This window comes from Cervus elaphus, chromosome 15, assembly GCF_910594005.1.
Source record: "Cervus elaphus chromosome 15, mCerEla1.1, whole genome shotgun sequence".
Taxonomy (NCBI): Eukaryota; Metazoa; Chordata; class Mammalia; order Artiodactyla; family Cervidae; genus Cervus; species Cervus elaphus.
This window is the reverse complement of record NC_057829.1, coordinates 42,871,603-42,942,874: the sequence shown is the minus strand read 5'-3', so window position 1 is coordinate 42,942,874 and position 71,272 is coordinate 42,871,603. Positions and strand designations below refer to the sequence as shown.

At 44.5% G+C, this 71,272-nt stretch overlaps 2 protein-coding genes across 9 annotated transcripts; both read left to right on the top strand.

Annotated features, from left to right (window-relative positions):
* Nucleotides 1-17,358: 17,358 nt before the first annotated feature.
* On the top strand, nucleotides 17,359-46,954 carry TMEM273 (transmembrane protein 273). Of its 8 annotated transcripts, XR_006345496.1 has the most exons (7): nucleotides 17,359-17,485; nucleotides 37,063-37,116; nucleotides 38,216-38,356; nucleotides 39,569-39,599; nucleotides 41,228-41,328; nucleotides 42,042-42,065; nucleotides 45,796-46,954. XR_006345496.1 is itself a non-coding variant. In XM_043926697.1 (6 exons), the coding sequence occupies exons 1-6, from the start codon at nucleotides 17,440-17,442 to the stop codon at nucleotides 45,818-45,820; spliced, it is 321 nt and encodes a 106-aa protein (XP_043782632.1). In that variant the 5' UTR covers nucleotides 17,359-17,439; the 3' UTR covers nucleotides 45,821-46,954. The 8 variants fall into 8 exon arrangements, 6 of the variants coding, with proteins under 6 accessions (XP_043782632.1, XP_043782631.1, XP_043782634.1 ...); XR_006345497.1 differs by lacking the exons at nucleotides 42,042-42,065; nucleotides 45,796-46,954 and adding an exon at nucleotides 41,470-41,808; XM_043926697.1 differs by lacking the exon at nucleotides 41,228-41,328.
* FAM170B (family with sequence similarity 170 member B) lies at nucleotides 39,568-65,773 on the top strand. Its single transcript, XM_043926692.1, has 3 exons — nucleotides 39,568-39,599; nucleotides 42,042-42,065; nucleotides 64,641-65,773. Exon 3 carries the CDS (start codon nucleotides 64,646-64,648, stop codon nucleotides 65,396-65,398), a length of 753 nt encoding a protein of 250 aa, XP_043782627.1. The 5' UTR covers nucleotides 39,568-39,599; nucleotides 42,042-42,065; nucleotides 64,641-64,645; the 3' UTR covers nucleotides 65,399-65,773.
* Nucleotides 65,774-71,272: the final 5,499 nt, after the last annotated feature.

Sequence of the window (71,272 nt, the reverse complement as noted above, 5' to 3'; positions counted from 1 at the left end):
CATTCCAGCTCTCCTCCCTGGGAGATGGTCATACCCCATAGGCAACAGCTTTTAGGTCTGCTGATGAAGCTCTTTGAGTAAAAGAATAGAAGTATTATGTTTTCAAATGAATACTTCATTGGTCACCTAATCTTAAGACCGGAAGTGCCTCCTTTTATTAATAAAAATCACCTAACAGTAACAAGGCTCAGAGAGGGACATTGACCTGTCTGGAGCTACTCAGCAGGCAGTGGGGTTTGGGATTCTGATTGGCGGCCGCTCCACCACGGAGGCAGGCATAAGTAAGAACAGATGGATGGGTACCTCGGGGGAGGGCTGCGAACCAATGACTTCATGTTTTGCCCCAGTCCACAGGATACTGCAGAAGACTCTGGAAGCCAGAGCTATGGGAAAGTAAATCTTGAACCACTGAGATTCTGGTCCCAGCTTCCCACCTGGGCCTTCCTCCTCTGATGGGGGGTGAGTAGGTGTGAGGGAGCTGCAATCCATCCTCAGGCTGGCTGAACTCAACCCTCACTGTAGTGGCCAGAGTCTGTCCCGTGTACCAGTCCCTCTGTCTTCCTGACACCCTTTCTTACTCCTAGGCAGCCAGATTTGTTGCTTTTCAGGTTCCAGAGCTGTGTATATGGGGGCAGGATGATGGCATGACTGTTAGCATAGGTTATAGCGTCACATGCTACATGCACGCTAAGTCGCTCAGTCATGTCCAGCTCTTTGCGACCCCATGGACTGTAGCCTGCCAGGCTCCTCTGTCCATGGGATTCTCCAGGCAAGAACACTGGAGTCAGTTGCCATTTCCTCCTCCAGGGGATCTTCCCAAGCCAGGGATTGAACCCACCTCTCTTACATCTCCTGCACTGGCAGGCAGGTTCTTTGCTACTAGCACCACCTGGGAAGCCCACGTAGTATCACATAGACATGGTTCAAATCCAGGCCCCACTCTGTAGCTCTGTTTGAGTTGGCCCCCCTTGTGCAATCGGTGATCATTAGAGTTCATTACACATGTCGTGGGGGCTGAATGGGGAGATGAATGTGCAGTGCAGAGCAAGGTGCCTGCCGCACAGTAGGGAACCCAGTGACTGTGGTGGTTTTCAACACTGGCTTCAGACTCTCGCGGTCTCCTGGAGAAGGGCAAAGAGGCTTTAGAGTCCAGGGGACCTGACAGTATGTCCCAGCTCTCTCCACATGTCAGCTGTGTCCTTGGGCAAGTTTCTTTGTCTCTCAGCCTCAACTTTCCAAAGCATCCTGACGTGTCATAGCTGCCACACAGATACCTGCCTTGTAGGAGAAAATTTGACGGCCAGTGTGAACACATACTTGAAAACACCTCTTTTATCTTTAATTTTATGACACTTGATGCCAGTGTTAATTTTTGTTGAGGTTTGGCTGGCTGAAACTGAAATGATAAAGTAACTGCATTTGCTACCTGTATTTGGAGATACTCATTCAAACTCATCAATGAAACTTTCTAAATTCAGATTGATTATGATCTGTTGAAATGTATTTGTTTGTATGTTTGTTTATTTTGGGCTCCTGAGACACACAAGAAAGTAAGAGTTGAAAGTGTTCTGGAAGGAGATCAGAGGCATCAAAGGAAGAGCATGAGGTCGGGGTGTTTATTGCCTCAGATCCCTCCTGGCAGTTGCCTTGTTGTGTTTATTATGTGCAAGAGCTTGTCCCTCCTTTTCGGGTTCATTGTCATCGGGGCTGGTGACCAGGCATAATGACAGGCAATGACACCATACAGGGAAGTGAGTGGCAAAGTTTCAAGGCGAAGCATCCTTAGGGTCTCTGTGACCTGAGTCCAGCGTGTGGTGTGTCCTGCCAGCATACAGATGCAGCCTGTGTGGAATGCCAGGCCACTAAGCCAGCTTGTCAAGCATGTTGGTGACACACATCCAAGGAAGGAGAATTCTGTTTTGTCCAAAGGCGATCACAGGACCAGAGGTGTGAGCTGCTCACTGTCTCTACGCAAACAGAGTCTCAACAGCCATTTGGCTTCATTTCTACACTTACCAGACACTACAGCTCTCATTTTCCCTTCCAGCAATTAATAGAGGAGGCAGCTAGAGCTATTTCAGGGAACACGAGGAGCCACTCAAAGTGGCCAAATTGTTAGCAGTCGTGCTTGGAAATACGACATAGCAATAAGGCTTCATTCCAGGGCAGCCGCACTTCTAACGCAAAAGGCAGTAGGTGTTGTGTGTGTGTATGTTTTTTCTCTCTTGAGAAAGTAAATTAGTTAATACCAAAGAAGTCATTAGAACAGTGTCTGGAATAAAGCTCTGCATAGTTGTTACATATTGTGTTTATTATGTGCTAGAGTTTGTCCCTGCCTTCAGGGTCACTGGGGCCAGTGAACACCCAGGAAACAGATGCTATCCTCAGGTTAACCCTTGCACTGACTTTACCAATGATGATTTTCCTTTGTCTCATCAGGTGTTGTAAAAGGCACAGGTTTCAGAGGCAGACAAGCCCAGGTTTGGATTCTGGTTCCCCTTTATAGTAACTTTGATAAAGCCTCCAGCTCTCTCCAACCAACCCTGATATCTTCCATTTGGTCCTCTCACACTGTTGGAATGACTTCAGCTGGGTTGTGTGGGGAAGGGGAGTTCATCGTCCCTCAAGCTCTGGGCCAGATGCCTCGTCCCCCAACCCTACATTCCAAGAAAGTCTTGCATGGTACCTGATTCCACCTTCCCAAGGCCTTGTATCTTCTTGACCACTGTGCCCAGAGACCCTGGTCTCCTGGGGGTGGGACTCTTTTCAACTGTAACACTGATGCAGGGGTGAGACCCATCCTTGAACTGAGCTTCAGACAACCCATTCACACACACACTGTTGAGACAGGTCAGGGGAGACTCACATGCAACATCACCCTGCAAAAAACTGAAATCACTTATTGATTTTTCTTTTTTTGGAAGTTTCTCTCTGATGCCTTCCACTCAGTCCACCTGTTGACCCGTCCCTCAAGGGCCCCCACTGGCTTCTCCTCTTCTGCTGCTGCACCTCCCTCCTCCTGTCTGCACTAGATAACACACGAACTCCAAGTCCTTCTCCCCAGAGCTGTATCCAAGTCATTTGGACGCTCAGCAAGCAAAATGGCCTTTTATTAAATGGCATTCACCTTTGTGAGAAGACAGCTAAGGATATAAATTGCAAAGTTCTTTACTCTGTTGTTCAAGTGGCTTTTGTTTGTGTTTCCCTCCCAAGATGAATCTCAGACAAATCCTTGGGTGCAAGGAACTCTTTTGGGAGGTGAGGCCTGGGAGCAGGAAAGAAGGAGGAAGGAAGGTGAGACTGGGACAAAACTCATAAAATGTGTATAGCACAGTGATTTCTATGTGTTCAGCAGAGGCTGACCTCTGCAGAAATCTCTGTGAAGCACTGCCAGTCAGAATTGTCTGTTTAAAACTCAAGAGGCTGGAGGATGTGTGTTCCTGTCCCCCATCATTTGAGTTGCCCAGAAAGTAGTTACTCCCCCACACTTCCAGACTGATAATGAGCTAAGTGGGATGCCACATCTACAAAGAAAGCTCAGAAGCACAGGCAAAGAGACCCAAGGCTCAGGCTGGAGTTGGGAACGGGTGCTTGGAACTGTCCACCTGTTGTGGTTGAAAGTGCAGGTGGTCAGGTCCATGTGGAGCAAGACTCTGGTGGCATCTTCTGCATTGTGGAGCATGTGCAATAGCTCAGCAGCCCTTCCTCCCCTCACCCCTGCCCATCCCCTGACCCTTCATACAGTTGGCTCGTCATGAGATGCTGACCATGCCTGGACTCCTGCCAGGTCTATCTCTTATCCTGGGATTCCACTTCCCTACCCAGCTGGGTGCCTGCATGTACAAACCACAGTGGAGTGCATGTGTGTGCCCCGTGCTGACACCAGGAGCAATGATGGATGAGATGGAGGCTGTCTTCAGCTCTCAGGAGGGAGGAGAGGAAGGGCCAAGGAGGAACTCTGTGCCTGTGTGGCCTGGGGGTGATCAGTGGCCAGGAGGAGCCAGCTGCCAGCCTCTTGTGCTGCTGTGACTGCACGACCCCTGGGATGAGGGGTGAGGTAGGCAGGGAGGATGTGGAGGAGCTATCCTTTGGGGGTTCTTTGTCACCAGCAATTGGCTGAGCCAGCTCTGGTGCAGAGTGTCCATAAACCCCCTTTTCTGGCCATTGAAGGGTGGAGGTGGAGGTGAGATGAGGACCAGGCCAGTGAGCTGCCCAGCTTGGGGAAGTGGGAGTACAAGAGTGGGCCTAACCCAGGCACAGGTGGATTTGGGGCCAGACCCTTCTGAGCGGCCCAAGGAGCACAGAAGCACAGACATGTTCTGCTTCTGAGGAAGCCAGGAAGTTGGTGAGGACTGTGGTTGGGGCAAGGGGGATCAGTGTGAGGCCTTCCTACTGTGTGCAGACCCTGTACTGGGTCAGTGAGGGAACCTCAGTGTGGGCAGGTGTTCCTTGCCACCTTAGGGCATCAGCTCACACAATTCCAGGCAGGCCTTGCTGTGAGCGTCATCCTGATCTGACAGATGAAGAATCTGCAGCCCAGAGAGGTCATGTGACTTGCTTAGATGACACAGTGCATAACTGGGGACTTGGATCCTGGAACTCAGACAGTCTGGGCCCAGGGTGGGTTCCTAACCATGCACGACCCTGCTTCCTTCTTGGGTTTGCACTGCTGTATGACAGCCTTGTGGGACCACAGCTCACCCTGCTTCCATGCGAGCCCTGCTTCTAGACACCGTCAGTAATGGGCAGAGTCAGCACTTCCTGCTCCAAAGCTCAGAATCTCTATTTAGGGCTCAAGAATGGCCTGGACCCCCAGGGTCTCAGCCCCAGATGCTTAGGACATGGCTCAGTTTTCTCTCTCTCCTTTTTTTTTTTTTAAATCAGAGGACTATTTCTCCAGCCCGATACTGCTCACATCTTCCTGCCTGTCTGTCTTGATCATGGGCTCTGCATGTTTTCCGCAGATCCCCCCAACTCCCAACTTTAATTAGAGAGCACGATTGACTCACAGCCTCACTCCTGGCACTGACTCCCCTGGTTCTCCATGTACTTGTGGCTCGGCTCTTTCCAGAGAGAATGACCCGAGGATATGAGGGATGGCTTAGAGCTCGGGTAATCAGCGGGATGGACCTCTGAGGAGAGGAGAGGAGGATGCCACCCCCAGAACCACAAAAGCTGCACAAGAGATGACGTCTGACCCTGGAGAAAGCTCTTCCCAACTGCTCCGAAGCAGGCAAAGCTCAGAACAGGATGTGATGAGAACACTAAATTCCAGCGGAAATGACAGAAGGATGCCGATAAACGGTAGATATTCGTCCCAATTGAGACCTAAGGCAGAAGTTTGACACAAATGGAGCCTCAGTGACTTGCATAAAATAAAATGGAATGGAATCTTGAAAGCAAAGGAAAAATACATTAAACATAGCTCAGTTCTAGGACTTAGGCTGCCGTGCATTTTCAACAAGGTTGGATTTAGGTTTTGTGAGCAGAAGTCACCAGGGGGTTGGTTGAACACAGGAAGTGATTCTCCCATGAAAATCTTACTAGAAAAATCTCCGGGGGAAGTCTCACCACAGAGCCCACTTGCCAGTCTGGCCACAATTGGCAGGCATTTGCTGGTGACTGAGGTAGATAAAGAATCTGCCTGCCAATGTAGGAGATGTGGGTTCAATCCTTGGGTTCAATCCACTCCAGTATTCTTGCCTGGGAAATCCCACAGACAGAGGAGCTTGGTGGGCTACAGTCCCTGGGGTCGCAAAAGAGTCAGACACGACTTAGCAACTAAACAACAACAAAAACATAGATTGAATTGAGGGCTCTTTTAGAAGTGAGACCACTATTGTGACATCAATAGAAGTCTGGAAAACAGAAAAATTGAGTGGAGGAGACACTGACTCTCCCACAGGTTAATAACCCAAACAAAGCTATTCTTTGTCATATTGTTGCTTCATTACCATCATTTTTCCTATGAATTTTTGTGACCATCCTGTGTAAACAGATTTTGTATATTGTTTTCTCCTCAAATGGCCATGTTAGCCTTTTGTCAAACTTGCTGTTTTTAATTGTACTCTCTCCTATCAAATGTTTATGTTTCCTGATTTGGTGTGTTCCTCTTTGAACATTTGGGTTGTTTCTAATTTTTCACTATTAAAGGTATATTTTGTGCATTGGGCTGTTTTCCATCTTTGAGATTATTTCCTTGGAAAACATCCCCAGCATGGTTCACATGGCAAAGAACACTGTCATTTTGAAAGCTTTTGTTGAAAATGACCAACTGACCTTCTCAAGGAGGCCCTTTTTAGTTAGTTACCATCCCTGGGCAAACATGAACTTACCATCAGGTACCCTCTTAGGGCAGAGGCTTTGTCTTCTCTTTGTTACTTTCTGACCCCATTCGTTTATTCAGTATTCATTGAACCCCTGCTATAGAACAGGAATTTCTGTGTGTGTAGCGCAAACAAAAATGAATCTGACACATCCCTGTTGCTCAGACAACACACAGTCTGGAAGAGAAGGCAGATGGTCCAGCAGCAGTCGGGCACCAGGTTTCCTGTCTGTTGCTGCCAGAGTCTAGCACAGAGCTAGGCCGCCCTTGTGGAGATGTCCACGGTCTTGCTCCCACTGCACCCAATGAGCTCCTCCCAGGCTCCTGCTTTCCCCTCATTCCCTCTCCTCCCACCTCCTTCCCAGTGCCTCTTGAAAGACCCTTGTATTCATATCACATAACTCTCAATTCTCGAGTTCATAACGTGCTTTCAGCTTCTTACCCAAACCATTCTACCTTCTTCAGATTGACCAGGAAGTCGGATTGCCTAATTTGTTTTATTTCCTGGGGCTTCTGATTTTTTTCTCTGCATCCCAGGGAACTTCTCATGGGCTCCCAGAGCCTTTGAGCTGTTTTCTCCGTATGTCTTAGGCCATCTTGAGTTTCTTAATCCCCAGCCTGGAGTGCAGAGAGGATATTTGCATAGAGGCTGCAGCAGAGTGGCTGGGATATACAGAGCCCCTTGGAGCAATTCCACCATCACCATGCTTCTCAGATGGCCTTTGGGAAAAGATGTGGGCAATGGCCTTTCAGAGAATTAAACAAATTAGGATATTTTGGGGAAAAGAAGATTGTTTCCTTGCAGCTTCGTTAGGTACAAGCTGTTGGCCTGGAGTTTTAATGTTCTCTTCAATTTTTCTGTGTCATAACCTGCTTTGAGGTAAGAACTGTTCATTTAGTTTGATTCCCCTCTTTTTTTTTTCCCGACTCTTGCACAGAGGTAAAGTTGATAAGAAGGAAGTAGTTTCTCCTCAGTCCCGGAGGACTGTAACAGCAACACTTTAGCTTGCCTCTAATTACAGCCACCATGACAGTTCATATGTTGTAGCAATAAAAATAACCATAAACCTTACATAATCATTAAAGTTAAGCAAACAGCCCCTCACTGCATCATAATGTACAGGTAGTTGCTAATAATCCAGGAACAGCATTGGGGCATTCAAGGAACATCTTTCCTATCTCCACAGTTTCTTAAACAACTTTAGAGACATATTTTTATTAAGTATATGCAAGGCAGATGATCTTAAACCTCAAGAAGAGTGTGCATAATAATTGTGTACTCTTCTAATGCTCTCCAAAGACCTATTCAGAGTCCATTCTGAAAGACAATAATATATCAAGAAGTTCTGCAAACTTCCTCCTAATGAAGACATGCCAATTTGAGACCAAGAATGTGGCCTCTAAGGACAAAATAACCACCGCTCTCAGTCTCTCGGCGTTTTGCTACTTTATTTCAGAGTGATTCAAAATCTAATTAAATTTCTAAACTCTAATGAAATTACAGAAGAAAAATCATTTAGGATTATATTATGTACAATTACTCACAGCTGAAAATTACAGTTACCCTCTTTCACCAGGATGGAGCCTCCTGGGAAAACCCATGTTATTTACCCACCATATATCTGACACTTCTCTCACTATTTACAAGTTGGAGGTAAAGCTGAATTAATTAAATGTATATATCCTGAGCTGCAACAGATAGGTGGGGAGGGAGCCCAGAAGAGGAATGGACTGAGATTTTCTTACGCAAGAAAGGCTGGGATTGGGTGAGTAATGACTGACACTAGATTCTGTCTAAAAGAGAAGATGCTCAGAGTCTGGGATCTCTTGGGAACAGAAGCATCGCAAAGCTTTAGAAGATGAGCCTAGGGTGTAGGATGTTTTTTCAAGTTATGTTTGGCTTTGAGAATCTTTAGCTTACTTTTCTGCAGGTAAGTGAAGACCTTGCTACCAGAAGTTTGCTTAGGGATGATGGCCTGAATTTCCATTTTAAAAGGGCTCAGTAATGTGATCCATTCAGGCTAATATCATTAACCAGATGCTTTTGAGTCTTTAGCAGCTGATTAGCAATTTCAAGGAATGCATCTGCTCAGTCTTTTTTTTTTTTTTTTAATTTCTGTGAATAAGGAGTTTTGAAGGTGCCTCCATAGATACAAGTATTATCTTGTATTGCAACAAGTTGGGCTATGGTGGACTTGGAATTCTGAGAATACAGACTAAGTAATTCAGATCTTTCCTCTTATTAAAGATGACTGGAAATGCTAGACAAAAAATAAATTTTAAAACATATGTTTAAAGTTGTCAGAGAGCTAACAGGCAACAAAGAATTATGAGAACAAGATCTGGGAGAAGAAACTCCAAATGTGCGTGGAACTTGACAATTTTTTCTCCTGGAGGCACCTTTCAATTCCAGAAGAGGTGACTGGGAGGCTGAGAAGGAAGGAGAGCTGTCAATAACTTTGAGGGGATAAAACCAGAACCTACTACGAAAGAGGACCCTTGGAAACCCTCCTAGCTTTGGGTCTGGGTGCTAAAGGGCTAATTCCTAGTAGAAATAGTGGACCAGAAATAAACTGTCCCTCAGAAGAAGTAAAGTCCAACTTTTATTCATTTTAGTCTCTGGTATGGTATTCGGTGTGGTAAATTTTGCTAGTGAAGCATAGGATACTGTCAAAAGAAATACAAATCTACTTGAAGGAGTATAATATCATCCTAAACTTAAAATTATTTTGTTTCTCTAATGTTCATATGTAATATCAGGGATTCAATAATACAACCAGGTATATGAAAAAATAAAACACCCTGGAAAGAAAATAAAAACAAGAAAAATAAATATAATGAATTAAATTGATAGATTTTTCTGGTTTTAAGTCATTCTTGAATTCTTTGAATAAACTCTATTTCATCACAATTTATTAGTTTTTTAAAAATAAGTAGTTGGTTTGTTAATACTTTACAAAAATCTTTTATCTATATTCATATGTGAATATTTGTTTTAACACTGTCCTTATCTGATTTTAGCATCATTAATATGAACTTTTATTAAAATGAGTAGGACAGATTTTAGTCAATTTTCCTCTGTAAAAGTTTGTATAAGAATTATTTGTTCCTGTAGAATTTGGTAGAACTCATAAGCACATGTAAACATGGGTTTTATAAAGGTGGGATGTCTTTGATCAACGTCTCCATTTTTTGGATGGCTATGGTACCTTTAATTTGTCTATGTTTTTCTTATGCTAATTTTAGCATTTTATATTTTTACCAATTTTTGTCCATTCTTTGAGGTTTTTAACTTGCTTTTGGAGATCTTTATAAAATTTTTAAAACCTCTCAATTATGTAATCAGTTCAGTTCAGTTGCTCAGTCATGTGTGACTCTTGTTATAGTATCTTATTTATTTTTATGTTATTTCTCTTGCCCCTTTGATAAGTCTTGCTAGAGGTCTATTGAATTAGCATTTGTAAAGAATCAGTGTTTCCTTAATTTCTCTTTCTGTTTTCTCATTTCTCTAGCAATGCAAGGGATTTCTGTGTGTTAATTTTATATCCTGCAACTTTACTATATTCGTTGATTAGCTCTAGTAATTTTCTGGTAGAGTCTTTAGGGTTTTCTATGTAGAGGATCATGTCATCTGCAAACAGCGAGAGTTTCACTTCTTCTTTTCCTATCTGGATTCCTTTTACTTCTTTTTCTGCTCTGATTGCTGTGGCCAAAACTTCCAAAACTATGTTGAATAGTAGTGGTGAGACTGGGCACCCTTGTCTTGGTCCTGATTTTAGGGGAAATGCTTTCAATTTTTCACCATTGAGGGTGATGCTTGCTGTGGGTTTGTCATATATAGCTTTTATTATGTTGAGGTATGTTCCTTCTATTCCTGCTTTCTGGAGAGTTTTAATCATAAATGGGTGTTGAATTTTGTCAAAGGCTTTCTCTGCATCTATTGAGATAATCATATGGTTTTTATCTTTCAATTTGTTAATGTGGTGTATTACATTAATTGATTTGCAGATATTGAAGAATCCTTGCATTCCTGGGATAAAGCCCACTTGGTCATGGTGTATGATTTTTTAAATATGTTTTTGGATTCTGTTTGCTAGAATTTTGTTAAGGATTTTTGCATCTATGTTCATCAGTGATATTGGCCTGTAGAGGAAACCAGATCTGAAAGAGACACATGCACCCCAATGTTCATTGCAGCACTGTTTATAATAGCCAGGACATGGAAGCAACCTAGATGCCCATCAGCAGACAAATGGATAAGGAAGCTGTGGTACATATAAACCATGGAATATTACTCAGCCATTAAAAATAATTTATTTGAATCAGTTCTAATGAGATGGATGAAACTGGAGCCCATTATACAGAGTGAAGTAAGCCAGAAAGATAAAGAACATTACAGCATACTAACACATATATATGGAATTTAGAAAGATGGTAACGATAACCCTCTATGCAAAACAGAAAAAGAGACACAGATGTACAGAACAGACTTTTGAACTCTGTGGGAGAAGGTGAGGGTGGGATGTTTCGAGAGAACAGCATCGAAACATGTATATTATCTAGGGTGAAACAGATCCCCAGCCCAGGTGGGATGCATGAGACAAGTGCTCGGGCCTGGTGCACTGGGAAGACCCAGAGGGATCGAGTAGAGAGGAAGGTGGGAGGGGGGGATCGGGATGGGGAATACATGTAAATCCATGGCTGATTCATGTCAATGTATGACAAAACCCACTACAATATTGTAAAGTAATTAGCCTCCAACTAATAAAAATAAATGAAAAAAAAAAAAAAAAGAAGAATCAGTGTTTCATTACTTCTTTGTTTTGTGTAGGTTTCCCCCCCCCCCGCCTTCCTACCTTAGTAATAAATCCCCAAATTTTATGCAGGGCACCTAGATGAAAGACTTTATTTCCTAGTCTCTTTGCATTTAAGTCTGATCATGATTAATTTCTTGCCAAAACGATGTAAGATGAAATGTGCTACAAAATTTGTTTTCTTTCTTTTTTGAGTGTAAATGTATTAGTATGAACTTACTTTATTCAAACTGTTTACTTCTTGCTTATTTTTGTCTATTTGATGTCTCAGTTTCTAAAATAGATACATGACATTCTCTAAGTATAATTGCTTATTTCTCTCTGCAATACTTTCAATTGTTCCTTTAGATATTTTGAGATTACATTTTTAGGTGCCTGCATATGCATGATTATTATACTTTCTTTCATCATTTTTACCATATGTGTAATATCCATCTTTTCACTTAAGTGATTTTGCACATAAATTCTGCTTTATTCAATACTAAAATCACTACCCTATTTTTGGTATTTGTCTGCTAAATTTTTTGTTTCTAATTTTCAACTTTTCATGAATTTCTTTCTAAAATAGATCTTTATTTAGCAACAAATAGACAACATATTGCAGAATTTTAAAAAATTTAATGTTAGTGTTTATCTTATAGTTATCCCTACTTACATATTTAAATTTTTATTGAAGTTCAATATGTATACAGAAAATGTGTATATAAAAATATATAGAGCTAAAAGAATTTCTAAAAAGCATGGTTCATCCCCAGCACTGTTTCTCCCTCCAACATCTTTGCCTTTTTCCCCATCTCAAGTCATACTGTTTAGTAAGCAGTATCCTAGCAGGAATATTACCCATGGAGTTAGATCTTTGAGTTTGTGTAAGGAAGGTGATATTCCATTTTCAAAATATTTATTTATATGATGACATCTTTTAACACCAAAGAAACTGGTATTTATCCTAATTTCTTGTGTTTCCAGGGCAGAATCTTAGCTGCAAATTGAGAATTTGTAGATAACTCAAGGCTTACTTCCTAGGCAAATTCTTTACTGCTGAGCCACCAGGGAAGCTACATATTCATCCTTGTACATTTGTTCAATTCTTGCCGTAAACTATGTTTCTTGCAGGGGGATTAATGGACCAAAACTTGTGTAAACTTTTAAAGCTGTAGAAGCTTATAACTAGAATGGTTGGAATAATTTAAAACTTATCAAACAACTGTGCCAGTATCTACATTTATTTTAATTATTCAATCTTTAATAAATAAAAAATTCTCTTTAACATCTTTGGATTATGAATAAATAGACTATATAATTATGATTCAAATCTTTTGGTCCTTGTCAAACTTTGGGGAGTGAAAAGGATGCTACTATAACTATACAAAGATAGTGGACATATACCAGGACTTATCTGGGCAAAACTCAGCATATGGTCTTCCTACTAGTGAAGCATAATAGCCCATGCACCTGACTAGAAATTAAAGACCTGGAATGTTGCCTCTACTGCCCACCTTCATACTCCTTCCCTTATATCTCATCTCCTGAACTTTTTGTTTATAATTTTAATGATTTTTAAAAATATTATTCAATAAAAATATGTATGTGTTCTCTGGATTCTTTATTGTTTAGTTTTGCTTGCTTCTGTACTTCATGAAAATGGTATCATTCTGCCTGTCATCTTTTGCAATTTGATTTTTTCACACATTACGTTTTTGAATTTTATCTAAGTTGTCTCTGTCACAGTAGTTTGTTTATTATTTGTTGTTGTTCAATTGCTAAGTTGTGTGCAACTCTTCGTGACCCCATGAACTGCAGCATGCCAGGCTTTTCTGTCCATCACTATCTCCCTGAGTTTGCTCAAAGTCAAGTCCATTCAGTCAATGATGCCATCCAACGATCTCATCTTCTGTCACCCCCCTTCTCCTCTTACCCTCAATTTTTTCCAGCATCAGGGTCTTTTCCAATTTATTAATAGTTATATAATATTCCATTGTAAAATTCATCCTGAATTATTTACCCACCCTCCTGTTGATAGATTCTGTAGTTCTTTCAAGATATTTTTTGCTATCACAAATTAGGCTCTGTGAATATTCTTTTCTATGTCTCTGAATGTACAGGTGTAAGAGTATATCTGGCTATATCTTCAGGAGTAGAATTGTTGAATAACATGATAAATCTTCAACTTCACTAGAGAATAAAAATTGTTTTCAAAAATGTTATATTGTATTTTTTCACATTCTCAGCTGAACTTAAGCATTACCCAAAATTTTCACCCATCTTCATTAAAGTATTAATCAACAAATAAAAGTTTGACACATTTAAAGTGTACAACTTGGTGTTCTGATGTATGTATACATTATGAAATAACAGTCAAGCTAATTAATATATCTGTCCCCTCAGTGTGTGTGGGCATGTGTATCGAAAACAATTAAGATTTACCCTCTAAACAAATTTTAGGTACAGAATACAGTATTGTTAACTATATTTGCATTTCTATGCATTGGATAACCAGACTTATTCATGTAACTCATGCTTTTTTAAGTCCTTCTTTTCTAAGAATTTACATCTACTCATTTCCTTTTAATTATTATTTTACTTGCAGTCCACAAATCTGATAAAAGACATTTTCATTATCATTCAGTTCTAGCTGTTTTTAATTTTCATTGTAACTTATTCTTTGACTTATCAGTTACTTAGAAATGCATTTTTAAATTTCTAAACACGGAAACTTAATGTATTTTTGGCCACTGTTACCTAATCCAGTTGCACCATGGTAAGAAAAATGGGTTGTTTGGCACCTATTCTTTGAAGTTTTTGAGAATGGCTTCCTGGTTCAGATTTTTTTTTGTAACTATTGTATGTATGGTTGAAAAGACAATTTTCTATTTTTTTGGACTGGCCTTCTATTTAAGTGTGGTACATCAATATGTGATTAAAAATCTTCCCTATACTTAGTTTTTCACAAAGTCTCCCACAGTCTTGGTGGATTTGACCGTTTCTCCCGACTAGTACTGGGCTTTGCAGGTGGAGCTACTGGTAAAGAATCTGCCTGCCAATGCAGGAGGGCAAGAGACGCAGGTTTGATCTCTGAGTTGGGAAGATACTCTGGAGTAGGAAATGGCAACTCACTCCAGTATTCTTGTCTGAAGAATCCCATGGACAGAGGAGCCTGGCAGGCTATGGGGCTGCAGAGAATCAGAAATAACCAAGCAGCAGAAATAACCGACTAATACTATAGACACATATGTGTCAATCGCATGTAGTGTGGCTGGTGCTAAGCCCCTGGGAGAGGACAGAAGCTTCCTGGGCCTGAGGGGCCCATGCTGGGGAAGGGACAGAGCCTGCAGAATATCAGAACTGCAGAGCTCTTTCTCTTTTGGTTGGCAGAGCAGATTACCTCCCTACCGCAGGTGAGGTCCACGGCTGTGCTCTAGGCTGGAGGCTGGGCTGGCTCAATCTGTGTGTGAGCAAAGTAAAGTGATTCCTTTATTCAATAAAAGCTCTTGAGACCCTATGCTGTGTCAGTTGTGGGGCTCAGTGCTCTGGCCCCTGACCTCACAGGCTCCCAGTCTAGTGGGAGGCATCCCAACACCTATGAAAGAGCAGCCTCAGGTTAAGAGCTGGGCATTTACTGTAGGTGCATGGGGTGGGGTAGCCCATTCTGGCCGGGAGAGCACCAGACCACACTGAGACTCCAGTCACTCCCAGGTCCACTGGCTAGATGATGTCAGGCTGTTTTTTCAGATTCCAGCTTATGAGACCACTTTGAGTCTCTGCATTTTCCACTCTTCTCCTCAGGTGGGTAGCAGATGCTGCATTTTCTGGCCTTAGGAGGTTGTGGCTGGGTGAAAAAGAAGTTGCTGCAGAAACTTCCTTTCATGGGTTTAAATATGAATGCTTGAGCCCTGGAACAGATCACGAGAGGTATTCTAGAGCAGAAGTTACACACTGCTATTCGGTTTGACTTGCCACACGCGAGGGCTTCCCCATTGGCTCAGCAATAAAGAATTCACCTGCAGTGCAGGAGATGCAGGAGACACGGGTTCGATCCCTGGGTCAGGAAAATCCCCTGGAGAAGAGAATGACTACCCACGCCAGCATTCTTGACAGGAAAATTCCATAGACAGAGGTGCCTGGAGGGCCACAGTCGATGGGGTCACAAAGAGTCACAGACGACTGAAGCGACTGAGCATGCACACTGCCTGTGGAGATATTTTAAAATTAGTTGCCAAAAATTGCAAAGTCTGATGTCACATCAGCTTGGGACCTCTTTGTGTACCCGAAGCTCCACTGGTGTGTTTTCTGCAGCCCACAGCCACTGCCCGTAGATTCTTATGTCTGCACTGGCATTTTCCTTTAGTTCGCTTAGGGGAAACTGAAATATCTCTCCTACAAATGTCTTCATTAAGTAGGATAAAGATTTTAAAAATCCACATGTTTCAGGAGAAGCAAGAGAGAGTACATTTCCTGGTGCAAGTAAAGACTGAGCCAAAGTGTTTAAAATGAAACAAAGTGTATCTGGGTAAAAGGATGAAACTTAAAGGCACCAAAATGAAGAAACCTGCGTTTCCCCAGAAACGGTCTACTCCACTCCTGTGGAGACTCAGAGGAGCAAACACGGCAGTTCTGAAGGGGTCCCGTCAGTGGGTGTCAGCGGCAGCCAGTGCAACCTGATGGCCTCTGGCGGGACAGATGGACCTTGGCAGTGGGTGGTGCCCACCCATGGAAGGCACAGTCCAGTGTGAGAGGCACAGACTGCCAGCCAAAGCCTTGGGCTCAACACCCAGCTGAGTGGACCTGGGGGTACCACACACCTCAGTGATGTCGTTCCCTCCTCCATCAGAGGAAGGCCAGTGCTAACACCTGACTCAGAGGGTTGGGATGAGGGTCAAACAAACTCACATTCTAAGATTGCAAGCGCTCACTGAGTTAGCTGTGTTAGGGATTTGGCTGAGGGATCCCAAGAAAAAAGTGTTCAGTTTCTGCCCACTCATTTAAATGGAGCTCTACAACTGTCATTAATTTGATTTATGTTTTTGCAAGTGACATTTCTTGCACAGTGGAGTTGGTGCCTTGATAGTTAAGTATGTGTCAAGGAGAAGTATGGAAACACATGACCCCAGATTTGTGGGCTGAGTCTGTGTTAACAACCAAGGGTCCTCCGAGGTTGGACACTTAACCTGGGATCTGTGAACTTGGATGGGAAAAAAATTCCATCTCTGTCCTCTAACCTCTAATGGAAACTTAGCTTTTCCTGCTAATTCAAGTGCAGCCACTAAGCCACAGTGGCATTACCAGACAGGTGATTTTATTACTAGTAGGATCAGTGAATATGTCCATCCATATTTCAGTTGTTAGAGACATCTCTCAATATCATTTTATCATGGCATCAAGATCCTGGTAATTATTTCACTTGATGCTACGACTTGTTATTTACTGGGTGGGTAACGAAGCACATATATTTCTGTATCACAAGTCTGTTTTCTAGATATTTGGATAATTGTGTTTCAAAATAACTGGTTTCTTTTATAATCCTTGTGTGTGTGTGTGCATGTGCTAAATCAGGTGCTAAATCACTCAGTCGTATCTGGCTCTTTGTGATCCCATGGATTATAGCCCACCAGGTTCCTCTGTCCATGGGATTCTCCAGGCAAGAATACTGGAGTGGGTTGCCGTTTTCTTCTCCAGGGGATCTTTCTGACCCAAGGATTGAACCTGTGTCTCTTTTGTCTCCTGCATTGGCAGGCAGGTTCTTTACCACTAGCACCACCTGGGAAAGGATCCCTAAGTACCTTGTTTGGGGCACTTAAACATGTTATTCTGGGAAGAAATCCATAGGCCTCTGGAACCTAAAGGAGTCTGTGGTCCTAAAACAGTGACTGGCCACGCTGTGGGCTTGGGGGTACTTCCTGTCCTTGCCTCAAGGCTGGCAGGCTGGGAGCTACTGCATGAGCTGCACCTCCAGGCAGGCCGGCTTTGCCCACATCCCTCTCTGAGACTCACCAGCTGGGGTCTCTGGGGAAGAATCTGCACCCAGTCACACTTGTGAGGGGAAGATCGTAGGAGATAATACTGGGTAATGATCAGTCCTGTTCCCCCCGTGCCCCCTTCTCACCCCAGATGCCCTCATTGTGGACCAGCTCCCCTTGGCTGCCTGCACTTGCTGGGATGACAGGGCTGAGAGGAACTAGCAGTGTTGGGCTGTGGCGGCAGCTTCCTTCCCCATCTGTCACGTGGGACTTGGCCTCCCCAGAGCTTTGGGTCACATAGTCACCCCTTTCTGCCCTTTTAAGAAGCCCTGAGCGGAACGCCAACATGCACTCTGCGGCCAGAATGCTGAGAGTCCTCCTCCTTCTCCTTGGTAAGTGGTGTGTAGAAAGGGGGCTCACGTTCCCCTTTCTTGGCTGGGGCGGGGGCTCCACGGTGAGTCAGAAACTGGGGCTTGCTAGCCCGCTGGGTCTCAGTCCCTCAAGAACGCATGTGTCCCTTTGGACAGATGGCTTTTCTCACTTTGATGGGACAGTGAGGAAAGTTTTTGGTCTGTTTCACTCCAGCTGCAGCTGACAAATGCTTCTGGGGCTGCAGAGGACAAGACGTTTCCTGTGGCAGAAAAAGCTCTGGGGTTGAGACCTAGACAAATCTAGCTTTAAACTGTGGCTCCACCGCTGGCAAAACAGAGCTTCTTAGAGTCTCAGTTTCTGAACCAATAAAAGGGAGAATAATAATGTTTACCTTCTAGGATTGTGTGAAAATTAAGTTAAATTTAATTAAGTCAAATGAAAATAATTATGTAAAATGAGAAAATGTAGATATGTAGATGCTTTTCTATTGTTAATGGTGAATCAGTCTTATTATGCAATAAAGCGTGCTCTTATTTACTCAGAGGTATTTGTTTTTTAAAGTCATTTTTAATCCTGTGATCAAAAGAGGAAAGAAGGGAGAGAGGCAGAGACTAATAGAAAAACAGGGAGATATAGAGGGAGAAAAATCAGGCCAGAGAAACAGAGAGGAAAAACCCAAAAGAGATAGAAATCAAGACAGAGTGATGGCTAGAAAAATGCATAGATAACAGAAAAGGAAAGAGTCTTGAGACTCTTTGCAAAATTGTCTTTAACGTCAACTGTTATTTCTTAAAAAGGCAATGGATGTCTGTCATCTACACAAAGAAGCTCTTTGCCAAAGCTTGCACAGAGTCAAGACTCAGAGGCAAGCAGTCTGTCTCGATTTAATGTTCTGTCTCTCGAGTAACAGCCTGTATCCTGGACATGAGCAAAATTATTCTCATGGGCAGAACTTTGTCTAAAGCCTGCACTAAGCCCAGGAGAGAATAAAGCTCTTGACCTCCGGGTGTTAGCATGTCAGACAGATAGCAGCCTCGGCATCTGTCAGTTTACATGTGGAAATGGCATGTAAAACAAGTGTTGGTGGCAATGAAAGGATGATGAAACCCAGGCAGCCAGAACTAAGGATGTACAGGACAGACCACGGGAGGTGTACCTGGTAAAAGTGCCAGAAGGTAGTGCAAGTTTTAACCCTTGTTTCTGCTTTTGACCTATGTAGATACACAAGCATGGGGGGAAGAAGTTAAATTTAAGGAGCCTCGTGAAAAAAAGGTGCAAATTATATGAACAGGCAATTCACTGAAGAATGACAAATAGAAATAAACCTTTAAAATGCTCACGCTCACAAATAACAAAAGAAATAATAACGTCAAACATTTTGGAGTGCATCTGATAAGCTGCATAGTCATATATATTCTGCTCAATACCTTACATTAGCTCATTCTGTCTCCGGGACAACTCTGAAATTAGTCCCCCTATTATCTGAGTTTTGTGGATGAGGTTTGCATTGTGATACTTGGCCAAAGCATCACAACAGTTTAGGGCTTTCAAACACTACTAGTAGAGATAGCAGTGATTGGTCTTGTGCGTCCAGCTCTAAACACACTGCATGTTAATCCTTGCTCTGCTCTTTACGAGCCCAGAGAGCATGGGTAGGATATTTATCCTCACTGTGCTCAGTTTTCTCATCTGTAACTTGGGGATAAAGAGTACCGACCCCACAGGTTGAGAGAATTCAATCTGTTATCGTATTTAAAGCATGTAGCCAGTGTCTAAGGTAAGGGGAGCATTAGTTATTGAGTACCAGATTCTGTAATCACAATTTGGTAATTTGTAGCAAAATGTAAGCTGTTCACAGCCTTCTATCCCAAAATTCCACTTCCAGGAGCTCATCCTAATAACCTAATAGGGTAAAAGCTCCCCAAAATATTTAATAGGGTGCTATTCAGCACTGCTGATCACAGTGAAAACCAGAAACTACTGATTACCAGTCAGAACCCAGCTAAATCAATTATGCTCTAAAATTTCCAATGAATCCAGTAAGTTTCAATGAAAGACTTAACTTTCTCAGAACTGATCTGGGTAGAAGAGAAGAGACAAAGTCATAGTTCCAGAGTTTTAGTTATGTCGTCGTATTTTGCCCATGGTTTCTTAGCTTTCCAAAAATTGACGGGAAGGAAATATAGCAAATGGGTTAAAAGTATCCTTCGACTCTTTTTAGGAAATAGAATTATGGGTCATCTTTTAGTTTCTTTGTGTTGGATAATTTCATAATGTTTATATATATTCATTCCAATAAATACATTTCTATGAAGAGAAGAATAACTACCAACCTATTGAAAATTATAAGACAAACAAAATTTTCCCTTTATGGACTGGTGAAAGTGACCTAAGGATTATCTAGTGTAACCCATTAACAGATGGCCTGTGAAGGCAGGAGACCAGGCTGGTCATCCCAGGGTATATGTTAGAACTGTACATGAGAAGGCTTTTAGGGACACAGCGAGGTGGAGTGGCATCTCCACCTTTTCACCTCGGTGACATCCAGGCTTGCCTGGGGCCAGGGAAGAGAGCCCAGGTCCACTGTTTCCCATACATGGAGTAGTTGGAGAGCTTTTGAAAAACCAGTCCTCAAATATTTTGAAACTATTTCTAAAATCTAGATCAAGGTGACAAACATTCATGGACACAATACCCTAAATTAACACATTTCAAAATTTGGTTTTATTTTTTTAAGATATCCGTGTTTAAAAGGAGATGAGTAAGTGAGCACATCCATCAAAGAAGCAGGGCATCAAAGGCGAAGTTAAACCCTTTGTCTCACTTCCTCTGTCTTACCTCCGTCTCTCTCCAGAGGAAGTAGCACACCTGCTTTGACTGTGCTTCCTTCCTGTGTTGTTTTCTAGGTGTTAAAAGGTTGACCTGAACCCCCTCACAGCATGGGTAACATCTGTGTCATCTACCCACGCTGAGCCTATGAATCAGGTGTCTTCATCTTAACTATCTGTATGGGTCTATTGAAATACCACACAGTAATGTCGTCATCCATTCCAGTACTGACCCAGTTCACGTTGTTGCTAACTTTTCTCATGACAGCTGTAGCTGCAATAAGCCTTATCGGTCCGGTCTTCTAGAACCTATGTGCAGTGTGCGCCTTAGGAGGCATGCCTGGAAAGGAGTGACTTTCATTGGTATGTGTGATTCTCCTCTTCATCGGAATTGCTCTCCACCAGTGAGGTCTGGATTATCTATCCTGCTACTGATTCAATAAAACTTGATATTGTCACATTTCTAAATTTTTTTTGCCAGAGTTGTGAAATATTACTTATAAGGGTTTAGGTTATATATTTCTGATTGCTAGTGTGAAGAATCATTTTCTATGTACTTATCAGACAGGTTTCTTTTTCTCTGAACTTCTTGCTAGTTTTACTTGGTTACTGGTCTTTTATGTAACTTTTTCTGGATATTAAGTTTTTGTTTATGTCATGCATTGCAAATATTTTCTCTTATTATTGCTTTTCTTGTATTACTGCTTTTCTTTTATATTTGTGGTATTCTTTGCAGAAGTCTCTAAATGTGATACAGTCAAATTTAGGTCTTTTTCTTTTTGTATGTTTTGTTTTTCTGTCTTGCCTAAGAAACTTTTTTAAAAACTTTAAAGTGGTTGAATTTTTCATGATTAGGTCTTTAGTTTATTTGGAATTTATTTTTGTGTAAGGGCTAATTTTAGTTTTTTTCTTTATGGAATATTAATTGTCCTATCATTTATTTAATCGTATTTCCTCTTTCTCCTACTTTGCAATACTTCTATACTCATCTAATATGTGTCTGAACTGTTCATGAGCAGCATCATTATGCCCATTTTGCAGAGGAGGAAACAAAGAAATAGAGCATTATTGCTAATTTACCAGAGGTCAAGGTAAGTGAGAATGTTGGGATTCAAATGGAAGTGTTTTGATGCCCTAAGACTATATTTTTGGCCCATCAGTCAAGAACAGAAAATGGATCATCAGGCAAAAACTGACAAGACTTTTCAAACTATCAATTTTTTATTTAAAAATAATATCAAACTTAAGAAAACTTGCAAGAATAAGAATAGTGCAAAGAACAGTTGTACGATTTGCTGATTTCTTTAACAAATGACCTCACTTGCTTTATCATATGCTCTCTCTCTCTCTGTAGATAGGGAGAACACATGATAAAACAAACGTGGTTATATGTATACCTGTATTTATAATCTCTATTGATCTTTATGTAGATAATAGCTATGTTTTTATGAAACAGAAAATATCTATTATATATAGTAGATATATTTATACATATACGTATATACAGAGAGAGACACATACACACAGAGATTTTTTTCCTGAGCCACTTGAGATTAACTTATATACATCACTTTAAAAAAACCCTAAATACATTAATGTGTATTTTTTATTTATTTATTTATTTATTTTTAATGTGTATTTTTTAAAACTGAAGATAGGGTTCAGTGGTAAAGAAGCCTCCTGCCAATGCAGGAGATGCAGGAGATGAGGGTTCAATCTCTGGGTCGGGAAGATCCCCTGGAGTATGAAATGGCAACTCACTCTTACATACTTGCCTGAAAAATTCCACAGACAGAGGGGCCTCATAGGCTATATAGTCCATGGGGCAGCAGAGAGTCAGACACACACCACTGAGTGACTGAGCATGCACAATCTCTCACAAAACTATAGTCACAGGACAGTTACCAACTTCAGGAAAGTTAGCACTGACAAAATTTTTCATGTACTCTATCATAGTCCAGTATTTCAGGGGACCTCACAATGATCTTTGCAGCTTTCGCTGTGTCTCAGGCAAGGAGCCAGTGGCGAGGATCTGGTGTTGTGTTAGTTTGCCTTTTCTCTTTAATCTTCTTTAACCTGGAACATCTCCACAAATTTTGTTCGTTTATGATACTGATGTTTGAGGGTTTCTGTTCCCCTTTTTCATGGAACATTCCTCAATTGGGAGTTTGTCTGATATCCTAATGATCAGATTCCAGGGGTCCATTCCCCATCAGAAAGCTCCATAAACTGATCTTGCGTCCTTAGGGTTTCACATTGGGAAGTGTAGGACAGCTTCCTGAGAGAGGCTGATGTACTTTTGACATAATGATAAAAGACTTACAACCAGGTTTTGGATAATAGTTGTCACAATTCTAAATAATTTGCCACTTAACTACCAACCAATCAATATTTTAAAATTTTGTTAAAATATTGCCCTAAGAAGAGCTATTGAAAATATCCAGTGAAATTTCTAGGCATTTTATTAGTGGTTTGCACCTTCCTTTTTAGAAAGCTGCTGTATAAAATATTCCTGTAGACTCTAATTCCCACCCAAATGTCAGCCATCTGTCTTCGTTTTAATTCTGTTGGAAAGTACCTGCTGAAATCTATGTATTATTATAATCATGATAATAAAAGAAATACAATATCACTTTAATTATGTTCCAGTGCCTAAAACATTCTTCACTGGAGGAGGCAGAGTTATTGAAGAGAGCAGAAGCTTTTCTCCCCCCTTAATTTATAATGAAAAGATGGCAAAGGCCGGGGTAAAGAGAATTAAATTCGTTTTTATCTTACAAGTCAAAGTCATCACTTTATGCCTTGGCTGTTACTCCCTGAGATCTTTGTAAAAATCTTTCCTGACAGCTTTTCCCCTGTTCCAGATTCTTGCCAAGACAATGGTTCAGAATCATGTGGTATGTGCATTCCAGTGAGAAAGAATTCCTGCTCTATTCTCTTTGACTATGTAACAAATGATCATAAATATAACAAAAGAAAATATGCACTAGAGTCTTTCTTATAAAGTCAGCAGAGGGTAAAGGAAGGGGCTAGGACCCCAGGAAGGCAAGGAGAAATTTCCTGATGTGGTAAGAATTCTCTTCATAATTTTTATCCATTTTTTAATTTGACTGCTTTTTTTTTAACTGTAGAATCTTAAGAGTTCTTAATATATTTGGGGTTGGAGTTCTTTGTCAAATACGTGACCTGCAAGTAGTTTCTCTCAGCCACAAGCTTGTCTCTTCATCCTTGTCACAGGGTCTTTCATGAAACAAAGCTACTTAATTTTAACTGCCCAATTTACTGATTTTTTTCTTTAGTGTATCATGCTTTTGATACCTGAGTTTTCACCAAGCCCTAAATCTCAAAAATTTTATCTTACATTTTCTTTTAAAAGTTATATAGTTTTATATTTTATGGTTAAATCTATGATCCATTTTGAATTCATTTGAGAATTTAAGTCAAGGTAATTTTTTTCTTTTTCTTCCTTTCTATCTTTCTTCTCTACTCTTCTTTCTTTCCCCTCGCTCCCTGCCTCCCTCTTTCCCTCTTATGGATATCCAGTTGCTCCAACACCATTGTTTGACACAAAGGTTGTCCCTCTATTGAATTGATTTTGCTTGCTCCTCAAAAATCTGTTGGTCGTATTTGTGTGAAATATTTCTGTGCTATCTTCTCTTTTCTGTTGATGTCTGTGTCTGTCCCTCTGCCAGTACCACACAGTACTGATTTCTGTTAAGTATACAGGTTCCAAAATGGTAGAGTGATCATTCCTACTTTACTCTTCCTATTAAAAAAAAATTTTAGCAAGTATAGTTCCCTTACCTTTCTAGGTAAATATTAGAATAATCTTATCTATATCAACCAAAATCTTTCTGGAATTTTGATAGAAATTACACTAAATCTATAGATCAATTTGAGGAGTCTGGCATCTTTATTATGTTGTAGTTTTCATGAAGTCAGTATGTATTACTAATTATTTAGGATGCTTTTAACTTTCTCTCAGCATTGTGGAATGTTTAGCATATTAGATATTGTATATATATTACCAGACTTGCATCTAAGTATTTTTTTGAGTGATTATAAATTGTATGGTATTTAAATTTCCTCTATGTGTAGTTGTTAGTGTATAGAAGTATAATTGATTTGTATATGTCCATCTTTTATCCTGCCCCCTTGCTGAATCGACTTATTAGTTTTAGGATTTAATTTTTAGATTTTCCTACATAGACCATAATATCACCTGCAGGGACAGTTAAATTTTTTCTGAAAAGTATGCCTTATATTTCCTTTTCTTGCTTTATTAGATTGGCAGGAACTTCTAGTAGTATGTTAACAGGAACATTCTCCATCTTAATGGAAAAATATTTCATTTTTCACCATGAAGTATTCAATATAATATTAGCTGTAGGGATTGGGGTAGATATTCTTTATCAAGTTGAAGGAATTTTTCTCTATTCCTAGTTTCTGAGAGTTTTTTTTATCATGAATGGATGTAGAATTTTGTCAAATGCTTTTCCTGCATCACTTTATACAGTCAGGCAATTTTTCCTTCATTAGCTTGTAATTATGGTGGATTACTTCGATGGATTTTTGAATATCAAACCAGTCTTGCATCCCTAAATAGACTCCATATGGTCATGATGCATAATTCTTTTATCTTTCTGAATTCTATTTGATAATATTTTGAATCTATATTCATGAGTGATACTGGTTTGCAGTTTTCTTTTTTTTTTTACATTTAATTTTGTCTGGTTTTAATGTCACAATAATGCTGGCTTCATAAAATCAATTAGGAAGTATTTCCTTTCCATTTTCTGGACGGAACTGTGCAGAATTGGCGTGAATATTTTCTTCAAACATTTGCTAGAATTCTCTCATGAAATTCGTCTTGCAGATTTCTGGGAATTTGTAGATTATGAATTTAATTTCCTTAATAGCTACAAGACTATTCATCCTATTTCATTTGGTTGGGTTGTGATATTTGTACTTTTTGAGGATTTGGTTCATTTTATCCAAGTCATCAGGATTTTATGCGTAGAGTTTTTCATGGTATTCTCTTATTAACCTTCTGAGGTCTGAAAGATCTGTATGATTCCCTGATTCATTTCTGCTATTGGTAATTGGTATATTCTCTCTTTTCCTTTGTTAGTCTTGCTAGACGTTTGTCAGTCTGATTGATCTTTTCAAAGAACCAGGTTTTTGTTTCAGTGATTTTCTCTACTCTTTTTGTTTCCAGTCTCTCAGACACACATCCCTGATACTAGACACTCCTGAAGGGAAGTGCCATGTGGCAGGAGGAGCCACCTCAGCAGTGTGTGTGTCTATAGGAATATTCCCCTGTTCCTTGCACCCTGAGTGGGAGCCACAGCTGAGAGGCTCAGAGCTGTTGCTGACCTGGCTAACACACTGATCAGCAGACTTCTTCACTTGCTCTCAAATTAAACCATGCAAGCTTCCTCTGTAAAGTCATGTAAGCATCTCTGTCACACCCAGGCCCTCATTTATCCACCAGAATTGCTTGAACTGCTTCTTTTATTAAATTTGATTCCATTAAATAAGCGGCTAATGGTTCTCAGTAAGATGAACTGGGCTCGCGCTCTCCCTGTTGTCTGAATGAAACAGATGAGCAGCTGGGGGAGTTTTTGCCTGGAACCTGACTGCACCCACCTCAGAGACCTGTGCAAATCCTTGGGCCATGTCATCAAGGAGTTGATGTCCAGGGTTTGAGGTGAAGGACCTAGAACTGGACCCATGGGCTATACCAAGGGACTGGAACACGTGGACATCAGGGCTGTCCCTTATGTTAACCAAATAGTGATTTTCACCAGACTCTGCCAGGACACAAAAAGTACATGATTTCAGGCCCCAATCTGAAGGAGTTGACAGTTCATGGAGAGGACAGTTGCAATGTGTTATGGTAAGTGCTGAGATGAAGGAACAGGGAGGGAAAAGAGAGGAGACCTTGAGCCAAACTAGAGTATCCAGGAGGGCTTCCTGGAAGAGGAGTTTTCCTGAGAGCAATTTGATTATACCTCTATCTGACTAAAATCCTTCAGCAGCTTCCTGCTGTTGCCAGGATTGACAAGCATTTATGTGGTCACTGGGCCTCCCTAGCCCATCATGTGGCCCATCCCAGGGCTCCTGCTCCCCAACCCCAAGAATATCCATCAAGTTCCTGTCCAGTTTCCTGTCCAGTCTCATAATGCCTCTGTTGTGAGATATGTGCCACCCCCCACCCCACAACCCCAGGACCCCAGAGATGCTCTTTCCCAGTGCTGTTTCCATGCCTGTTTGGGATCTCACTCCCTGCCACACTGTCACCTCGGTCAGGTCAGGGATCCAATCTTGCCAACTACCGCTCAGCGCATGCCCAGCAACTGCACTTGTTTGAGTTGGTTATTGCATGAAATAGAAGCTTGGCTTCCAGGAGCCAGTCCGCAGAAACCGTGAGCAGGGACAGATCTGGTTGGCCCAAGAGGACTGCGGGAAGGCAGTGTGGTCTGGAGAGGAGTGTGAGGTGCAGCCAGGGATGATGGAGGGCTTAGCTGGAGGAGGAGTGTGAGCCTCGGGAGGAAACAGGTCTTACCCTGAGGGCCTTTTAGCAGCCCTGGAAGAAGAGCCGCCCCACCACCTCCCTGATCAGTGTAGCAGGTGAGGTAGTAGTAAGGAGACCACCTAGGAGAGAAGACAGCCTGGATGTACCTTGGGCTTCACCCGCAGGGTCTATGCTGGCTTCTGAGGCCTCGTTACACACTCACACCAGCATTCCCACTGCGTGTGGCCTGAGGTCAGGGTGTGGCCAAGGTGCCTCATCTGTCACAGCTTGTGCTGCAGAAGACGATGTAGGACCAACTGGTTTGAGGCTGTGTGGAGACAGCCCTGGGCAGCTAAGCTGACCCAGAGAAGGTTCTGGAGATGCTCAGAGAGGGCCCCTGAGGCGACCCTGGGGTACGAAGAACAGAGCCCCCCCTTACAGAGCTGTAGATGAGCCCTTGTCACTGAGCCACCCATGACACATTAAGAACCTGTGGTCAGCCTGGAGCCACCGTCCACACTGTGAGCTGGCCTGAGACTCTGAGGAGCCTGGCCGGCTCTGGTTCAAATCCCAGGGCGCGCTTTTTCAGCCGTGTGACATGACACGGCTTTCACCTACTGGGACTTCCCTGGAAGGACGACAGTGGTCCCTAAGAGAGACCTGTGCCCCTACCTGGCTTTAGAGCTCCTCCCCATTTCCCGCCACCAAATCACACACACAAACAAATGCAAGAATTCTTCTTTTTTTTGGTTATGTTAGAAAATCCTTGAAAGTTCCAGAACTGGGTCAGCACAGAGATGTAAGGGAGGGATCTGTGTGTGTGTGCTGAGGGAGTGTGATGGGATGGGGACCACGGCTTGGTGGGGAGCTGTGAACTAGAGACTGAGGGTGGGCTGCTGCTTTTATTTCAATGATCAAGGGCATTCCTATGCAGACCCAACGCCTAGGTAGCTCCACTCCCTCCCTCTGCTTGGTGGTCCAGGGTGGGACGATGTCTTAATGCTGCCCCAGAGTCCATTGGGAAAAGCAGGGCATGGGTTGGTGTGAGGCCCTTGGGGGCGTCAGACTGAGCCAGGCTCCATCCTGAATCCTGGGGATCTGGTCTTCCCAGCAGGTCCAGGTCAAGCCCAGCATCCCCCTGCTCTGTTCAGAAGACCTTGGCAGCCCTTGGGGCCGTAGGCAGGGCTGAGCTTCCGTTTCCAGAAGGTGACCCCTGGCGAGTGGACCACAGGGCCGTGCTGGAGGAAGTCGGTTCAGCCCTGTATGTGGCTTGATCTCTAATCTTTAAATATTTAGGTGTGTGGTGTACCTTGTTTTCTGCAAAGGTTAGAAGCAGCCTTTAAAAAGATAACTATGGTGGAAATGCCTGACACAGACCTTGGCACACAGTATGGCCCAGTGATGGCGACAGACGGCTCAGAGTTGCCAAGCTCCCTGGACTTTCATTGGCTGGGTGTGGCTGTTTCCTTTGCAGCTTCACAGCCCCTTCCTTGAGGGCTAGGCCAGCTGTCATCCCACAGCCCCGCCCCCTGGGCACATGCCCCCTTCCACCAAGTCCCCGAGGACTCCAGAGCGAAGCTTCCCAGAGACTGAAGAGCACACTATGAATATTGCATGAATAATAATAACCCCACCACTTAGCGGTTATGCAACGCTTTCCTCTTCCACAATACTTTACCATCATTAATTAGTTATTCTGCACTGCTTCCAGCCTCCCCTGCTCTCTCTGCAAAGGCGGGCCCTGAGATCGCTCCTGAAGACAGGCTTTCTCTGGTCTGAGGCCCCTATGTTGGTGGGTGGGCCGACCCCCACCTGGAACCCCATAGTCTCTCAGAGGCAACAGCAGAGACCTGAGACCTTGGTGGGGAGGACCTTCTCCTTTCTGATCCAAGTGCCTCTCCAGAGCCCCTCCTGATATGCTCTGTCCCCGCCTGTCCTGCAGCCCTCTGGAAAGCTGAGGACCCTGTGTCAAGCCGTGGCCAAGTGCCCATGGAGGATGGTTCATGCCCACACTTCAGTCTACACCACCCACCTGTGAGGGCATCCTTGCAGTCACAGTCCTTGTGTGGGCAGGCAGGCTTCCTGTGGTCAGCCCCACTGCACAGGGGCCACTGAAATGGGAGCCATGAGGGGCCCATGGCCACTGGCTGAGCAGGGGCAGAAAGGGGACACAGATGTTCTGGTTCCAAGCATCACACCTTCCCATCCACCATGGGGGTATAGGTAGGTTTCATGTCCCCCCAAGAGACATTCAAAGATGGAGAGAACCCATCCACTGGTAAGTGTAGAATTGATTGGGTGTTCCAACTGGGGGGTCCTCTGACCCAGGCTTTCCTGGACATCACTGCCCACCCCAGTGGGCAACCTCAATCTCCTCCCAGCTTCCAAAGCACCTTTGACCCCCTTGAGGATTCAGCAGCTCTTCTGCTGGGGGTGATAGCATTTATGCATCACCACTCCTCACTGAGCATGGCTGGAACTCCCTGTGGCCTGCTACCCCTTTGGGAGCACTCTGAGGGCCTGGAGCACCCTTGGTTCCACCTTGGGCCAGAGCCGGCTCCCTGCCTCCAGCCCCTCCATTAGCCTGGAAGGGTATTGATCAGTTTGGCTTCTGCAGCTGAGTGTTTTAATCCCAGTGTGTGAATCTTTAAGAATTAATTAGCGAAGATTGCTCAGGAAAAATAAAGTGGGCACAAGTTTTGATACCGTCTGGTCACCCACCATTAATGTTTTCCTCTTAATTATGAGGCTATTTCTGGAAGCTGGAGACATTTCCCCTTGTGTTCTGTTGCCTCAGATGGGCTCCTCCATCCTTCTGGTGGCCTTCCGTGGCCTCCTGCTTCTAGGTCCTTCCCAGCTGCCTCTCCTGTCTGCATCCTCTAGAAAGCACTGAGAGCCTCAGTTTACCCATGCCCCCTCACTGCTCTGACCCACTGAGCCACTTTCTTTATTCCCAAGGTTTCGTCCTACTTTTCCTTTTGTTTTTAAATAGTGCTCACTCCGGGACCTTCACGGATGCCCAGGCTGGGTTAGGTCCCCCTTAGTCCTTCTGGATGCTAACGGCTGTATGCTTCTGTGCGTAAGGAAGGACCCCCTGCATGGAATTCCTTACTCACTGCCCATCTTCCAGGAGTCAGGGCCCACTGCAGTCCAGGGCCTGGGAGGTCCTGAGCTGGGTTTGGGAGCGAAAGGTCTTTCTGGTTCAGTGTGCTCTTGCCCTGAATGGGGATCCCTGGAAACCAAGGAGGCATCCCCAGTCTCCCAGGCCCATCGTGGAACCATCTTTGCCTTGTTCTCCTAGATCCTCTGCATTCCTTCTGCTTTCCATCTCTCAAACCTGTGCAGCTTTGCAGGTTTGTGTTCTGCTCAAAGTCTAGGTGCTTTCATAGGAAGAAAGGAATGCCCACAGTTATGGGATAGGAATGACAATGTCCTGTTTACTTGAAGTTTGGCAGCTGCAGCCTCTTTATTGAGATCGGAAAAGGGTATTGAAGAAGAGCAGTTTCAAGGTGGTTTCTAGGTTTGTGAGCCGGGAGCCTGAGGTTCCTGTAAGTCACAGAATGTCAGAGGAAGGCCATAGACCCCAGGGCAAAGCCAGCAGCCACTGGGAGCAGGGGCCACTGAATAACCCAGACCAACTCACAGTCCTCTGGCATCCTGCTCAGGAGAGGACTAGAGCCTCCATCCTGTGTTAGGGTTTCACATGTCTAATTTCTAGCATCTCACAGCCCCGGGAAGGGGCAAAAGGGCCAGGGCCACTGACCTGGTTTTTCTAAGAAGAAGACCCATCTGTGAGCTCTGAGGAGAGACGGGATTGCCAGCGTCCCCCAAACCAGCGCAATTAGAGAAGTGTGCCCTGAACCCTACTGGGACCCCAGGGTCAGCTTCCACTGCAGGAAGGGTTTGGGACAAACGGATGAAAGAAAGCTGTCTGAGTGAGTCCTTTCTATGTGTCAGGGCCCATGTTCAGCTGAGAAGAGTGAGGTCCAGGCTCTTTCCAGGATGTGAAGCATAATGGGAGCATCCCCTCTCACTCTGCACTTCCACTCCCCTTTCTAATCCTCTCTCCTAGTGGGATCTGGCTGTGTGGTACTTGGACCAGGGCCTCAGGTGTATCCACAGCAATAGCAGCCACATGTCCCATCTGTGTTCCACACATGGTCCACAGGTATTCCTGGTCTCAGAGTCATAGGAGCAATGCTGTTACACGATCTATTTCTCTGTGGCTGAATTTTACTTCCTCCTGAGCCCTTATTATTATCACTCAGTACTGTAAACTTGATCTTATCACACAAGCCACTTCTGGTTTAACAGTAATTTCGGGGAATCTTCCCCGTCAGTTCGAGATTCTCCCCTTTCACCTTCCTCTTGCACCTCCCTGGAGGAGAAACTAAGCTCCGAGGAGTCTGACATATCATCCTGGGCCCGGGGAGGAACTGGGGCTAGGAAGGGTGTCCTTCATGCCCTAGAGCATTCTGCGGGACGGTACAGACAGGGCAGGGGCAGATATGTGACGAGGTTGCAGCGAGATCCTGAGCCAGCTGAGAGCAGGGGACTTCCAGAGGGTGGCTTTGTGCTATGTCTTGCAGGATAAGTAAGAGCTTTCCATGGAGACAAGAAAGGTATTGCATCAAATGGCAGCATGTGCAAAGGCCCAGAGGCACATCGGTTTGCTTAGCTGGTGGATCATAGTTGGGCTTATCTGAGGCTGTCTCATGAGCTCCTGGTTCACAGACAGCACTCTCTGCTGTGTGAAGGACCTGGCACCTCAGTCATCAGGATGTTTGCAGATGACACTTACTTAGCTCAGTTTAGACTATAAGATAAAAAAGGTGTTTCCTTACTGAGGTGACTAAGAAGTCAAGAAGAGGAGCTTCAGGCACAGCTGGTTTCAGGGGCTCAAAACCTGTCTTAGATTTGGTCTTAGCCTAACCTTTCTGGTGGCTCAGTCAGTAAGAGTCTGCCTGCAAGGCAGGAGACCAGAGTTCACTTGATGGGTTGGGAAGATCCCCTGGAGAAGGAAATGGCAACCCACTGTGCCTGGGAAATCCCATGGACAGAAGAACCTGGTGGGCTGTATAGTCCATGGTGTCGCAAGAGTCAGACAGGACTTAACGACGAAACCTAAACCTAGCATGACCCTATTCAGTGGGGGTTTCAGTCTCAGCAGGTTCCCTCTAGCCTGTGGGTCTCCCTCAACCCCAAAGTTACCAATTCCAGAAGGCATTCTTCATTCTCAGTATTTTCCACAAAGTCCCAGGGTTGAGTCTTACTGACCTGAGTCGGATTACCTCTTGACCAGTCACTGCTCACTGGAAGATGTCATATCTGACTAATCAGGATGGTTCACATGTCCATCCTGGGACCAGCCTCAAGGGAATCACAGGCAGGTGTTTCCCCAAAAGAAAGCTAAGGTGTTGCCTGCAGCCAAAGGGCCAGGAAATGGAGGGACCACGTGGCAAGTTTTCACCCCACACACTCCTGTTGAGACTTCCTCCAGCTCCTGGGGACGCAGGTTTTCAGGAAGATGCTGAACATCTCCCGCAGCAGTCTCATCTTTTCTTCAGTGTCAGTCTTGTCTGTCCATCACTGTGTGAGCTCCTTCATGGGGGGGCCAGGGTCTTTTGTCCAAGAGCACTTGGATCCCCCTGGTCACCAGGGCCATGAGGAGCACACCAAAGGTACTTCATTCCTATGTGTGTACTCTGTTAGGAGAGGATAGATGTCTTTTCTAGTTATGAGACTCCTTCCTTGGGCCGAGAACATTGGAATTTATGTGATCTAAAGTTAGGAGCCATTCTGTAATATTTAAGTTTCAAGATGAAAATGACCAGGCATCAATTGACAAACACTTAGGGCAGCCTCTCCCTATTTTTAGTCCAGATACTTATAGAACGACATCTGCGTGCACGCACGCCCACTGCCCCACAACTGGAAACACACAGCTTGATTCTGCCCAAATAAGGGTGGTGAAGAGGGCCAGCTCCCAGGAAGGGTGGACCCAACAGGTGTGGGCAGCTCGGGAGGTCTGGATGATGGGGATGGGCTCTCAGGGGTCAGATTCCAGCTGAGATGGAGCAGGCCACCCCGTGCCTCCCACTCACTCCCCGGAGCAGCCTTGCCTCTTTCTTCCTCTGAGCTAACCTCCCGGTCCTGGAGGAGGGGGAGCCAAGGAGCCTCCAGGCCTCAGGACTATTTACTTTTGCAGGAGATTCCTTCCTGTTGGGAAACCACTTGTAGAGAACAGATTGTGCTCTGTAGCGGGGAAGGGCTGCAGAGAAGGGGCGGGACACTGGCTGTTTTGCAGGGAGGGCTGGGGTATCAGGTCTCTGTCAGCTGCCTGTCCAAAGGGGGCCTGGGAGGAAGAGCCACTCGACTCAGAGCTGCAATGGTGTCTTTGTACATCTTAGAAAAAGGCACCATCTTCTGGGCAGGCATAGCCTCAGGTGAGTGGTTTGGTGAGAGTGCCGGGGTGCAGGGCTGGACCTGAACGTGTTGGGGACCGTGTGGGTAGAGGCCCTGGAGCCTCACAGGCCCATCTAGAGGCAGTGCCCCTACTCTCTGCTCTGCTGTTGCTGCTGTTTAGTCGCTAAGTCACGTCCGACTCTGCACACCAGCAAAAGCTGCGCCCCAGGACCTTGGCTCCTGCACTCTGACCTGGCTGTGTAGACAGTCCTAGTGCAGTGTTGACTGTCAAGCCAGATTTGGGCAGCACTGTGCCTGCCAATGCAAGAGACATGAGAGATGGGGTTCAATCCCTGGTCAGGAAAATCCCCTGGAGGAGGGCGTGGCAACCCACTCCAGTATTCTGGCCTGGAGAATCCCAAGGACAGAGGAGCCTGGCAGGCTACAGTCCATAGGGTTGCAAGGAGTTGGACATGACTGAAGTGACTTAGCACGTATGCACGCATGTGCCTACTACAGCCATGTGAATCTACCAGTCAGAGGGTCGCTGTGTGCCCCCTGGGACACCAGCCTTGGTTCAGTCAGCCCCTGCTCAACCCCCTTGAACTCTCCCCTGGTTTTGAGAGACTGTTTTCTGGATACTAAGCTGCCAATTCATGTTTGCATGAGAGAACCCAGAGAATTTCAGTAAAGAAAATGTGGTGTGGCTTCCTCTGTGTCTCTGACAGACCTGAAGCAGGAGCAGTCAGGAGGCCTCTGGCTGTGCTCGCAGACCAGCAATCCATCCTCCAGCTACCTTGCAGAGCCAGGGGAAATCATCCCTGGGGGTTTGCAGGGGTCTACAGTGCAGGAGGTGATGATCTTGGCAGGAGGCGGGGGTAGGGGTGGCTGATATAAGTGTGGTTCTGACAGGTCCTCACCAAGGGCTCTTAGAATGCAAGGCTGAGATGCTGAGCACAGGAGGAGGGCAGCTTGGAGGATTTCCCTCCCGGAGGAGGGAAAAGGCTGCCGCCAAGTGGCCATCTGGATGGCTAGCAGGAATTACTGAGATGGGAGATGGCTGATGCACTCTTGGGGTTTGGCACCGGCAGCTGTCTGAGCTGCAGCCCCAGGGAGGGCACTCACTCAGTCTCTGACCTTGGATTTCACTCCGTCCCTGAGGCCCAGGGAGCCTGTTTGGGGTCAGGGACTAGGAGCAGCCTCCTCTCTTGGGGTGGACCCAGGAGAGAGTATGGAGGGAGGGGTCTAAGGAGCCTGAGACTGTGGGGGTGAGAGTGGGAGCTGAGCTGAGCCAGGGACCCCTGAGGGGCAGAAAGACTGGAGCATTCAGGAGGATGCATTTGCTGGGCAGACTGATGAAGGATACTGGGCAACCTGATGAGGACTGGGGGCCTGGTGCTGCTGGGGAGGCCAGGGCCAGGCTTTTTTGGACACTAGGCGTTCTTTCTCTCTTTCCTTCTCTGCCTGCTCATCAGCAGTCTGAGCTTCTCTGGCAGAGTGTTTGTGTGTGTCCCTCTGTCTCCATGTGTCCTTGTGTCTCTCTGACTCTTTCCACCTTTCCACTCTTTCTGATCTATGTCCTTTCTTCTTTCCCTGTTCAAGTTTCATTTCAGGCTCATGTAAAGATTTTTTGCTGCGTGATGGTCATGCAGAGCCGTGGTCACCAGGAGCAGACCCCTGGGGGAGGACCCAGGAGAAATGTCTGTGTCTGAGGGGGCAGGGGGAGAGGCTGGCCCTTAGTGGACATGGCCCCACACACTGATGCCTGCCTCCCCTGACCCTTGTCTTCTGTCCAGCAAAGGCCGCGTGGGGTAGATGTGTTGGAAAGGCCCCCTGGTGAGCATGCAGCCACACCAGTCAGGGTTTCCAGCATCAGCCCAGAAGTCAGTTCCATTCAGTGACTCTAGCAGCCTAGCCCAACCGTGTGTGACATACAAGGCTTTGTCCATTCCCTGGAAAGGTTTTCAACCTGGCTAGAGTGGCAGGATTAATGTGAAGAATAAATGTAAAGAAACAATGAAGCTCAGGGGGGACTTCAAAGAACTGATAGAACCAGGGTCATATTGTGTTCTGTGGTGTCTGTGGTATGTGAGTGAGTGGATGGGGCCCGTGTGGGCCCATCAGTGACAGAAGTCACCAGATTTCCAAGAAGACTAGTGACTAGAGCAAGGCTGTGTACCTTTGCTTCAGAGTCCTCCAGCTTTTTCATCACCAGGTGAGGCCATCAGAAAACCCCTAAAGTCTATTACAATGGTCCCTTCCCCATCAGTGCACTCAGAGAAGATGTCCTCTGTAGAGTGTCTGCCCAACCCCTAGGCAGCACTGAGCGTGGTCACATGGACGTCTTGTCACTTTGGTGACCAAGCAGCCACCGTTGGCCCTCCATGAGGTCAGGAGTCAGGAGGTGGACTTCTGTTGGAGCTAAGTTGGGGAAGATGTGGTCCCTCTCAATGAAGTCAGCTGCTCCCTTTTAGGACCAACAGGGATTTCTGACTTTGCCTGGAAGTTTGAGCCTAAGAGTTGAGTTTGGGTCTCACCACCCACCTGCCCTGTCTCAGCCCTCCAGTCCTCGGTCTTGATGGTTTTGGCATCATTCTATTAGTTAGCTGCCTGGGATTTGAGTTCTCAGGGCATCATGGGACTTTGGGTTAAGGTGGCAGGGCTGCCACTTTCCACTTCTCTTTGGCCCTTGGGTGCATCCTCAATTTTTCAGTGCTGGATTCCTCACTCATCAAATGGTAGCAATGACAGTGCCTGTCTCACAGAGCTCTTGTTTTGAATATTGAATGTATTAATGCAAGTGCTATCTCTACTATCTGCCTCAGAGTAAGGAGTCAGTTAATGTACACTTTCCAAGGCCCGTGGGTCAATCCTAGCTCTTCTAGAGCCCATCTTCAGGGACCAAGGCCCTGCTTGTGAGTCACATCTCCTATCTTAAGGTTTCAAGTCTAGGCTAGAAGAGTGAGCCCCCCTGCAGCATGCTCTGTTACCATGATTCATTCATTCATCAAATGTCTATTAATGCCTCCTGTGGCCAGACACTGTGTCAAATGCTGGGGATAAAGCACTCCCCAGGGAGCCACTCAGCCTAGGGGGAAGACCAGCCAGGAGACCCATCGGTGGGTGAATAGTTGAGAAGCTCTGAGGACAGTGCCTGGCACACAGCAATGCTATATAATGTTCTTAAGTAAATGGTGTGGTCAGTTACAATGCGTAGGTACAGCCACTGTGAAGCACCCAGAAGGGCAGCTAAGCCAGGTGTGGGGTGTCAGGAGAAAGTGACACAGAACCAAGATGAGGTAAAGAAGGAAGAGGGGAGAAGATAGAGCTGGGCAAAGGATATGAATCAAAGGCAGCTGGTCCTGGCCTTGGTAGGGAACTGGAATCAATCAGTCTGGCCAGAGTGAGAGGGTTCTTGGGAGTGAGAAAGAGACTAGAGAGGCAGGCAGGGATCCCAGTGTGGGTCTTAGAAACCATGTTAAAGAGCTGGTTTAACTTACAGCTAAAAAAAACTGTTAACCTAAAAAAAAGATCTTTTATAAAGCGAATGAAATAAAAAGCAGTCTTCTAATGGGATTAAGAGGATCTGGTTTAACTTAACTCAGTACACTCTCATTCCTGCTTTGGCAGAGGTTCTGACATCCCAGCAAAGCTCCCGGACACTGTGACAATCAGGAACCACCTCTGTGCTCCTGCATGTGGTGGCTGAATAGGAGGTTTCCTGTGGCAGACTTCCCCAGACCTACTGGAGTGGATGGTTGGGGACAGGGCTTTGGCCTGAGACTCCCAGCCTGATCTTGGCCAGCAGTTCTGTTCTAACCAGAATTTGGGATTTTTGTCTTTGCAGATGTTGGGGCCGCTCAAGTGTTAGCAACAGGCAAGACTGCTGGAGCTGAAACTGGTAGGTGGCTGCCCAGTGGATTCTGGATGCAGGGCTGAGGGGCAGGAGGAGGCACTCCAAAATGCATGGGCAGGTGGGGCATCTTGGTACCCGTTTCCTCCCAGTCATCATGGAACCAGGGCAGTGTTCACCCCCAGACCTGTCTGAGAGGCTAACATGGCCTTATCCTGGGGGCATGGGACTGAATAAGAGCCTGTCCTCAAAGGGGGCATGAGTCATCAGGGCCACCTCTGCCCACTCTCTGTGAGATGAACAGCCCTGCACTGCAGTCGTGAGCCCCCAGATAGCAGGCTCTGCCCTGGCCAGTGCCTCCCTCCACTTGCACCATCCCAGGCTCTCTCTAACTCAGAGTTCAGCTCTCCAGGTATGGTACACCTTCCATGTCATCTCCTCTGGGAAGACTGTCAGTTTCCACATCAGCCCACCTTGTCACTCGGCATTCGAGTGAGCTCTTGTCTTCCGCTGCTGACTGCGGGCCCCTTAGGATGGAGTCAGGGACTCATTCAATTGTCGTCAGCACTCGCCAGAGCAGGCAATCGGCATACACATGGGTGAACTGATGCAGGGATAAGTGAGGATGACTGCAAGAAGACAGAGAAAGGAACCACAAGCCACTTGGGAATGATCCCCACAGCTGAAGGGACCAGGGTTGGAGTTCCAGGAAGAGGAGATGCAGTGTGGGTGGAGGGGTAGGGAAGGAGCATGTTCCCAGGAGACTGGAAAATTAGGCTGGCCTCAGTGGGTTGGGACTTCTCAGGTGGCTCAGTGGTAAAGAATCTGCCTGTCAATGTAAGAGACGTGGGTTCAACTCCTGGGTCGTGAAGATACCTTGGGGGAGGAAATGGCAACCCACTCCAGTGTTCTTGCCTGGCAAATTCCATGGACAGAGGAGCCTGGTGGGCTACATTCCATGGAGTTGTAAAAGAGTTGGACACAACTGAGCAACTGAACACACATGCATGCAGCAGGTTGGACTGTGTAATGTAAAGGTCCAAGTATTTGCCTTTGGACTTCATTCCGATGTAAAAGGAGGTATGGAAGACTTTTGCTGGGTGATGACTGATTAAAGCCCCTTGTTCAATTCCTCCCTGCCCTCCAGATATCAAATATGCCATCATCGGGACTGCTGTGGGCATCGCCATATCAGCCGGCTTCCTGGCCCTGAAGTTCTGCATGATCAGGAAGCACATGTTTGATAACGATTCCTCTGACCTGAGAAGCACAAACGTGGGCTTCAACGGTAAGGAAACAGTGATGCTCAACCCTGGTTCTGCCCTTTCCTGAGACAAGACGTATTCTGACCAGTTATCCGGTGTGAGGCTCTGAGGGTAAAACTGGCTGTAGAGAGAATAAGAAACATGGACCGAAAAGAAATGCAGTGACCTCTCTGTGTCTCTGTCTCTCTCTGCTTCTGTCTCTCTGTACTTTTCCATTTAGTCATTCTTGATATTCTTAAGAATCAACTTTCTTGGAGAAATGTGGGGAAGGGAGCTGAGTTGGCTTCTGACTGAAATTTCTTTTCTTTTACCCAAATGATGTGATGAGATGAAATCAATCCCAGGAAGTGGTGAGGCTGCTCCTGGCATGGGTGGGTGGCGGGAGGTGTGGCCGGCACTGATGACCTGGGCCAAGTTGCATTTTTTTCCCCATAAATTGGGCAAGCCCTGCACTAAGTGGAGTTGTCTCCTCATGACCCAAGCAGAGTTGGGTTTATGAGCGCCCAGCATGGTTCTCCACACCCTGTGGCAGCTGTGGAGATCCGGGTCCTTAGGTAGATGCTGAACACTCAATGAGTTTCAGTAGCAAAATACAACATTGATTTGCACCCCTTGTCTCTCAAGGGGGGACCTGCAAAATCCATCCCCCATATGACTGCTTAATGGGATGATAATGTAGTTTCCAGAGGATAAGGAGGAGGGACCCTCACCATGTCTCTTGAAAATGTGATTGTTATCTGTGAAGATACCCAAAAGGGGAGACAGGGCAAGGAGGAGACTGCATTTGGGGGCCCACAGTGTGTCCAACTGCACAGGGAACTTAATCGGTCATAGTTCACTTGCCATTGATTTTGTATCCCTAGGAATAAGGGGAAAGAGAAAATAGTCTCTTAGCACGCTAAGAGACATTCTAGATCTCTTAAGGGTGAGAGGGCCCAGGCTCCTCAAGGAGGGAGGAGGTGAGGAACAACTGGCCAGGGGGGTAGGGGGTCTATTTCTAGGGAAGCCTCAGTTTCACCCGGGTGCTGAGCTGGGGGGCTCGGTGAGGGACTGGATAGAGGAGCTTCAGCAGTGCCACTGGGGAGGGGGCAGAGCACTCAGCCCAAGACCACCCCCTCAGTGGCCCCAACCCCAGGAACCTCTCAGCATTGCCCGAGTCTGGTGGGCTCTGACCCCTCCTGAGGTGCACCACCATCACAGTGCCCCCTTCCTAACAGTCTGCTTTCTCTGTTTAGAGACCATTGCACTAAAGAAGAGAGCTTCAAGGTAAGGTCACGACCAACTTGTGTCCTCCTCATTTCCCCTCCTGTTTCATCCATCCCTCTCCCTTGCCTGACATCCTTGCCTCTCTTCCCACTTTAAAATGCTTCCTAGGGGACCAGGATGTACCCCTGGCCTCCCTCTTCTCACTCTCCCCTCCTTTGGGCAGTCCTCAAATGTCATGAGAGTGGGGAGCCCACAGGGTATTAAGTAGTCAAAATAAGCTTGGGCTCTTTTCTGCACTTGTTGGTTAGATTTTGCCTTATCTCCTGCTCAGAGTCCTCCCAGTGCATCACCTACTCTCATGCTCATGTCCTCAGTTCCAATTGGAAAGCTACACGTGTTCTGTTTCCAGCTTCCCTGCTGCCATCCAGCCACATTACTCTTCTGTATAGAGCCCTTGTTCTCCAAAGACAATCCCAACTCAGGACCTTTGCACTTGCTCTTTTGTATCATATGGAATTCTCTTCACTCAGATAGCAACAAGCTTCTGCAAAGCCCTCTGGAATGAGGATTTGAGTGATACCAAGGAGGCAGCCAGTCTCTTGGAGCTAGGTGAAGGTGCAGGCCAGAATCAAGAACCAGTAGCATTTGTTGGAGTGGGGAGGTCCTAGCTGGAGATGCCCTTTGGGAAGTAGGCAGTAGAGCAGGGGTGGACAGTGGGCTAGGTGGGGGTGGGATATGTTGGTGACTACCTTTTTTGAATATGGTAAATCTGAGGCTTCTGGAGATTTCCTCATGGAGGAAATGTTCAGTGAGTGACTGGTATTCAGGACAGAATCTGAGTTGAGATGGGCTGGTGGGCTTTTAGAAGGATGCAAGGCACAGTCCCCGGTTTCCAGTTCTTCCCTGGAAACTGGGGCTTGGTAAGTACAAAATAGCATCTCTTGAAGAAATGTGTGGATCTATGGATGAAGGAGAGATGGATGTGTGGTATGCTGCAGTCAGGGGGATGCCCTGGGGGTGAGCTGGAAATGGATTTTCTCAATACTTTCACTTTGTTGAGGCTCTGCCCTCCTTCAGATGTTATGGTGTCTGTCAATAATTTCTGAGGACCTAAAGCTCTTGATGGTGGGGGTGAGGGGACCTGGGAATGTATAGATGAGCCCCAGACCCAGAATCTGCATTGCCTTTGGGGCCCAGCTCATCTCTGTGGTGGGACGTGTAGGATGGGGTCAGTTTTGGCTGCTGTGCCTGTGATGGCAGACTCTGCTCACAACATGCTCTCAGGGGCCCTCTACTGGGTGGCTGAGGCACCCTGGCATGTGGCTGCAAGCTGCAGTGGCCAGCTCTGGCCCTGTGTCAGGATGATCGAGTGGGCTGGTGGAGGTTCTAACAGAGTGATCTTCTCAACCACCCATGAGCCATGCTGTCTTGATCATCCAAACAGCTCACTCTTATCGGGGGACACTTTGGGTAAAGGCATCGTGCTTTGGAAGCTCCAGTGCCCCCTGGAAGTTCCCAGAACTGGTATAAACTTTGATTCAGGGACATCTTAGTCATGGGATTCACAAAACGGAAAGATTTCACAATACCTAATTCTTAATCCTGGTGCCTTTGTACATGCGTATGTGCTTGCTGGGGGAGGGAATGTGAGAGGTTGTGATGACTCATAATGAACGTCTGACACACAGATGCTGCTGTGCAAAGATGTTGCTGTGACTGTACATCAAAAACCAATTCAAGAGCATTGAATGAACAGTTACTATGGTTTCATGTTCCTACCTATGATCAGGTCAGAGGAGCATCTGTTTGGTATATTTGTTGTTGTTTAGCTGCTCGGTTGAGTCTGACTCTTTTGTGACCCCATGGACCATAGCCCGCCAGGCTCCTTTGTCCATGGGATTTTCCAGTGGATTGTCATTTCCTTCTCCAGGAGTTTTTCCCAGTCCAGGGATTGAACCCGCATTTCCTGCATTAGCAGGCGGATTCGTGACCACTGAGCCACCAGGAAGCCCTTTTGTACATTTGGATGTGCTGAATTATTTTGATACATTGGAGCTGTAGGAGGAAATTTCCATCACCCAGGCGAGGTGTCTGCCATAGTCATCCAACAATAACCATTGTGAGAGTGAAGTACAGGAGAAGGAGTGTGAAGGGTGCAAGAGGAAGGCAGGGGCAGAGGAAGGCAGGGAAGAGATGAAAGATGGGGAGAGGTGTGTGGTTGGGAGTTAATGGCTGGACGCGGGTTCCCCTGCATCTCTTCCCCCACCACGTGCAGGGAACTGTTCTCAGCATTATCACACCAGAGCTCTTCTGTTGAGAAGGAAGACACAATTCAAGTTTCCAAAACTGACACTAGATGGAGTCAGGCTTAGTCGGAAAGCCAATAGACCCGAGAATGGAAAAGCAAAGGACACGCAAGCCATTCTCCCGTAGCAGAATTTTGCCCGTGCTTTTGGCCATCTAGGAATGCTTTAGTAAATGTCCTGTCTTCCTGTTTTGCAGGTTAAACCTCAATTTCTCTGAAAGGTGAGTTGTAAGAGTGACGGACGGCTCATACTGAAAGGAGGAAAGGCAGAGCCTTTCCTGTCCTGTGCAGGCTGCAGGCTCTCCTGCATGGTCCCTGCGGGATGGGAGGGGGATCGCTAGGCATGGGCCAGAGGTCCTGGTGTCAGGCTGGCTGTGAGGTGAGGGATCAGCATCTCTCTGGGACAGTTGTGGCAAGTCCTAATCTGGCAGTACTTTGGCAAGATTTTAAATGAAGTTGTGGGGCATTTGCCTGATTAGAGCTGAGAAAACTGAGTTTTAGCAGCAAGATGGTTAAATTTTTATCTTATTTGATTTGTTTTTCTAAGACCTTCTCTTTGAGAGAAGCCAGGCCACTGTAGCCAGCTTAAACCATTTGATAAAAAAAAAAAAAAAAATCCAAAATTTTCTTTGTGTCACCAAGCCATCAGTTTGGCAGAGGTGTCAGATTTTCGATGCTGCTGTGAAGTCTCAGAATAGAAGTGGAGACAGGATCTGAGGTTATGGCTAAAGGAGCTCTGTTCCCAGGAAGGAAGGCATCTCCTTCAGGTTTATCTGAATGGTTGGTTCACAACTCACTTCCCCTAGTCCTGCTTTCCTGCACCTCATGTACCAGCCACATGCTCTCACTGTCCTTTTTGAAAAATCTTCAAAGCCACAGAAATGTTGAAAGAACAGTGCAATAAAAATATTTTGCACTGTTTGCTTTAACTCTGCATGCATAATTTTTTCTGATTCACTTAAAAACTAGTGTAGATATCATATTTACCCATCTTGTATCTCCTGCATAATCACGATGACAGGAATGGTAAGAAATGAATGGAAATGGGTAGTAATTCAATACTATCATCTCTTCCACAGCCTGTATTCAAATTTCTCTGTTTCCCAGGTATCTCTTACAGCTCTATTTCTCCAAGCCAGGAGCCATTGTACTTGATTTTGTCCCTTTTTAGTTTCTCTCGATGTTGCTTTCTCTCCCCACGGCATTGTCAGTTTTGAAGGACTTGAGACTCTTGCATTATGTTCTATTTCCTGGATTTGTCTGTTTCCTCCTGAGAAGATTCAGATTGAGAATTTTGTCATGATTACTGCAGAGGTGATATTGGGTACATATCTTTCAGTGCACTGCACCAGGAGTCACATGACTGTTAGTGACACTAACAGAGTCACTGTTAGTGACACTGCTTTTAATTGCTTGGCTAAGGAAGTGACAACTAGATCTCTCCTGGTAGAGAGAAAAATCCCTGGTTTGCAATGAGTAAATAATCTAAGGGGTGGGACTTTGAGACCGTGGGAACACCCTGACCCAAGTAATTCTTCACCCAATGGTTTTACCTCTGTTTGTGACCCATGTTTGAATAGTTATTGCTGGAGTTTCTAATTCCAGCATTCCTTCTATGTTTAATAGCTGGCATTCTTTTCTTATTTGTGGAATATTATTCCTAAGGACTTCAATGCATTATAATTCATCACCACCATGAATCTTTTTGATGTTTAAAATCTCCCAAGTTATCAGTACAAATCACTTCTTGGTGGCTTTAGACTGGATTCCAGTAGTCACTAAGAATTTCATAGACTTCTGAAATGACACAATGTTCCAGGCTCACCTTACACTGTTCCTGCTCAGATTTGGAATCACGCATTTCCACTAGATCCATGTTTTCCTACTCCCTCCTCCAACCTCCTTCTTTTCTTTAACATTGAGCAGTTTTTAGAAACCAAGATCTGAGCACAATGGGTGCTTATGGCTACTGAGGCATCATCACTTGGAGACCTTCTCAATGGACAGTCAGCACATGCATATTTACCAACATACATCAAAAACTCAGCATCATAACATTCTTCTTAAGATTTCCTCATTCCACATTTCTATTTTGCCTCCTCTAAAGTGAAAACCCTGTTTCAAAACCATATACATATTTTTATCCATTTGCTCTATCCTATAATACACACAAAATACATACTTCAAGAATTACAATACTGTACAACTGCAAACTCACTTAAAAATTTCTTTGCTGTTCTATGTTCTTAGAATTTAGCCCTTCATATGTACAGAGTATTGTGTTCAAGTTGAATTAATTATTTTCTCAGTGTGGTTATGCCATCAATTTGATATATAGTTAGAGATATTTGTTTCAGTGTATATGCTGGTCTTTGGTTCATTTCTTAATCTTTGTAGTTTAATTTTATTTTTTGAGTATGTGAAACACATATATAGTTTTAATCTAAAAACGTGTAAATAGGTAAACTTAGAGATGTTCTGCTCTCCTGTCCATCCCACCCTGCTCCCACCCACTGCTTTGAGGTAATTAATGTCAACAGTTCCTGTTTTATCTTCCCTGTGTTCCTTTTACAAAAATATGTTTAATTAAAAGATTTGCATATATACAATTAGATAAATGTTTATATATGCATATATATATTATTCTGGTTCTTGTATGGGTTTATTTTTATTTGGATCTCTGATTCATTTGGTATGGTGCATGGTATGAGATATAGATCAAATTTTATCTTTTTCCCAAACGGCAATCTAGTTATCTTAATATCATTTTTCAAAATCACTGTATTTTCCCCAGTGTTTTATTTGTCACCTTTATCATGTTCAAAATTTTCACATGTAGTTGGACTATTTCTAGACTTCATATTATTCTCCAATGGTATTTGTGATTGTTCATGTGCTATTATCACTCTCTTTGTTGTGGTGACTTCATGTATTACCCGGTGTGGCTGGTTCCCACACACCTTGCTATTCCATTCTAGCTATTCCTGTGTATTTGCTTTCCATATAAACTTTACAGTCAACTTCAGAATCTAGTTACAGAAACAAACATCTTGCTATTTTTATTGGAGCTGCATTATGTTTACATATTAAATTGAAGACAATTGACTTTTTGAGGATATTATCCTTCACTGACACAAATATATAATTTTTATAAGTCTGTTTTTGTGTGTCTCAGGAGAGTTTTCAGATTTTACTCTTATGGATTTTTCACATTTCTTATTAAGTTTACTTCTAAATATTTCATATTTTAGTTGCTTTAGTAAATGGAACTTCCCATCATGTCTCCTACTTGGTCATTGATTTGGGGTATTAACATGATAGCAACTGACATATTGAATGCTTTTATTGTTTTGGTTATTTTATTCTTGATTTCCTTGAGTTTTCATCATATTATGTCTTCTGCCAAATTGTAGATCTTCTCTTCCAATAAGCCTCTAATTGTTTTCCCCTCTCTGATTGCACTGTCTAAAATCACCAGTGTTAAATAATAGTGGAAACAGTGAGTGTATTTGTCTTTTGCCTGACCTTTGTGGGAAATTCCCTAGTGGTTTTCATTAAGTAAGATGTTAGTTTTAGGGCTGAAGTACACATGTTTTATCACCTTAAGGAAACCCACCCATTCCTATTTTATTGAGTCTTTTTTTTTTTTTTTTTTCAGGAATTTGTGTGGGATTTGGTTAAAAGACTTTTCAGCATTAGCAGGCATTAATTTAACCTCAGGAGACATTCTTTGGGATGGTCCCAGGAAAACAAGGACATATAGGCACCCTTGTTACTACTTTAGTTTTTTGCTTCTCTCCTTATTATCTGTATGATTTTGGAGGATGTGGTGGAAAATTGGATTTAGGCAGCCACTATAATCCTAGAGTCTCCAAAAGTCTCTTTTTCTTTTGGCACCTAGCTCAGGTCTGGGTATTAATGAATCTTCCAGGTGGCTCTTTTTCTTTTCAGAAATGCACAAGTGATTGAGCTCTGAGTGAGCAGCCTCTTCAGGAGGGCAGTTTGGACAGCTACTCATTGGAGACAGCTTGAATTTGAGCATCCAAAGCTGGTGATGGACCTTTACATGGAACTCAAAATACGGAGCAAATAAACTTATAGAATCTACAGTGCCTCTGTCCTGAAAGAAAATAGTGTTTCTCTTCTGCAAAGAGCTGACTGCATAAAGGGATGTAAGAGTACTCTTTCCAGCAGTAAGAAAGTTTGGAAGTCAATACATGCTCACTGCCTATCCTGGTTTCCAGTGTCAGAGTTGTTCATGCTTCATGATGACATTGTGTCCGTGGATCCTATCAGTAGCAAGTGGCTCATGGAATGAGAACCAAACTCAAGACACAGCTTCTTTAGCACCAGTCTACCAAGAGGTGAACAGCCTTGGCTAGAACTATTGGCCTAAACTTCTTAGCTGTCAGAAGAATCCATCTGTCAACATTCAAGGGAACTGAAACTTGAAAATCTTTGGGCAGTCTCCATTTCTATAAATGACTGAGAGACCTTCCAAAAGAAGAAATGCAGCCTGGGCTGGAGTGGGAGAAAGGGATCTGACAGCTGTGGAATGGCCCCACAGCTCTGCAGCCTTCAAATGGCGGTACCCAGAAAGGATGAAAAGAGAAAGCAGCTGCCATGGCTTGTAGTGAGCTATACCAAAGAAAGTGATTATTGTTATTATTGTTGTTATTGTTATTATTGTTATTGTCATAGTCATGACAATGTCCTTACCTCATGGAGGACATAACCAGAAGAGACATAAATGCAAGGCTGCATGATGCAGACCCCATTCACACTTCTCTCCCCTTAATAGTAACCCTGGGTTTCTGGGCTGCATTAAGGAATACTCTTTGCCTTTTCATTCAATAGAAATCCAGTGGGCTACAAGGACTGGTTCTCCTTAGATTAGGTTACTCACCTTGTGTGTGGTAAAAGATGAGTTATATTTCAAAACAAAGCGCTCTGTTGTAATAATTTGCCTGAACTCCCAGGGCATCTTTTATCTGACTTGATAACAATGTAGTTCATTAGCAGCCTTGGTTAACTGATAACCTAAAGCGGCAATGCGATACTCATAAGCAATTTTCTGTGTGTTAGATAGAATAAACCATCTTGTAAGGTATCTGATAATTGATTTGCTTCTTTTAGCAGCATTTTAATTAAGACAGCTGGTTGGGAACTGAAGGTGAATGCTTCTGGAGTCTCAGTAATCATTATAATATCTATAAACTCAATAGAATGTCGGGTCCTTTCCCTCACCCCACATCATGACATTTTCCCAGCACCACTCACAGCCTCCAGTTTTGTTTGAGTCCCACCCAGAGTCTCCTGTGTGAAGAACACAGAGAAGTTTGCTGAATACTGGTGCTTTCTCCTCATCTTCTAACGGCAGACATGCTGAGGGAAGCAGAATGGGCTGGGGGTTCTAGGCAATTGGCTTCCTTGGCTTATATCCCAATTCCAAGCTCAGTGACTTCCTTCTGTAGCAGTCCTACAGAAAGCCATTTTTGACAGCCTGTCTTGATGGGAGCAGCTCCTGGGGATAGAGGTGCCAATGAGCAGAAACTCTTGGATATGTTTTTGAAGCAACCACACTAAGTCATTGTGTCTGTAGGTGCAATGTCCTGAGTGAGAGCCATCTCTCCTGTCCTACGCTGTGGTTTAGGAGGATACTACAAGAAGCCAAGGACTAGGATAAACCCTGCCCTCCCAGCCCAGTAGGCTCTGAGTCCCCCAGAACACATGCAGACCCCAGACAGCCCATCTCAACAGGCAGAACATCCTGCCCAAAGGAGAAGTGACAGATGATACTCAAATACCTGTGGGTGGAGTGAACTGCAGATCTCAACAACCAGGCAGGATCTAAAGGCATAGCAGTGGTTTGCTGCCTCTGTGACTCAGTACCTGGAGGAGAAGGTAAGATGGGAGAGAATTATCTAGCAAGATCAACAAATTACAAATATGTATCCATCTCTATGGGCTTCCCAGATGCCTAAGTGGTTAAAAAATTCTCCTTCCAATGCAGGAGTTACAGGAGACACAGGTTCAACACCTGGGTCAGGAAAATCCCCTGGAGGAAGAAATGGCAACCCACTCCAGTATTCTTGCCAGAATAAGCCCATAGGCAGAGGACCCTGGCCGGCTATGGTCCATGAGGTCACAAAGAGTCAGACATGACCCAGCAACTAAACACGCACACATCAATCTCTGTATCTTCAAGTTAAAAATATATTTTACATGGAATCTATAAATTGAAATAAATATATAAAAATAAAATAAATATATGCATATATTCTTCTATTTGTGTTAGAAGTATGCATATGGTGGAATTATATTCTATCATAGAATGTATGGACATTTGAATAAGTAAGTGAAAAAATCCCTTTTCATCATCCAAACTTGAAAATAGCTGAGAGGTATATAAGCAAGTTAAACAGATGGAGATGAAAGTATCAGTTATTCTGATCTTTAAATGAGTCATGACACATTAATATCACTCTACAGGTTCTAGAGTCCTGCTTGGTCCTTGCCCCAGTATAAGCAAGAGGTTAGTGTGACTAGGGTTGGAGTGTTGGCAGCAAAGATGCAGAGGATGGATGGGTTTTGGATGGGGTATAGTGGTAGGGGGTCCCAGGGCTTGCAGATGTAGATTTGGGAGTGGAGAAAAGAGTGACTCAGCCTCAGTCCCAGATTTTGGTGCCATGGAGAAGGATGTAGAAGCCCCAGGGAATGCTAACCTTGGAAAGGGTCTGCAGTTGCTCTCAGGTTTCTTGGGTCAGCTCTTGGTGAGCCAAAAGATGGGCTGCACTTGGAGAGAGAGTGAATCCCATGTTCCTATGGGAGTTCAAGCTTGTAAACTGGGGTTAAAAGCACACATGTCAGAGATTGTTCTAGAATGTGCTCTGAGATCCATGAGAAAAGCAGGGAAGAATCGGCCTGGAGGAGCTGTAAGGCTCTTTAACAGTGAGGTGGAGTGTGCAGAGGGGTTGTTTAGACAGAGGGAAGCTGAGCTGAGCTGAAGATGCAAGCTGAGGGGCTGGTACCTATGATATGAACCCTAGAAGGGCCAGGGCCAGCCTGTGCTCAGGGCCCATCCCCCGACCGGTTCTCTTCTGAGTTATTTGTCATAATCCCAGGGCTTGTCAGATAAATTAAGCATCCTTCAAGAATATGACTTTTCACAGGGATGTTATCAATGGATGACAAATACGTCTCTCCCAAGCTGTGTGTGCAGGGTGCAGTGAAGTCACTCAGGCCTCGACATGAGGAGTTTATGAGTCAGGGAGGAGGGCAGACCATTTTGGAACCTGCTATGCCAATACCTGCTTCTCTTGTGGCTCAGCTGGTAAAGAATCCACCTGCAATTACGGGAGACCTGCTTCGATCCCTGGGTTGGGAAGATACCCTGGAGAAAGGAAAGGCTACCCACTCCAATATCCTGGCCTGGAGAATTCCATGGACAGTATAGTCCAAGGAGTCACAAAGAATCAGACACGACTGAGCGACTTTCACTGGCTCTGGCGATGCCAACACCCAGGAGTATAAAAGACCCGGACAAAATGAAGAAAGGGCAAAGCAATCACTGTGTGTGGGCTTAGGCTGCACAGGAGGACGGTCAGGAAAAATCGGTTCCTGATGCACAATGTCCTGATACACTGACACAGTGGATCATGCCATTTGGTTGTCTGGATATGTGAAATCCATTTTCTCTTTCATGAAGCTAGTTTCAGAAAGACAGTAAGTGAATATGTGAAATAGAAGTTCAGTGGCTTGGAAAGATCACAGAAGTCCTAGTGCTCATTTGTTAGGTGTTCTGGGAAGAATGAGCAAATAGAACAAAAACATAGACATATCAAAAGAGAGAGAATAAAAGTGAGCAGAACTGCTGAAAGGGACTAGACAATAGGTTAAAAGGAAGGATGTAGTGAGACATATGCAAAACCATCTATATACAGCAGAACCAAAGTAAAATTTGAGATCATCAGGAACAAGTAAAAGCAGATGATCCATAAAAATACGAGATTTTGAGAGAAATTAGACTTCTTGTTGGTGGAATTGAATGAAAGAAGATAAAGAACCAATATCTTCAAAATTCTCAGGGGTATGATTATGCACCATAGTATTCTATACCTAAAAAACATCAAGTGAAATGGAAAAAAAATACAAAAAATAAAAAAATTTACTACTCCCAAATTTTTTTCTGAAAAAAAAAAAAAAGAAGAAGACTAGAAGATGGACTTCAGCAAAATGAAAAATGAATTTAAGAGGAATGTGTGAGATAAAAGAAGTGGCAGTGAGCAAAGAAACCAGCAGAATTTATATGTAAGTTTACATAAGCAACTATTATTTTTAAAAATTGTGGTGCCGTTATAATACATTAAAATCTCACATGATCTCAATATGGGAGGTTGTGTGGGAGAAAGAGAAAAGACAGGTATAAAAGCATTAAGTTGTTCAGGGACATAATAAAGAATATTGATTAGTTCTCAATAATATTAGAAAAATACAGTATTGAATTTGCATAATGTAAATTCAGGAAGAACCCCTAGAATCAAAAAACAGTGGAGGGATAAAAAACATCTAAACAATTACAAGCCTTCAGTTCAGTCACTCAGCCATGTCTGACTCTTTGCGACTCCACGGACTGCAGCATGCCAGGTTTCCCTGTCCATCATCAACTCCTGGAGTTTACTCAAACTCATGTCCATTGAGTCAGTGATGCCATCCAACCGTCTCATCCTCTGTCGTCCTCTTCTCCTGCCTTCAATCTTTCCCAGCATCGGGGTCATTTCCAATGAGTCAGTTCTAAAGGAGAAAAAGAAGTAGCAGCAGGAGGAAGAGGAGGAGGGGAAGAGGAAGAATGAAAATTCTTGGGTATATTCTTTTGGGAGAGACATAAAAATTTCTCTGGGGCAGATACAATTTTTATTCCTAAAACTGCAAAGCATAGGTGGCATGACCAGTGTGAAAATGGCCTGAGGAACAGTATTATGGATAATGATATTATCCGCCAGCATTTTGAGAAGCCTGGTCTCCAAGGATGCTGGACCCAGATATTATAAGGAAATTACATCCCTCTCTGGCCTCCCCATCCTAGTTTCCACCTCAGACTTGGCTCCAGTGCCAGATGGCGATGGGCAAGAGTAAGGGAAATAAGTGCTGCTTCTACCAGCCTGAATGGGTGGCTTCCAGTGGTCTTGGGAAGTCCTCTGGGAGGGAAGCTGATGGAATAAATTGTAAGACCACTTTATCCAGAAGGGAGCAACATGGTAAAAACAATTAGTAGAGGACAGGAGAGCCCACTGCCTGGTGGGGCAGAGGGTGGGGATGTTGTGAGGATAGCTTCAGGCACAGGCTGAGTCAGGCCGGTGGGGGGGCGGGGGGGGGGTACCTGTGGGTGTCAGGAGCAGTAGAATAAGCAAGAGGAGGGGCAAGGCTACACCGATGTCTCTCCTCTAGTTTGGGAGGAGTAACTCACCTAGACATAATGGCTGTCATTTCCATCAGTTGGATGAACTGATATGGACTGGCCTTCAATCAGTATGGGAATCTCTGGAGTGACAACAGCCACATGACCCAGACACTCTCAGCTGTCATGGTGACCACGCATTTCCTAATGGCTCAGCCCTGAAAAAACCATCAGTGGTGTAGAGGACCATGTGGAAGGTTTTGTGCACCTCAATTGCAGGTGCCTCCCCTCCCAAGAAAGTCTGGGCAGAAGGCGCTAACTCCATTTTCCCAGAAGGAGAGGTGAGCAGAATGACAGGAAGGGAGTTTGCCCCTAAAAAAAAGAGTTTTTCCTGTGTGAATGAAACTCCTTAGAGAGGAAATAATATCTAAAGAAGCTTTATCAGAAGCTGAGTCATGTTAAACCCCTGAAGTCCCCATAAGGAAAAATGGGTGCCAGTCAAGATGGACGTGACCCCAAGCAGGCTGAGATTGCCTCCTTTTATCAGCTTCACCTCATTCGGAGGATGGCAGTGACTCACCCAGATGAGGAAAGAGGGGTGAGAAGGGAGAGGAGGAACAGGGGTGGTGAGAGCAGGTGACTGACACCTGGGCCCTGCAGCCAGGGGCAGGTCATGCTCTAGGACATTGTTTGGTCTTGAGGGAACCCCTCCGCCACTTCCTCCCTGGCGGGGGCGGGGGGATTCCCGTGTCTTTGCTCTAAAAGCAGTGAGGAGAAGGAATAAAAGGTCAGATTTAGGCCAAGGACGAGGGAGAAAACTTCAGCGTAACTTCTAAGCTTCAGATATCATTCATGAAATCAGTGAGCTATTTTGTCTTTCAAAGGGAAATATCTCTTCAAATTAATGATAATTTACACTACTTCTGAGCATTTGCCTGGCATGATTGAAAAGAAGCATTGTAAAGCTGCCTTAGCCTTTACAAGATATGTAATCATTTCTTTACAAGATATGTATCATTACATGTTCATTACAAGATATGTATCATTTCAAGAAATGATACCAAGGCCAGGGCTCAGCTCTCTAAGGGGCTCAGATGCTTAGAGTTGGTGGATGGTGGTGGATGGAAGAGCTGTGGACTGGGGCAGGTGTCCAGAGGGGGCAGGAAGGGACATGGGGAGAGTTCTGGAAGCACTCTGGCAGTCACTGAGGACCACCTGGCTTGCGGCGATGGGGAAAGCCTGCACTCTACAGATGGACGTGGGTCCTGGTTTGGATATCTGGTCCACAACTCAGGAGCTGCTTGACCTTGGACAAGTTGCATGGGCAAATGGCAGGTGTGGAGAGGGCTGAGGGTGTTCCAGGACCATCACAGGGATCAAATAACATGATGAAAAGCTTTGCTTTGTACCTGGCCTGTGGCTGGTGGTAAATAGATGTGGATTCTTTTCTGTGTATGAACTTGGAGCTGAGAAGACGGAATCTGGATGGTGCTTCCTCCCATCCAGGCAACTGGAACAGCTAATTCCGGTCCCAAAGTGCCTGAAGCTCCATTTCCCCATGCTGGCTCCTTTGGGCAGTTTAGGGCTAGAGAGGCTGCCATGCCCTGCCCCAGGCCCGCCTCTGGTTCTCTGTCTTTCCTGAAGGCAGGAGCTTGCTTGCCCAGCTGGCTTTGATCAGTCTCTCACTGGGCCACTTTTCTGTCTTCATTTGTCCTTGTTTATGTTTCCTTGCAAACAAATGTCATGCCTTTCCCACGGGCTTCTCCCTAACCAGTTTATATTTTAACCCTGTATAGACAGAACCAGATGAGACAGAGGATGAGATGATTGGATGGCATCACTGACTCGATGCACATGAGTTGGAGTAAGCTCCAGGAGTTGGTGATGGACAGGGAAGCCTGGCGTGCTGCAGTCTGTGGGGTTACAAAGAGTCAAACACGGCAGAGCAACTGAACTGAACTGAACTGAGACAGGACCAGATTTCTGCTCTTCACCCCAGTCCTATTTCCTGCACCCAGTGAGCCAAATGCTGCCTTCTGACATCTGTCCCCAGGTCCTAGACTGAGGGGCCTGTCTATAGGACCTGATATGAAGCATCCCGGGGATGGACGGGCAGGAGGCATGGAGTTTTACAAAATCTTGGGTTTATATGTGTATACGTATGTATTTATTTTAAAAATCCAGTAGTATTTAAGTAAAACTAGGGGTAATTTATTGCTTGGGCTTCCATGGTGACTCAGTGGTAAAGAATCTGCCTGCTAATGCAGGAGACCTGGCTTCAATCCCTGAATCTGGAAGATTCCCCTAAAGAAGGAAATGGCAATACTTACACCAGTAGGAAATCCCATGGACAGAGGAGCCCATGGGCTACAGTCCATGGGGTCACAAAGAGTCAGACACAACTTAGCAACTAAACAACAACAATTTTTTGCTTATTTTCTTACATGTTTATTGTACAAAAATTAAAAAAACAAGGATAAATAAAAGGATGGGGGAACTCCTTTTCCAAAGATAAATGTTGCTCACTTTTTGGTGTTTATCATTCTCAACTTTACATATCTGAGCTTGTGTGTGTATATATATAAATATAAATATACACACACATACTAGGTTTCCATAACTGGGTTTGTACGGTACAGTGGACCCTTGAACAACATGGGTTTGAACTTTGCAAGTCCACATATATGTGGATTTTTTTCAATAGTAAGTACAACAGTAGGTTGAATCCGTGGATGAGGAAACTTGGATACTAGAAGTTATATTCCTATTTCAACTGTATAGAGGATGGGTGCCCCAACCACCAGAGTTGTTCAAGGGTCAGTTATATATGGTTGCACTTACTATATTGTGAACATATTTTCCCTCTTCATCAACATCATGGCATCACTTTGTTTAGTTATCCCATATTTTATTCAACCCAGGGGTTCTCAAACTCGAATCAGTCACACAGAGGATTTATTTAAACCCAGAAGCCTGGATGTATTGGGGTTGAACCCAAGAGTCTGCATTTCTAACAAATTCCAAGGATTCAAGGGTGCAACCCAATCAACCGAAATCCCTTTCCTGGGACACTGGTTGCTTCTGAATTCGTGAGTACAAATAGCACTGTATTGAAAATAGGTCAGAAAAAATCTTGGCATACTGTTAATTTCCTTAAAGATAAATTTCTAGAAGTGAGATTGTTGAGACTGAGGGTATCACAGGTTTAAAGCTGTTGCTGCATATTACCAGAACATTGTTTCAATTTATGTTTCTACCAGAGTATGCCCTTCTTGGACCTTGCATTTGTTTAATTCTTTTTTTTTTAATATAAAATGTATCCATCTGATCTAGCTAATCTATCTAGAAAGCTAGATTCCCCTCCCACAGGCTGTGTGGACCCAGGAAACCGCACCAACTGCACAGAAGCTGTTTTTTCATCTGTTAATGGAGAAAGAATCCTCCTTTGATCACATTTCTAGATTGCTGTGAGAATCATAAAATGATGGTAGGATTGAGGGCCCTTTCAACACTGTGACTCACTTGGAGATGAGAGGGTCTGAGCACTTCCCTGAAGAATTAAGAAGCAGCTCCTATTGTGGAAACTTCCCTAAAGTTAGAATTACCAGGAGAAATTTGCCTAAAAGGCTTGTCTTCCCAGCCAGAACTGTGGGCTCCATTAACTGCATGCAGGAGGCCCTAGTGGTGGGACAGTAAATGTTTAACAACATGTCCCTTCTCTGGGGTGGTAGTGGGGCAAGCAGGAAAGACCTTGATTTTAGACTTTGCCAATTACCATGATGTAAATCTTCCCTACAAGTCCTCTTACAAGCTGCCAATGTGTCATGAAATGTAGTAAAATAATTGGGAATTGATACGTTTTGAATATTTGTTACTTTTGTGCATTATATAATCTAATTATAAGTTGATATGATTCTGATTTTGATAAAAGCTGTTTCACAACTGACTTTCAAAATTCTTGAAAGATTTAACAATTGGCTTTCATAAGCCAGTCCTAGCTGGCCCCAGCTCACCACTGGCTTCCCCTCTTGGCTGTAAACTCATTAAAAATGCAAGTCACTTTTCTATCTTTCTGGAAGAATAACGTCTAGTTATGCAGACTTCATTTTTTCACATTTGACTGTGGGCAAAACACTGGCAATCTGAATGATTTGGTTTCTGAACATTTGACATTTATGTATAAAATAGTCTAATGTTAGCCTTTGCAAGGACTCTGCAAGGGGTCTGGGGTCCTCCTAAGACGTTTGGCTCTCGTGCATGGCTGCACACTCCTGCATACTTCTGCACACTCCTCCTGCACACTCTGGTCGTGTAGAGAGAAACCCAGCTATGTGGAAGAAGTAGGCTTTGTTTCCAGAACCTCAACAGTGAGGTCTTGAAAGATGGGTTTTTCAACTGCTGCCGTTCTTGCCTTTTAATTTTCTTTGCTTAGCTTTATCATGATCAATTTAATTTGTTGTGCGTTGAGTGGTGAATCCTGCAGTGTGACTGCTCCTTATCATATGCTCATGGACTGTCGTTTTCCAAAAAGCTGACTTGATTTGTATGTATATTGTGGTTCAAATGCCAGCTAGTCATACTCTTTTCACAAAGGCAGGTAAATAATATAAAAACTTACTTTGAGATTTCTACACTGCTGTTTCACTGTCAGGTACCACTGCCTGTGAATTTGTGCTGTAACAACAGCTTATTGTGTTTTGTAGCTAGTAAAGTAATAATATATTTACTGAGTTAACTTCAAGTTTTAGGGAGTCATTTTAAAGCTATAAGCCAAAATTTAAATAATATGCAGATGCTTTTACTCTTCTCTTGTAAATAATAAATAATTCACTTATGTTCCCTTCTGATCTTTAGCATGTTTATTGAATTTCTGACAACCAGAGTGGACTTGGGACAGCGTTTGAGGAGAGCTGTCTTGTCCTTTGTGATGTGAATCAATGCTAATCTCCTTCTCACTCACATTGGCAGGGCTTATCTTTCCTCTCCAGGACTGGTGCCATATTGCCCAGGATGCTGGCTGGTTCAGGTGACAGGTGGTCAGGAGCATTGCTCACTACTTTCTGCCCATTATCTGTGCACTTGTGGGCGTGTTACAGCCTAGGGCTGCCTCCTTGACACTGGGGCCCTCCACTTCACCCATCTGGACATGCTGATCACATGGAGCAGCCTGCCCACCACAGCAAAGCCAAGTGAAATTTCTCCTAGGAAGGCAAGGGTTGTTCAACAATTGAAAAATCAAGCCATGTTAATAGAATGAAGGGACAAAATCATGCCAATAGATACATAAAAAGCATTCTAAAAAATCAACATCCTTTCATGATTAAAGCACTTGGTAAATTAGGATTTGGTGGCTCAGTGGTAAAGAATCATCCTGCCAATGCAGGAGACATGAATTTGATTCCTAAGTAGGAAAGACCACCTGGAGAGGGAAATGGCAACCCTCTCCAGCATCCTTGCCTGGGAAACCTAATTGGATAGTGGAGCCTGGCAGGCTACAGTCCATGGGCTCACAAAGAGTCGGACACAATTTAGCGACTAAACAATGACAAATTAGGATTAGAAGGGAACTTCCTCAACATGAAAAAGGCCATGTACAAAAACCATTGACATTGTCAATAGTAAAAGATTTAATGCTTTCCCTGAAGATAAGGAATAAGACAAGAACGCCAGCTTTCAATTCAGCAGAATACTCAAGTTCTTGCCAGAACAATTAGGCAAGGGAAAGAAATAAAACACATCCAAGTGGAAAGGAAGAAGTAAAACTATCTCTGTTTGCAGATGACATGATCTTATGTATTAAAACCCTAAAGAATCCACACCTTCGCAAAAAAAATCTGTTTGAATAAGCAAATTCAACAAAACTGAATTCTAAAGTTGTATTTCTATACAATAGTAACGAACAATCCAAAAAAGACATTAAGAAAACAGATCCACTTACACAGCATCCAAAAGAATAAAATACGTAGGAATCAATTTTAATCAAGGAAGGCAGGGTTTGTACGTTGAAAACACACATACAAATCCCACTGTGGAGGCGTCGCTGGAACCAGTCTCACTGCACTGCAGGAACGCAGCCAGCAGCGGACTGGACAGGTTTTACCTGCTGGCCCCTCATTCTTGGCTTTGGGTTCCTTTCTTGGGAAATTTCCTGTTCTCAAGGAAAACACAGCCTGATCCAGCCTTCCTGGAAGTCCTCCCACCTTACTCCCTTACATTCCCGGAAGGTGTGGGACCACCTGCAAGGCTGTGAGTGGCAGGCTGGGGAGGGACAGTGGCTGTTTCCCCTGGGACACCTCTACCATCCAATAAGTAAGCCCATCAACTTACGAAACAGACACTGTTTCTGAATGACTGGGATAGGAAAAAGACAGTCTTAAGAGAGGAATCTGCAATAGCCATTCTGATCTTGGGGATAAAAAGAAATCATCTCAGTTCTGCTCTGGCTGTAGATACCTAGGATGTGAGCTGAAGGCTGCACAGGAAGTCAGCCCAAAGGATTTAGAAACTGTGCTGTCTCACTGATGGTCTTTAGGGTCCTGGTATCTCCCCTTCCATGCAGAAGCCATGCTTCCAGAAAGTTCTCTCAGAACGAGTTAGCAGCTGATGTCCTCAGCGTTGTATCCGAGGTGGCCTATGGCCAGCACATTTTAGACACAGGGGAGGAAGACCCAGACCTTTCCCCAGAGCTCTCCCTGTGGTTCTCTAAGAACAGTCAAGGGGAGGGACCAGCAGCTGGGATCCCAGAGCTCCTGGGTGCATGCGTGACCTTCAGCTGGGATGTCCTTCCTCCCAGCTGAGGTCACCTTTTCAAGGAAACACAATTTGGAAAGACACTTCTGAATCCCCCAAACTTGTTGAATCTTTGCAGTCTCATGGAGCCAGAGCTGGGGTGGAGGGGCTCTGGGCCAGGTTGGGGCTCTGGGGCACAGCCAGGGATGTGCCTGAGAGGCCCACACGGGTGTGCCCCTCCCTGCTGCCTAATGACAGAGGAGTCCTAGGCCATTTGTGTGGGCGCCCTGAGGTTAAGGTCAAAACCCGGAGACAGCTCCAAACAAACCACGGAGAAGAAGCAGCCTGTTATTAAGTCTGAAGGAAAACAAAAGCAAAAGTCCCTTCCCCATTCACTTGGGGAGTCTGAGGGAGAACTCTTCGTATCACATTTCTCTGTGGCTGAGTTTTTCCTTACGTGGTCCACTGACTCACTTCTTTTTAAATAGTGACAAGAAGCAACAGAAAATGACCTCAAAAGATGATACTTCTCTACTCTGATCCTCAACTTATCTTCTGGCACTTTCTCTGCAGCATTAGCACAGGCTAAGGTCATAAACAATTCCTGGGAAATTGGCTTTCACTGGAATGAACTCCCAGTCTGGAGCCTGCCCTATACCTAGCAAGCAGCGTCTAAGGCAACTCACCACTTCCCTGCTTCCCACGGTGTTCAGTCTGACAATAGAAGTTTTTTGAGAGGGGCAGTGACAAGGTGGCCCTAATTTCTAGCTGAAGAGAGGAGTGTTGTCCACTTAAAACACTTACAGCGATGGGCTCAGCCTCAGAAATGTTGCATCCTGTACACCACCCCGGGGAACGTCAGGCTCCTTGGCCAAGTGGACAGGCTATTTCTGGAGGCTCATTGGCTCCAGGATGAATGATCCGATTCTCCCTGTAGCCTAAATTGTGGCACAAGCCCATCTCTAGAGTTAAAAGTGAAGGGAAGCAAGAAGTGGCGTCTCTGTTTCCTGCTGGGGCTGTGGCTGGTTCGCTTCCTGTTAGTTTCTTCTCAGCTAAGAAAGAAAAGGGAGGGGGGCTGAGAAGAGGAGGTTTTGGAAGAGAAGTGGAGACTGGAAAATCCTCCAGGCCTTCTTGATGAGGTTTAAGACTCGCATGTGATGTGTGAAATGAGTTGGCCAGGAGTCAGAGCTCCAAGAAAGTGCTGTGTTGGTCCTTCTGGGGTTTTGCACACCAACCCTGCCGGCTCTGGCGGTGGAGCATGAAGTTCTTGGCGAGGTTGGAGACCCAGCTGGAAAGCTGCGGGGGCTGGGACATTAGGGGGCTGGGTGGGCCTGATCTGTTATCATCCTCCCCTTCCACTCTCCTCCCTCCCCCTGCCCAGGGAGGGCAGGAACCCTGTATGGGTGGCCTCTGATAAGTATCTACTTGGAGCAGAAGATGAGGCGGTGACAGAGAGCCTTCCCATGGCCAGATGCTGCTCAGAGCCCGTGTAAAAATGAAGGACAGTGGCACATTTTGGTGCAGCTTTGCTCTAAGCATCCCCCCCACCACACCTCGCCCCCGGTAAGTAGACCAAGGGGAAGAGCAGCGGGCAGCCTGACAAAGCTGTCCTGCCTCTGGGCTTGAGGGGTCAGCAGTCCATCCTCCTGTCTCCTACCTGTACTTGGAGTCCCAGCCTCCATCTGTAACATGTAGTTAATAGTGTCTCGCTGGTGGGGCTATTAGGAGGGTTAGAAGGAACATACGTAGATTCTGGGGCAATAAAGGAACTGACCCAAGTACCTTTGGAAAATGGTGTTTTCAACTAGAAACCAAATGGCAACCTTCCTCCCAAGTTGTGCTGGGGTTGCCACAGTGATCAGCTGGGCCAGGACAGTACACCGTAGTCCTGCTGCTGCTCAATGAGCCATCTCACCAGAACATACATCAACAGTGCATGGAAAATCAGACTAGTGAATTACTATGGCTGAGTAACAGATCACCCCAAAACTTAGTGTGTGAAGCTGCTCACAGTTTCTGAGGGTCAGGAATTCAGGCAGAAGATGGCCGAATTCACAGGTGGTGGCTTTTCTCTGCCCTGACAAGTCTGGGACACCAGTTGGAAGATTCAAAGGCTGGAAGTCAGAATCATCTGATGGCATATTCGTTCACATGTCTGGTGGCTGGCTGGGATTTTTGCCAGAACTGTTGGCTGGAACACCTCCATGTGGCCTAGGCTTCCTTACAACACGGCAGCTGAGTGCAGAGGAGAGTAGAGAGACAGAGAGAACCCAGAGGAAGTGATATTGTTTTCTATGACCTAGCAAAGTCTCCAAGCATCACCCCTCTGCATTCAGTTGCTGGAGGTTGTTACCAAGTCCGTTCTGGTTCAGGAAGAGGGACTCTGTCTCTCAATGGAGGGCTGTCAGTTTCACACTGTAAGAAGAGCATGTGGGATGGGAGCACTGGTGTGGTCATGTGGGGAAAATACCTCCAGTCACCCATAGCTCCACCTAATCTTCACTTTCCTTAAAGTCACCACTGCTCCCACTGGGATGTGACTGCTTCCTTTGTGCCTCTGCATTCATACACAATATAGGCTTGGTTTAGGGTTTTGTGGGGACGGGTTACATGTTTAGTTTTTACATATGTGGGATTCACTTATCTCTTGCTTTTTTCACTTAACATGAACTTACTTACTAACACATGTAGATCTCTTTATTGGTGTATAGTATACCACAATTTGGCTATGGTGTAATTTATTTAACTATTGCTTTATGTTGATGGATCTTTGACAAGTTTCTTTTTATTTTCTATTATGAATACTACTGTAATAAATTTTTCTTGATGTGCTATTTTATGCACTTAGCACAAAATGTGAATGCTTCCCAGTAAGGGATGTTAATTGCTGAGTTGAAAGAGCCCGCTTTTCATTGTAATGGGTGCTACCAAATTTCCCTTGAGAAAGGCAAGCCATGCACTAACAGGTAGAATATAAACATATTCATTTCATTTTGTTCTCACCAGCACTTAACAACTGTCAATCTTTTTAATTCTTGTTTGCCTTGTGGGTGAAAACAATATACTATATAGCATGTGTTTTTAATTTGTCGTTTCCTTCCTAGAGTTAGGTTGAACATCTTTTCATATGTTTATCAGCCATCTGCCCTTCTCCTGGGGATTGCTTATTCATTTCCTTTACTGAACTATTCATTTCAGTTTTACTAAAAAGCAGAGAAGTGGAAACTGAAACAGCAAGTTTTTTGTGTTTTTCTTAAGCAATGAAATTTAAAAAGATTCTCAATGCTCATGTTGACTGATGCATTTAAGTTTAGAAAAGCCATCCTATAATAACAAATGTTAATTTATATTTTCTTTCTAAATATTTTACATTAGAAAGTAACCCCAGAGTCACATGATATTAGTCTTAGTTGTTTTATATGAGGTAAGGCCAAAGTTGATTTTTTAAAAAGTGAATAAAAATGTTCAGTGTCATTTATTGACTGAGTCTTTTTTTTTCCTCCTAGACCTTTATTTACTTCATCTCTTAAAAATTCAAATACTAATACATAACGTGATCTTTTTCTGGACTACCTTTGTCTTCCATTGATCTATTTAATTTTTGTGCTCTTACTGTTTATTTTTATAAGGCAAGTCTCTTGATTTATTAAGGGAGAAAGAATACACTTACAGTGTTTCCTCTTCCTGCCAGGGAGCTCTGTCTCTTTATAGGTGCAAGTGTGACTCTCCTTCACTCAGTAAAGCTCTGTGGCATTTTTCTTTACATAGTGGCTTCTAGTTCTGGAGAGGAGAATATTCCTAGGTCCTGTCTGTGCTGGCGGTGGTTGTGTTGCTTTGGGGATTATTTTCAACCTATCATCTTCTGAGCTGTTGAGAATTTGGGATCCAGAGGAACTGAGTTGGTGAGACTGAGCAGGGGTTGGAGGGATATGGGGAGAAATGTTTTGGGGGAAGTGTGCTCAAGACATCCTGGAGCAGAGAGAGATGGCAAGCTGGAAGAAGTGCCAGAGCGCCTGAGTGTGGAGTGAGGTTTGTGCAGGTGGAGAAGCAGGAGGGGACTCGGAGTTGTGGGATGAGAACCAGCGTGCCTTGGGGCTGCAGGGATCTGAGGTACAGAGAGAAGGCAACTCCTCTAGACAGACTCGCCCTTGTCGGTCCATCCAAATACATCCGACATGTTCGCTCACTATTTATTCATTAATTTGACAATAATCTATGGAATCCTTGTGAATGTGTCCATGTATTCTACTAGATGCTGGAGATATAATGGGGGAAATGAATGAATGATGTCTCTCTCCTCATGGAGCTGACATTTAAGTAGCAGCAGATGAATGCTGGGAAGTGGTTATGACTGTACACGCACACATCATAGAGTCTAAGGGGAATGGATTCCAGAAGGCTCTGACAGTTGTTTCAGAGACTGCAGAGAAGCGTGAGCCATGTGGGGCCTAGGGGTGGGCACTCCTGGCAGAAGGGAGGGTCGATGCAAAGCCCGGGGGCAGGAGCATCCCTGGTGTGTGCCTGAGTCCCTAGACCTGAGCGAGGGTAAGCAGAGAGTGGGGAGACGTGAGGAGGCACCTGGGTACCCAGGCCACGGAGCGCCAAAAGCCCTAATGAGCCAGCGGTGGGGACTCTGAAGCAGTGAGGAGGAGGCAAGATTTCGGTCACCTGCTGCCGCTACAGTTCAAGGTAGGCCCACTTTGATGTTGGGTGATGATCGTATGTATGTGAGCGTGTGTGCAGTTAAGCGAACGTGGTCTGAATGTGTGTGTGTGTGTGAATGTCTGTGTGTTTATGTATGTTTGAGTGTATGTGTGCCTGAGTGATTATGTGTGTCAGCATGAGTGTATGTGTGTTCACGTGTGTATAAGTGTCTGCATGTGTATTTTTAGGCATTTGTGTCTCTGTGTATGTACATGTGTTTATATGTGTGTGTGTGTGTGTGTGTGTGTGTGTGTGTGCGTGTGAGCACTTTTATGTCTGCGTCTCTGACAACACACAAAGCAGGGATGGTCCTGGAGGGAATGAGATCCTGATGGGGAGCCTCTCCTGGCAACCTGGCTGGGGCTCTGTCCTGGCCACGGGTCACAGAACACACCAAAGTCACTGATGAGGTCACAGAATAAAGCCAGGAGCCTAGTGACCATGGGCACCTAGCAGCCACTCGGGCTGAGGCCAGCGGAGGCTTCAGCACTGGCCGAGCCAACTCTCACCCAACAGCTGGAGGTGTGTGCCCCCGGGCACTGGGGTCATCATGAAGCACCACTTTACAGACCGTAGGGGAGAACAGTCACCCATGGACCAGTCCACCCTCAGCCTGGCCAGCCCAGAATCCACGGAGGAGAGCATAGAAGTGCACCGGGCAGGTCGGTGGAAAGAAAGGGTGTGGCTGGCGTGTCCTTGAGAGGACAGGGGTCCTGGCGGGGAAGGGGAGGGGAAGGGAAGGCAAGGTACCAGGTCACCCCTCAGTGTTGGCACCAAAGTCCCGTGTTGGCCATCAACATGGACCATGGGTTTACTGGGGCCGCTGTTGTGAGTACACAAGGTGATTTCAGGAGGTATGAGGGTGACATCCTAAAATGTGAGTCATGTATTTTAACTTGCTTTGGAAAAACCAGAATTGATGTGCCAATTCTGTGATTTCAGCAGTGATATAAAAAGTCCCTTTATAATAAATGGATGAAAGTTAATCTGTAACATCATTTTGAAGTGACCATGGGTAGCACCCAAGGGTCACACTACCTTGGGGCCAAGGTACTGGCACCAGCTCTATCAATCATTTCAATGCTCTGTGCCTCAGTTTTCTCACTTGTCAAAAATCAGAACAATGCAATTTTTTAGGGTTGTTTGAATACTGAAGGAGTTAAAATATGATAAGCACTTAGCGTTTATATGGTGATGGGATCCAATGAGGGTTTCAAGGGAAGTGTGAGATTCCCCTGGAGGAAGATGAGACATGTCCCACAGGTGCCAGGGGGAAGGTAGGGTTGACTAGTCTAGCCAAAGCACTCCCCCTGCTAGGCTTTATTGAGCTGTGATTCGCATATACAAACCACATCAATTTTGTGTACAATTTGAAGAATTTTGGCAGGTACACATTTGTTTAACCACTATCAATACCATAATGCAGAATATGTTCATCACCCTCCAAAAGTTCTAGTGACCCTTTGCAGTCAGTTCCCCTGCTGCCTTTCACTCCAGGTAACCCCTGTTCTGTTCTCTCTCCCTACAGTTTTGCCTTTTCTAGAATGTCATCTAAATGGAATCAAATACTCTCTGACCTTTTCACCCTAAGTTCTTTCATTTAGCAGAATGCTTTAGGGACTCATCAATGTTTGGCATGCCACAGTAGTTCATTTCTTCTTATCAGTGAAGAAGATTGTGCTGTCCCACAATCTGTATTCAGGTGGTGGCCCTTTGGGGTTTAGTCAAGGGCTTAGATGTTACATTCATACACTATTTGATCTTTGTCATCACATCCATAAGGCGCAGCTACATCTCTACATTTGATCCTTATCATCACCCCAAAAGGAAAGTATATATCATCCTTAATTTATGGGGAAACAGGCACAGAGAGAAAAAGTACCTGCCTGGGGCCCCCAGAGCTTGCATCCTTTCAGAGACCTGAGGTAGGTTGTGGCACTGATAAAAATGTCCTTCCACTTCCCAGGGCCCATGAAGAGAGAGCAGCTGTCTCCACGGCCAGGCCCAGCCATTCCCCACGCAGAGAACATCTACTTCCCAGGCAAGGGTCGGGGGATGTTGAGCTGGAGCAGCTCGCCATCATCCCAGTCATCCTCTGAGTACCAGTCCTACTCCCAGTACCAGTCTTGCTATTCCTGCACTTATGGGGACCAGGACGCTGCCCAGCAGAGCATGTGCGCCTTCTACACCCACGTGCAGACCGTGCAGGGTGTGGCCGTGGCCTGGGAGACCGACAGTGGCTTCGAGCCAGTCACCCGACAGCCCCGCATCCACGAAGCCGAGTTCATCAAGAGGCAGAGGCGGAAAGGCTCCTCCTTTGAGATGGCTTCCAATACGGACCTGCGCTGGGAACTGGAAGCCAGCAAGAACAACACCAGCTCAGAGCCAGAGGACACGGAGCTGCTGGCGCCCCTGGAGTGCTGCCTGCAGGAGCTGCGGGACACCCCGGACTGGCTGGTCACCACCAACTACGGGCTGCGGTGCGTGGCCTGCTGCCGGGTCTTCCCCACGCTGGAGGCACTGTTGGAGCACGCCCAGTATGGCATCCAAGAGGGCTTCAGCTGCCAGATCTTTTTCGAGGAGATGCTGGAGAGAAGGAGGGCCCGGGACCAAGGGCAGGAACAAGAGCCAGAGGAGGCGCAAGAGAGCGCTTCGGACAGCAGTGAATGTCCAAGGCCCCGTGTCAAGCTGCCTTCGTCACAGTCACAGTTGCAGAAGCACTGAGCCGGAGGTATGTGCCCTGCCCTGTCCTCACCTCCGGCACCTCAGTCGCTCCTTCCCCGGCCATCAGGACCAGAGCCACCGGGGCAGGGAGAAAGGATGAGGGCCGGGGAAGGAAGCGAGCGGAGTGTAGAGGTGGGAAGGCAGTGAGGACGTCGGGGAAGTCACCCTCCCAAAGGGCACAGCATTTCAACCAGAATCCATTTCAAAACGTGAATCAAGTGTTTCTTACAGTGGGTGCAAGACCTGAAAACCCGCAAGCTTGTGGCCACAGGGATTTCTATTTTTGCTGGTGGGTCAAGCAGGTCATGACTCACAGGAGAGACAACTACAAATGAAACTTCAGCCCTATTTTTTTCATTGTTAGGAACTCATCATAGGCCCTAATTCTATATCTTATTTTATTGGAATTAAACTTGAATAACCCAAAGTTTAAGGCAATGACTAATGGAGTGAATCATGTTATTGGGTTGGACCCACAGGAAATTGCCATTTCTGCAGGTTACCCACTGGCATGGACATCTTGAGAATGGCAGGTTCCCAGAGGTAGAGATGGGGCTGGATAAGTCCTGCTGACCCTAAGTTCAGATATGTTTTAAAATATTCAGAACTGTTTTAAAATATTGCTGCAAAATTTGCCTTTGCCCTTTCATGGGGCTGTATTCTTTCAGGAAAATATTTGGTGGCCCACTGTGTGTTAGGCATGCTGATGGGCATGCAGTCCAACTTGCAGTGAGCGGTAGCTAGGATAGGCAATTGCAAAGGGAAGGGGAGGGCTCCCAGCGGAAGGCTCCCAAACTCATGCTGGTTGATAAGGAAAAAGAAAACTTTCCAAAGAGGTTGATGCTCACAAAGATTTGGAAGACAGGTAGAATTAGTGAGACCAGGAGTTTTCTTCAGATCAACAAAACTAAGAAAGACGGTTTCTAGGAGTGGGTGAGCCTTGTTAATAGTGAGAGCAAGTGGTATAGAGCTGAGACTAAAGCATTTCCTATCCTTTGTACATGGAAATTGCTGATGGCTATAGGAGAGCAGGGTTGGAGACTAAGAGGGGCAGAAGCCAGATGGGCATGGAGCAGTAGTGAACACACACACACACAAACACTAAACACAAACATTAGCCAGCTCTGTTAGCAAGTCTGTCTAAAAAGGAAAGCAATGGTAGTTTAGCTGGACAAAAGGAAACTGCAACAAGGCAAAGATGGGGAGAGAGAAAGTTTATATGCTAGTGGGAATGATCCAGAGGAGAGGGGGAGGCTGAGAGTGCAAGAAAAATGAGAAAAGAGGAGTCAAGTAAGTGAGAGGAGACTGGATCCTGACCAGATGCAGAGACCAGTCCCTGAGGACAGTCCCTTCATGTCCTCTCTCATAGGCACATGGGAAGTTAGGTCACGTAAGGCTTGGGAGCCAAAATGACGGAACTTAATTTTTTTTTCCTGTGGAAACTGCAAGGAGCTCTTGAGGAATTTTAAGCAAATCAGGTTGGCCTCTGTGAAAGATCTTCTGGTGAGCAGGGTCAAGAATGGATGAGAGAACATCACTGGTGACAAGGGGTGCAGTTGAACGGTTGGAGGCAGGGTGAGTTCACGAGACTTAGGAGATGGGAATCACCTAAGGTTTGGGTAAGTATTTGATGAGGGTAGTGAGAGGAAGTTGTCCACAATGACTTCCAAGTTTTGTTCTTTTCCCCCTGTGTGGTTGATGAGTGTAGGTTCTATTTTGGAACACCAAAGGATAAGGTTTGCTGGGATGCCGATGAGCCCACTCTTGAATAAGCTCGGTTTGTGATAGAAACCTTTGGAAGGGAGCTAGTTAGAAGGATCTGGGACTTGGAAGAACGTTAAATGAGATGGATTTGTGGTCATCTATGCATGTGTGGTTACCATGGTGCTTTATGTGGTCTAGTGTTAGATGCATTCTCTACAGGTCCCAGTGCAACAGGAGCCATGGGGTCATTTTGGAACAGATGTCAACCATGGGAATGATATCTCAGCACCATTTTCAAGATGTGGCAGGGGCAGAGACTTTCTCAATTCACTTTGAAAGAGGCTAGAGGATCCTCAGGAAGAAAAAAGGGATAGGACAATGGTTCAAACTTTGTCAAGATCTTATCAGAAGAACTATGTGGTGTTTGAGGGAGTCTAGTAGGCAGGCGGAGAAGGCAATGGCAACCCACTCCAATACTCTTGCCTGGAAAATCCCATGGGCAGAGGAGCCTGGTAGGCTGCAGTCCATGGGGTCGCGAAGAGTCGGACACGACTGAGCGACGTCACTTTCACTTTTCACTTTCATGCATTGGAGAAGGAAATGGCAGCCCACCCCAGTGTTCCTGCCTGGAGAATCCTGGAGACGATGGAGCCTGGTGGGCTGCCGTCTATGGGGTCGCACAGATAGGAAACGACTGAGGTGACTTAGCAGCAGCAGCAGCAGCAGGCAGGCGGACTTCCCCGGTGGCTCAGCGGTAAAAAAATCTGCCTGCAATGCAGGAGACCTGGGTTTGATCCCTGGATCAGGAAAATCCCCTGGAGGAGGGCACGGCAACCCACTCCAGTACTCTTGCCTAGAAAATCCCGTGGACAGAGGAACATGGCTATAGTCCATAGGGTAGCACAGAGCTGGACATGACTGAAGCGACTAAGTAGGAGCAATAAGCAGGTAGACTCTGAGGACAATCTAGGAGGAAGAAGCTGAGCTAGAGTGAGCACTGGTAAGGAGGAGAACTTTTCTATTTAGAAATTAGTTACAAAGGAAATAAAATGAGGCATAGTATCTAAGCTCTGGAATTTCAGCCTTTAAAAGACAAGTGTATTTTTGTGTTAAACACAGATATTCTAAGGGCCAAACATTGTTCTAAACACATTACGAATATTAAGTCATGTAATGCTCTCCACAATCCAGTGAGGTGTAGGTCTTATGATTAGTCCTGTCCTATAGGTGAGTAAGCTGAGATCTTGCCAAGGTCATAGGGCTGGTTCACAGCAGAATCAGTTTTCACACTCAGGCAGCCTGGCTCGAGAGCCTGCACTCTAACCATCACACGGAGAAGCCAAATTTTAACATAAAGACAGATGCAAGGTATTTATAAAAGCAAACATGTCAACTCCACAGGTTGTATTTTCTTTGGATTAAATAGTAGCAGCTGGAGATCAGGGGAAAAATAACGGGTGTTCAGGAAAAACGAAAGATGACAAGAACCATGGGGAAACAAATTTCTAATGTAGGGGATAACTTTAGCTGACATGGATGAAGGAAGGATGGGACAAAATTTTTCTTAAGATAATGACTTATTTTTAAAACATATCTTAAACTCTGCTCAAGAAAGCATTCATTTGTGGTTTAAACTTATCATCTTGTAGAGACCTGGGACCTCCACCAAATAAGACAAGCATCAGGGTGAGTAAGGGGAACCTTTCCAGAGGATCGTGGGATCTCAAACATTTTAGATCTTGAACCACTCTACACCCTTTATTTTCCCAGACTATAAACAGAGATGGAACTTGTTTTATGAAATTTACAGAAATGTGATAACAAAGCCTGATAAAGATGGCGCTGAAACAGTGAACAATATATTGATCTCACTTAGAAACACTAAATGATATCAAATCAAATTTATAGTGTGGAAAGAACAATTCACCAAGACATGACGGTAAAGACAAAATTAAATCTAACAATACTTCATATGGAAAGAAGGATCTTATGATAGTTTCAGTAGACATTAAAAAGAAAAATATTTAAAAACCCATATATTTATGGTCACTTGTTTTTCACCTATGGTGCCTAGATAATTCAACTGGGGAAAGAATATCTTTTCATCTGAAACAACTGAATAACTGTATGCAAAAGAGTGAAGTTGGTATGGTACCTCATACCATATATAAAAGTTAAAATAAAAAAGATCTAAATGTAAGAGTTAAAACTATAAAATTCTTAGAGGAAAACAGAGGTGTAAATCTTCATGATCTTGGATTAAGCAGTGATTTCTCTTAGATATGACACCAAAAGCACAAGCAAACAAAAAATATTTAAATTGGACTTCATGAAAGTTAAAAACTTTTGTGTTCATAAAATATTATTAAGAAAGTGAAAAACAATCCACAAAATCAGAGAAATAGTTGCATATCACATATTTGATAAAGATCTAGTATTATCCAAAATATATAAAGATTTTTATAGCTCAAAAAAAACCAAGCATCCCAATTAAAAAATTGGAAAAATTTGAAAAACATTTCTTCAAAGGAGATATATACAAATGACTAATAAACATATAAAAATATACTCAAATCATTAGTCTTCAGAGAAATGCAAACCAAAACTACAGTGACATGCCTATAATAAAAATAAAGATATAATAAGCAGCATTGATGAGGATGTGGAGAAATTGGAACCTCATACACTGCTGGTAGGAATGTAAAATGATGCAGCTACTTCAGAAAATATTCTGGCAGTTCCTCAAAAAGCTAAAAATAAAGTTAGCATATGGCCCAGAGTTCTGATAATTGAAAACAAATGCCCACATAAAAACTTGTACATGAATATTCATAGCAACATTATTTCTTTTTTTTCTTTGCAAATAGAAACTCAAGTTTATTTTCAGTCTTTCAAAAATATTAACTGTGGCAACATTATTTCTAATACAAAAAAGTGAAAATAACCATCTAGTGATGAATGGATAAACATAATTATTCAACCATAAAAAGAATTCAGTACCAATCTATTCTATGACAGAGATGAACCTTGAAGATACTATTCTAAGTGAAAGAAGCTAGACACAAAAGGCTACAAACGCATTGTTCTTTTTATGTGAAATTTTCAAACAGGCAAATTTATAGTGATGGAAAGCAGATTGATGATTGCTTGGGATTCAAGGGAAGAAGAGGAATGGGAAGTGATTGCTAATGGATTTGTGGTTTCTTCTTGGGGTGATGAAAACATTCTTGGACTAGATAGCAGTGGTGATTACACAACTTTGTGAATATCCTATAATCCACTGAATTTTATGCTTTAAAAACCTGAATTTTATAGTATGCAAATTATATAGCAATTAAAAATAACAAATACAGCAATAATTCCTATATTATTTTTTGAACTGAGGATAGTAAATTTCTTCAGATGATTGCTGTGATTTTTCAGTTGCTAAGTATACCCGTTTGAACACAGAGTTCCAAAGAATAGCAAGCAGAGATAAGAAAGCCTTCCTTAGTGATCAGTGCAAAGAAATAGAGGAAAGTAATAGAATGGGAAAGACTAGAGATCTCTTCAAGAAAATTAGAGATACCAAGGGAACATTTCATGCAAAGATGGGCTCAATAAAGGATAGAAACGGTATGGACCTAATAGAAGCAGAAGATAATACAAAGAGGAAGCAAGAATACAAAGAACTATACAAAAAAAATCTTCATGGCCCAGATAACCAACGATGGTGTGATCACTCACCTAGAGCCAGACATCCTGATATATGAATTTAAGAGGGCCTTAGGAAGCATTACTATGAACAAAGCTAGTGAAGGTGATGGAATTCCAGTTGAGCTATTTCAAATCCTAAAAGATGATGCTGTGAAAGTGCTGCACTCAATATGCCAGCAAATTTGGAAAACTCAGCAATGTCCAGAAGACTAGAAAAGGTCAGTTTTCATTCCCATCCCAAAGAAAGGCAATGCCAAAGAATGTTCACACTACTGCACAATTGCATTCATCTCACATGCTAGTAAAGTAATGCTCAAAATTCTCCAAGCCAGGCTTCAACAGTACATGAACCGTGAACTTCCAAATGTTCAAACTGGGTTTAGAAAAGGCAGGGGAACCGGAGAACAAATTGCCAACATCCATTGGATCATGAAATCAGTTAGAATATGTAATTTATCACAATTTTTATTTAAC

What these genes read in the sequence shown, in the direction of transcription:
- FAM170B (XM_043926692.1), top strand. Translation starts at nt 64,646, where the DNA reads ATGAAGAGAGAGCAGCTGTCTCCACGGCCAGGCCCAGCCATTCCCCAC.
- TMEM273 (XM_043926693.1), top strand. Translation starts at nt 17,440, where the DNA reads ATGCACTCTGCGGCCAGAATGCTGAGAGTCCTCCTCCTTCTCCTTG. An exon ending in AGTCCTCCTCCTTCTCCTTG is followed by an intron (nt 17,486 to 37,062) that starts GTAAGTGGTGTG and finishes TTGTCTTTGCAG; the next exon opens with ATGTTGGGGCCGCTCAAGTG. An exon ending in CACAAACGTGGGCTTCAACG is followed by an intron (nt 38,357 to 39,568) that starts GTAAGGAAACAG and finishes TTCTCTGTTTAG; the next exon opens with AGACCATTGCACTAAAGAAG.